This window comes from Xiphophorus couchianus, chromosome 6 (assembly GCF_001444195.1).
Source record: "Xiphophorus couchianus chromosome 6, X_couchianus-1.0, whole genome shotgun sequence".
Classification (NCBI taxonomy): domain Eukaryota; kingdom Metazoa; phylum Chordata; class Actinopteri; order Cyprinodontiformes; family Poeciliidae; genus Xiphophorus; species Xiphophorus couchianus.
Window position 1 is genome coordinate 27,742,345 of NC_040233.1, and position 61,950 is coordinate 27,804,294.

The 61,950-nt window shown below is 41.1% G+C and overlaps 1 protein-coding gene and 1 long non-coding RNA gene across 2 annotated transcripts; one reads left to right on the forward strand and one right to left on the reverse strand.

Moving 5' to 3' along the window:
- The first annotated feature begins 981 nt into the window (after positions 1-981).
- On the forward strand, positions 982-42,909 carry basp1 (brain abundant, membrane attached signal protein 1). The gene is made up of 2 exons (XM_028020301.1): positions 982-1,369; positions 39,845-42,909. The coding sequence occupies exons 1-2, from the start codon at positions 1,191-1,193 to the stop codon at positions 40,464-40,466; spliced, it is 801 nt and encodes a 266-aa protein (XP_027876102.1). The 5' UTR covers positions 982-1,190; the 3' UTR covers positions 40,467-42,909.
- On the reverse strand, positions 9,259-28,480 carry LOC114146360 (uncharacterized). The gene is made up of 3 exons (XR_003595884.1): positions 28,056-28,480; positions 13,672-13,790; positions 9,259-9,834 (listed from the first exon to the last, which is right to left on the reverse strand). It is a non-coding gene; the product is annotated as an uncharacterized LOC114146360 (long non-coding RNA).
- Positions 42,910-61,950: the final 19,041 nt, after the last annotated feature.

Genomic DNA, 61,950 nt, shown 5'->3' on the forward strand with positions numbered 1-61,950 from the left:
TATTTTATATAAACACCGTCCTTATCTTCATGCCACCTTTTTTCCATGTTTCTATTTCACTTGTAATTATTGCATTACTAGAAACAGAATATTAATTGTTTTGATCATATTAAAAAGCTAGAAATAATCTGATGTATTAACGTTTATGAAAACAATCAGAAATTCTTCTTTTTGTTTCAGATTATCAAACAAAAATAATGTAAGTAAAGCAGTTTTCCGACGACAGTTTTGTTTGAAGAATAAAAATCAATCCTAACCAATCAGGCACTTTGTGAAAAACTAATCACACAAATATAAAATCATGAATTAAATATTATGAGCCACTTTTTACAGTTTCAGTTCCCTCACAAAAACTGATAAATGTGAGTTTGTGCATTTGGTTCTCACTAGGTTTAATACTTGTGTTATTTTGGGTTGTTGATTATCGTCACTAATGGCTTCCCATACCAGTTCTTTCCTCAGTTCTCCGGTTGCCTGTGTTTTGGTTTAGATTCTTTTTTACGTCCTTCCGGTCAGTTCGTGTTCATCGGTCACATTCCTTCAGTTTTCCTGCTCAGGTTTTCCTCCAGCTGTTCTGTGTCCTGATTGGTCAGACCTGCTGCTCATGTCATCCACCTCTCAGCTGCTGCAGATTCTTCTCTTCCTGTCTGATGTCCTCCAGCTTCTCCACATGTTTTATTTCTTAAACTCATTCTGATTGAAATCCACATCCATTCTGTCCCAGTTTGATCTGCTGAGGGTGAAATGTTGCATCAACAAGTGCATCCAGCTGACCAACAGGTTCCCAAATCACATCCATGCAGCCAACTGAAGGTGGCGCTCGAGTGCAACAAAACACGCAGCCAAGCAGAGTCTGGACGGAGTTCAGTGGAACTGTTTATTCCCCTCCAGTGAGCTCTTCAGGGTCTGAGTAAATATTTGCACCTGCTAAAAAAAAAAAAAAAATCTCTGCAGCAGAAAAACGCTGAAAAATCTTTTTCTTCTGCTTTCAGACGAACAGATTTGACTCCTTCCCTCTCAACAGGTAGAATATCATTCAGCTGCTGCAGGAGTGAAAATTAATTCACATTCCGGTCAATTTAACTGCTTTCATAGTTTCACTGAAACTGTTGCGAAGTTAAAATGCATGAATCACAAACGAGGAGCGCAGAGACAAACACAGTCCGCTTCCTCAAACGGTGAATTTTTACATGGCGCTTCTGCACATTGTCCGCGCGTGCACGTGCGATCGGGATGCGTGTGCGCGCAGGCGGAGGACCGCCGAGCTGCAGCCGAACGGTGAAGCAGGCACAAGCCGCCGAGCGCGCAGGGAGAGCCGCAAACTGAGACTGAGGAGCGCAGAGGGAGCGTCAGAACTTCAGTCCGCACGGTAAGAGCCCCGCATGCCGCGCCCGGCTCCCGGTTATTTGCCCCTCAGGAAGCTCCCGACGCCTCTGGGGTATTTATTTTTTCTACCTTTTGTCTCTTTTCTTCCCTCCATGTGTCTCCGTGAGGCGGACGCACGGCGCGCTGCTGAACGGAAACAATCAGACAAAAGACGCAAAAGGTTTTATGACATAAAGTCAAAGAAAAGGGTTGGAAATGTTTTGGGAAATTTCAAAATTAAAGTTTAAAATGTCCAAAATGTGCACGCGCTCTGAAAAGGGGTGTGTCGGTCTGGAGTAACGCGCTCGAGCTCCGCCGCTTTTTTTACACTTTTATTGATGAAAATGCGCCTTTACGCGCTGCGTTCAGGCTCCATTTGTAATTTTTATTAATTGAATCAAAGTTGTCTGATGTTTCCATCGATCCCATTTCCTCAGGCTCCTGGGATGAGATCAGGGCGGCGGATGCTGCTTGATTCCCCCAGAATTAAAGCTCTTCCTCGGTGTCTGGATTCATGTTTCTCTCACTCTGCGTCTCTAACCGCGTTATGTCACGATTCCGATGAATTATTGATGCCACATTTCTTTTTTTATTGCTCTAGGAAGAGAGAGGGGGAGGATGGAGGGTGATGGGGGGTGTAGGTGGAGGTGGGGGTTCGGATGGAGGCTGATGGTGCACCTGAATCCCCTCCACCTCTTCACATGCCTCTCATTGTCTCCGTGCGCTGCGGTTGTTGCTGCATCGACGTGCCGCTGATTTCTGCACACAGTCAAACTTTATTAGCCTTCCTCCGTCCGTTAATTGCCTGGTCCTTTGTTTGCCGCGGCGCGCATGCGCAGTGTGTGCAGGGTGTGGATGGGAGAGACGCCACCTTGCCTATAAAGCAGGATGGAGAGGAGGATGTTTTCTGTTTCATGCTCGGTTTGCTGATTTATTCCAGAAATGTTTGGTTGATGTGAGACTCGGAGCCGTTTGAAGGATCCGGTTCTTTAGAAGAATCTGCTGATGTTCAGGGAATCTGCGTGAACGAGGCGTGTTGTGCGTGGATGCAGCGCGTCAGTCCTAAATGTTCATCACCTGCTTCATCCTGCAGCCAAAAGCCCAAATAAACCGGAACCGCAGAATCACAAATGATCTGGTTATTAAAATACCCAAATAATAATAATAATAATAATAATAATAATAATAATAATAAAAGAGCACAGATTGTTTTCTAAATGCTAACTTTCAAATTAGATCTCTGGATTTTGTGAAATGTACATTTACTTTATTTAAATTGTACATTTGATTTTATTTTTTTATTTTTATTTAACAAAAAACATAAAAGTACAATTATTACATTTGTATTTTCTTTATTTAAACATATCAAATGATTTTAAATATATTAAATACATTTATTGATTTTCAGTCATTTTTAATAAACATCTCAAAATAAATATTGAACTTTTTAAAAAATATTTTAAATGTTTCTATTTGATTAATTTCCCTCTGTCTTTCAGCATCATATTATTAATGTTTGACCCTTGACCTTTGTTTGGCTAATTAAATTCCTTTTGTCGTGTCATAAGTCAGGCGTTTTTTCCTTCTGGTCCAGTTTAAACTTTAACAGGAAATCCAATAAACTCAAACATTTCCTGCAGTTTGAACAAAAACTCAACAGAACTAATGAAGAAAAGATGTTTACTTTTTATTATTCATTAAAACTTGATTCAGGGTTTAGTTATGTCTGGAATCCCTGCGTGTTTCTAGATGACTGTTATATGAACGGTGATATCTGATATAGATCAATAAACCGTCGTCAGTCTTCGTCTTTCATATGCGTCTGAACTCGGTGCCGAGGTTTGCACCTGCTGAGCTCAACAATAGATGAAGCTAAAGGTGCAGAAAAACCTCCAGACCCAAAGCAAACACACCGGAGACGATGTTTGCTCTGAAATCAGGTTCCCTGCAGGCGGACAGGAAGTGGCGACGCATCACATCCCCCTGCAGGTGGAAGGGCCTCATGATTGGACCTCATGATCAGAACAGGTTCAGGTGGCCGAACCGTCTCAACCCGATGAGGTAAAACAGAGAAATCTTAGGAATGTTCCACTTCATGTTGAAGCCTCTGGTTCAGGTGGGACATGGAGGTTTGGGACAACCGCCTGCGACCAAGTAAAATCCATAAATACTTGAGAAAAAGTCTAAAAACGCTTATAAATACCTATTTTAAATATCCAAACACCAAATATGCCTTGATGCGCATCCATACGTCCAGAGGAGACTGACTTCTACAGCCTTATGTCACTCTTTGGGGTTCAGCCAATCAGAGCCAAGCTAAATGAATGCTGCTATTTGATTGGCTGCTTTTGAAACGCCAGCCAATAGTGTGAAGTAGCATTCCAAGTTCCCATGATGCATTTCACTTTGAATATTTTAGATGTGCTTTCTGAAAGAATCTGCGGTTTTACAGCTTCGTTGCTCCGCTGTACAACAATAAATCAGACTAAAAAATCCAGTCAGCCAGAAATGGAGGATACATGTTTTTCTTTCTTTAAACTGTGAAATTGACTCACATTGTTTTGACAGAACAGCCTTCAAACATCTTTAACTTCCTGTTTTGAGATGTTGCTCAGTATTTTTTAGTTCTTCCTTCACCGTCCCATTAGTTTTGTACAGTGCACCATTCCCTCCTGCCGTAAAACCTCACCAACAGCATGATGCTGCCACCTCTGTACTTTACTGCAAACTTCCTTCTTTCCCCTTCAAAATAATGGTCACTTGCTTTTGGAGTCATGGCTTCTTCCTCTCCGCGTGGCTTTTCAGTCCATGTTGGAACGAAACGTTTTACTGAAGATGACGCCGGCGCCTCGTTGACTTCCTGATGATGTCACACAGAGGTCGTGTGTCTGTGCTTTAAAGTTCATCCAAGTTTTTACTTTATTTAACTCACAGATGTGAAACTGACCTGGAAATCATCTGGCCTTTCCCAGGGTGGTTACAGAGGTTGTAGTCTAACTCTAAATGCAAATTTAAATGTAAATATTGAGTTTCAGGCAAATGAAAAGCTTTAAAAAGTGAAGTAGCGTTATTGTTTTTATTGGGGAAATATTCATCACTTCCTGGTTCTGGGCAGGTGGCTGGAGCAGATGGAAACTTTATTCACACAAATAAAATCTTCTGAAAATAAAATGTTAGGCACAACATAAATTATTTCAGTTATTATTTTGTGTTGCAGTGACAACACAAAACTGACCAAGTTCAGGTGAGAAAATAACAGAAATGTAATAATCATGTTGGCCAAGTTTTTTAAATTGTTGCAACAAGTCTGGATAAATTTGGAAATCCAAGTTTATCAATAATCAGCATGAATAAGTGCTGAGTGGAGTCAGAAAACTGAAAACCAGCTCTGGTTTCTGCACCTCTGTTCACTTTAGAAGCTTCTGCTTCCTTCCTGTTAGCTCTGAGTTTATATTTTGTCGGGGAAGTGATAAGATCTGAGCTTGACGTCCACTATTCTTGCTTCATCTCCTTCCTTCCTTTGTGAATTTCTTGGAAACTGACCACACTTTATTCTGGGCCGAGCAGCAGCTGCAGCAGCACCAGTGGGCTGCAGCAGTCGGCTGCAGCTCGGCGTTTTAAAGCTGATAAGCCTTCAGGCTGCATGATGGGGCTTCAGTGTCAGCGCTGTATGTCGGCCTGGCAGGAATGAGGAACTCTGAGGTTTCAATTTCCTGTTTGAGGAAGCATGACTGTGTATTAAAAGATTGTAAACTTTTTTTGCCGTTTATTTTGGTGGCGTTTCAGCTGATGTACAGTCAGAGTGCAGAGGAGGTTTAAACATGACTGAGGCTGTGACAATACCAGAAACCTTAAAGTCAGTTTATAATCGTATTCTAATAAGAATCAACAGATTTTTAATGCGAGTTAATTTTGCTGCTTTTCTCCTCCTGGGTTTTTCTTTCCGTTTTTGTTAACTTCCTTCAGAGGATTGTTTTCTAGTTTCCAGAAATGGTTCATGCACCATAAATATCCTCAGACTTGGATTCTCATGCAGGAACAGAAATATTTCAAACGCAGCTCTGACAGTTTTCGCCCTCCTACAGATTGCTTCTGTTCACATATTTTGATAAATGGAGAAAAATGCAAAATGCACATCAGTCCATTTATTACAATAAAAGTTTTCTAAACCAACCAGACGTAAAAGTCCATAAATAATAACCGGTAGAAAACAGAAACCTAGAAGTCTTTCACATAGAGCTGGAAGAATTTTTAACCACTGCCATGTTACAGGGTTTTTAGGCATGAATAACCTGTCCAAACTTTGACTAGACCATTCCAACATCTACACTGTTCTTGATATTTGGAGAGATTCAGAGATGGACTTGCTGGTGAACTTTGAATCATCGTCTTCCTGTAAAACCCAAGTTCTCTTGAGCTTAACGTCACTAACCACCATAATACAGCCGCCATGTTTGACTGTAAATAACGAACATTTGGTTTAATGTGAGTTTTTGTTCAGCTGTGGTTTTGGCTGTAGACCATTTCCCCGGTTCTTCTCAGGCCTTCTGGTTGGCGTGTTGGTGATGTTTTGGCGTAACGTCGGCAGGTTGGCCCCTCCTGCAATCCTCCGAGTCCCAAAACCTCAGAAATGATTTGATCACCTTCACCAGCCTGATGGACGGCAGGAAATTTGTTTCTCGTCTTGAGTTTCTTTAGTTTGAGACATGATGTGTTGCCTTTTTCTGCCTACTTCCTGTTGTCAGTCAGGTTCTATTTAAAGGACTTCTTGATTCTATTCAGGTAAGAATTATGACCTTTGACCTTAGAAACGAATTATTCAGCCACAGTTTCTCTGCTTGTAGGACGTTTGAGACAAACGGCCAGAAAATGACAGAAATGGTCAAAAGTTTGGAAACATTTAAACTTCAAAAATTCATCGTTTATCGCAAAATACGTTTAACGAAATGTGAAAATCATACATATTATAACAGATGTATAAAAAGGTACATTTTGGCTAATGTTACATGTATCAGCTAATCATAGCGGCTAACAGTCATTAGCTAACAGTTTACTGTCAAAAACAACTATTCAGCTTTTACTGCAAGTGTCAAAAATACTAAAAACACAGAAACATTACAGATTGATGAAGAAGCAAAAACTGAAAAACCTGAAAGGATTTCAAATCTACTGCAGCCTGTACACCACGGTGTCCAACTCGAGGCCCTCGGGCCAAAACCAGCCCGCTAAAGCTATTTATGTGGCCATCGATACATCAGAGGGAAACATGAATTAAACTTTGAGATAATTATTGTGTTCTTAATTATTTTATTAGTCAAATCAGTTCAGCTTTCATTTATGTAGAACCAAATTACACCGATGTAAAAAGATGGTGGAATTAATTACGTTTTAAGAATTAAACTAACGTTTTTACAGGAAGTTGTATCGATACGTTCTGCAACAGCAGCTCTCAGTGAATTCATGTTCTAGATTCAGCATTAAATGAAAATGAGTTTGATAAACCTGCTGGACATTAAACTGAATGTTAATTACTGTTTAGAAATAAAGAGCTGGCTTCCATTTTAAGATCCTTAATCTGCCCATCAACCGGCCGATCAGTTCAACACTGATGTGACTTTCCCTGCTCTGATTTCTGAAGCGTTATCTTCGGTAAAAGTGCAGCCGGATGGACCGCGCTGCGAACCCAGCGACACCTCGGCGCCGATGCATCATGTCCTCTCTCACCGTGAGCGCCATCTGTCACATCGCGCCTCGTCTTCCAGGAAATTACAGCTCAGACCCAAAGCGACAACATTATCTGATATGTACCCCGGTGGGGCCGCGATGGATGAGCCGGGCTGAGTCCAGCTCCGCTCTGCTGAATCCCAAATCCACTCAGCCGTCCTGCTGGATGTTTAATCAGCGAAGGGGGCAGATAAAGGCCCGACCCGGCCGCCCGCGCCCCGCTGGAGCGCGCCGACTCCATCCTAAAGGCTGAGCTGACGCTGATAACGCTCACAGCCTTAATAGCCAATCAAATCTCATTTGTCTTCCTGAGGACCCCGGCACCTGTTACTGCCTGATTATGGGGACCTGAAGGAGCGTTTCCAGCATATTAAACTCAGATTAAATGCTTTCTCTTAGAAATATGACCTGTGCCTGAGTTGATGCACTCATTCACCCCTCTGAACGTTGCTCACAAACCAGAAGAGGAGCTCCGGCTTTTCAGATTTATTTCTGTTATGCAGGAGTTACTAGTTAGCAGCAGGATTTTTCTGATTCAGTAAATCAGAGGGAATTATATACATTAATATCCATTTGAACTCTGCAGACATCCACAGTGCAGCAGCCATTTTGTTTCAGGGACTCTGATCCATTTTTATTTGCTAAAGAAAATGTTTGACAAAAGTCATAGGTTAAAAGTTTAGTTGCAATGTTCGGTTTTACGGCGTTACAATCATAATTTCTTTTTCTAAAGCTATAAAATGACTTCTTTCTATAAATTGAGTTATTTTCTTTCTTTGGTGCTGAAATATCCCAGTGAGCCACTACAGATCAGATTCACCACATCTGACAGCAATGTTGCATAAAAAAGAGTTAATCTGCATAAATTAGTTCTAGTTATGATTAATTTACAGGTTTTTCTCCACATGAGGTTCAGACTGTAAAACTAAAGCGGACAGGCTAGCTGCTGCAGCAGTGGAGCTGAATGAGTCTCGTTTCTGTTGTCTAAGACGGTGAACGTTGAAAAGAGACGTTTACCTAAGCAGCGATAGCAGCTTAACTCGGCCTGATGATGAACGGCCGTCTCTTCTTCTTCTTCTCCCTTTTTTCACCGGGAGTCTGGAGGAGCTGCCAGGCCGCTCGCCGCTCTTTGAGCGAATCTCAAACGGCGCAGAAACGGAGTCTGAAAATAATGAGATGGAACAACGGAGTTTAGAGTCGTAGGTGCTGGGCCCGCTCGCCTCGGCGCTGCAGTCCCAGTTCTGTCAGCTCCCATCAGCGGCGCAGAGACGCAGGAAGAAAGAAAAATTACCAGCAGATCTCTGAGCTGGATTCCTTCCCTTCCTGAGTCTGGGCCGGGATCAGGAGGGATCAGGAGGGATCAGTCAGCGGTGGGATGAGCCGGTTCATACGAGCCGCTTCTGGACCGCGGCTGCTGATGAGCATCAGAGGAAACCAAACCAGCCTTAGACCAAGACTGGGCAAAAACTAGAAGATTTTACAAGAACCCACAGCATACCGAGACCAAACATGAATAATAAACTTTAAAGGAAATAAAATAGAAATAAGAGACACAACATGTACATCAGGGGTGTCCAACATGAGGCCCGGGGGCCTTTTGTGGCCCCTGGATGACATAAATTTGTCTCACCATCAGATTAACGTTCTTTCAATTTAGACAAACTGACCCACAATTTAAAATGTTCTCACAAAAATGTTTAGATGCAACACAAAGTATTAATAATTTAATAATCCAGCTCCTTTAGAAACATCATCATCACACTAAAGCAAACTCAGGCTTTAAGGTTTTCATTGTTTATCAGAAACAAACTGAGGGAGGAAACAGTTTCTCATTGTGTCCAGCATGTGTGGGATCTGCAGAGACGTTAGCTGCCCTTTCCTGACCCTTGACCTTCACAAGTCCTGAGGTCATCTTCGATCAATAAGGACTATTTCTATTTTTGTAATGCTTGTTTATTTATTAAGAATTTATTATTCAGTCATTTTCAACATTAATCTTTATGCACAAAATATAAAACCTTTAAGGTCTTAAGGAATATTTTCAGTTTTTAAAACCAACCACAAAAACATTTTAGAAAACTAATTTGTTTTAAGCATTATTAAATATGTAAGTTGTATTTTAAATTAATATTTGCACATTTACAACATAATTTAATAATAATAATTAATAATTAAAAATGCCATTTTAAAAAATCTGCAATCTCCATGGATTAATTAAAGATGGAAATAAATTTTAATACTGAGATGAGGCCAGTCTACAGACCCAGATACATAAACCTGCCTTTAGTAAAGACCTGAAGCAAAACATCTCAGCCGTTAAACTGGCCCAGTGAACCCAGTGATGAACCCAGTGATGAACCCAGTGAATCCAGTCTGACCAGTGATGAACCCAGTGAATCCAGTCTGACCAGTGATGGACCCAGTGAATCCAGTCTGACCAGTGTCCCGTCCAGTCATGCTCTGTGGTGTCGGCTGATGCTGTCTCGGCTCTGACCCTCCGGCGTTTTGGGGTCGTCTGGAGTTCAGACTTGGTCCCGGCTTGCCTTGCGCCTCGCGCTGCTGACTCCTGGTCTGCCGCTTTCTCTCTCTCTGCCTGCGTCTCTGTTGTGGCTGGGGACAGCGGACGCCTGCCACGTCCAATCCGCCAGGCCGACTGTGAGCTGAGGACGCGCCGGTGACGGGACGGTTCAGAGCCGGCGGTCGGTCAGTGCAGACAGAATATCTGAGTCTGCAGTTTGGGTGAATCTGTAAGAAATGGATGAATCTGTGCTGTAAGATGCTGAAGCTTCTTTTTGTTTGTTTTTTTAAATACTTCAGTATTCATGTTGATGCGTTTTAAAGGCCACCGCCATTTTCCTCTCTTCAATCTAAGATGCTAAAGTCACATGACTGAAGAGATGTTCACTCTAACATTACTGGGGTTCTGTGGAGCAGCTGTCATTATCTTACCTGCATTTGGTAGCAGTGGATCTCAGTTTGGTCAAAACTTAACGTAGAGCAGGAACCATCTGAGAGCAAATTTTCATCATCTTAAAGCAGACGAGTTATTCAAAATTCACATTTTTGTTCTTCAATTTGAGTTTCTGCAGCTTCTAATAGCGAACCGAACGTTTCAAACACATCGAGCCGTTTCTGGGAAATAAGTTGTCTTTTTTTGTCTGGAAAATGAAACATTTGAAAAACCTCCCAAATCTAACATCACAAATCAGCAGTTACAGCCTGTTACCTAGCAACCCCAGCAGAGTTCCGCCCGTCACCTAGCAGCCCCAGCAGAGCTCCAGTACGTTAGCCCAGCTACTGTATGTGCTGTACAATGGCTGCTGGAAAAGAAAAGTGTTTTGCTGTTGACTTACCATCCAGAAACCGTTTGCTGCGTTCTTGCTGGTTGTGCAGGAGGTTCCACTTCTGCTTTTCAAAGATGTATGATTGTATAATTGCAGATCAGTTTGCAGCCATTTTCATGTGAAAACGTTGAGGTAGGGGGCGTGGCCAGCAACAGCTTACTTGGATTTAAAGCGACGGAGATTTAAAACGGCTCATTCTGAAAGGAGCTCCAAAGAAGTAGAAGAGAGAACATGTGATGAACATGTTTTGTATGGACCATAAATGTATCCTAACCTGATCAAGGAAGCATAATCATTCACTTTTAACTGATCAGACTTAGGACTTTGCATTAAGGTCAAATCTCACATAAATTTCAATCATAAAATGTTTTCAACTTGTACAGCATTAAAATTAGTCACAATTTTTTTCAGTCTAACATTATCCAGCTAAAAAGTCACACTGTCATTTTCATGGTTTGTAGTTTTTGATCGCCCTGGTGACGGTCGGTCTCAGTTTTCACAATTGGAAGAAAACATCCTCAAAGCTGAGATAAGAATAAAAACCAAAAGAAACTTTTACTTTCAATCCATCAACATGCAAACGACAGTTTGACACGACTGCAGGCGTTCAAGTCCTAAATCGAAATATGATTCAAAATGTTTTGGTCATTTGGTCAATTTTTCTGTGTAGATGAATGGATCCCTGAGCCGAATTGGATTAAAGTATTTAAGCATGAAATCTTTCAAACATGGTGGGAAAGCTTTAACCAGTTCTGAAATATTTGAGCAGAGGTTTTTCTGAGCAGCTCTACTTGTGCATCCTTGCTGCAATTTGCTGCAGAGTGTTACATGTGTGCGGCGCGTGGGCAGCAGCTCTGAGCTGCTGCAGACCGTCAGGGAGTCTGGGTTCTTTAATCTTCATGCGCGATTCTCAGAAGCATTTCAGAGACGATTCCAGGTGCAGGCGGCTCACGATTCGTAAATATGAGAGAAAAATCTCCAGGATGGATTCTTATCTGTGGCTCAGTCAGGAAAAAATTCCTAAAAATCTCTGAAACATGAACTGGAAGTGTTGTTACAGTCAAACACTCTCACATCAAATATTAATACAGACATTTTAGTTTTTAATCTGAGTGGAGTGGATATTAAAGGGACAGTATTATGTAAATTTAACTTTTTTGAGTTTTACATCATGTTATGATATTATTCCCTCATATCTGTTGCTTTGATTCTTCATGTTTCAGAAATACTTAAATCTCCATGGCAACCATTTAGCTGTGTAAAACGCCTGGGTGGACCAAGCCCCGCCTTCGAGGCACAGCTCCTCCTTTGAGCTTCAGCTCCTTCAGACTAGCCAGCAGCAATTAGCAAACCCCTGGTGGAGCTGCTAGTAAAAATATTAAAGAGTTAACAGAGGAGCCATGTTGGGATGACTTCATGGAGGCGGAGCATCAGAAAGGACATCAGCTTCTTAAAGAGACAGAGGCCCAATTTCAAGGCGTTACATTACAAAGTCAAATCTCTCGTCATCACTGAGACGGTTTTAGGTAAGATACTGCAAAATTAATCAAATTTAGAATAAAATATTAAAATTTGCACATAAAGATAGAACCCTTAAATCCTGTTCAGGCAGTTCATTTAGGAGATAATTACATTTAACATTTGGACCACAGTGGTACCATCAGAACCAGCTAAGAGAAAGACAGATGGTTTATTAGTCCAAGTGACTGGAGGACTTCATGTTTCTAAGAACAGATCAGTTTTTTTTCCCCCCACTGATTTCATCAGAAAACAATTCCAGGCTGAGAACAGAGTAAGAACTGATTCTAATCTTCCAAACTGTCTTTAATTTGTAGTTAATGAGCTAAAACATGGAAAACAACCAGCAGTCTATTAAAAACATTTTCCTTCAGAACATTCCAGGAACGTTCTCAGGAAATTAAAGTCCACCGCTCGGCTTGGCCGCGCAGCGCCGCAGAGATATTGATTGATGTTGGACCGTGTCTGGCTCCGGCTCGGGCCCCGGGGCCCTCAGGGACCCGAGCAGACAGATGGAAAGGAGGATGGAGCGAGACACGGAGGGAGAGGAGCAGCTAGCGGTGGGCTTAACACTGCAGAGCTATTGATTGACACCAGAGATAAAATCCTCCTGAAGCCGAGCTGACAGCCAGACAGACGGAACGATCCGGCCAAACGGAGCGCGGTCCCGACCCGACCCGACAGATTACATCCACAGCAACAAGATTCTTCAGTATCAATTACTGATATCTGCTTTTATCCACTTTATCTTGTAATGCCGAGTTTTTCTGCAAGGTTTCTGCTGCTGGATCAGAGCAGTGACCGCGTTCAGCTCCATCTTACTGAAACAATAAAAAGCTTCTCTAACGCTGTTGGAGCACACTGAGGCGAGACAGAAAAAATACTGACAGCAATCAGGGATTCAAAACAGCAGAAACTGAGATTAAAAGTAATTAAAGGAGAGGAAACATCTGAGTGTTGCACTGAGCATTTAATGGGCTCCAGTGTGAGTCTGAGAAGAACCAGCGGCTCAGATTAACGCTGGCGTCAGATAATCTGAGGTTCGTTAATCTAACCTGATCAAACTGAACGTTCTGTCATTCAGCAGGTGTGAAAAATGCAACGTTAAGATAACGCATAGTGATCGATGTGCAGCTCCAACGCAGGTTTTAATGCTTCGACCCTCAAGACTGAAAATCTTTGATTTTGCATCTTTGAATTCTTTATCTGATCAGAACCAAACTGGACTGATTTCCAACCCCAGATCCAACATCCTTCCTCAGCTCACCTGGACAGCTCAATATGAAGCATCCATTTTCAAGATGTACAAAATGCTAAAAAAGAAAAATTGTGGTTTTGTGTGTAAAATTGCAATGTCATTTTGGCACAGCATTCTGGGAGTTGTAGGCAGAGGAAAGGTTCAGCTGCTCAGCCTCTCATGGTGAGCTAAGGAAGCAACTGAATGGAGTTTCTGAAAATTAAATTTGATTATTACGGTCATGTGAAATAGTGGATGCAGAAAAGGTGGAGCTCTGTTACTGTCAGGGAAACATCTGAAATGTAATCTAACAGGCAGAGACTTTAGATCTGTTCAAACATCCATCTCTAAAATAGGAGAAGTTTTGCAGCTAAGGTGGTCAAACCAAATTATTTTATCAGATCGGCATCAGTAGATGTTTTCTCAGTTATCTGCCTGCTTATCCAAATGTTGTTCCTGTAGCTCTAACAATCATTAAAGCACCTTTTTATGGTCTGACGGCTGCGATTACTTCTGTTTCTGCTGATCAGCCAAGCGACGGTTCCTCATGTTCGACACCGGACACTCTAGCAGGTTCAGGTGACTCTGGATTCCTGCGTTTGCTGGAAACAGAACAAAAAAGGGAAGGTATTCAAAAAATGCACAAGGCATCTGGCTCTGCGTAGGATTGATAACATGCAAACACAGCTGGGAACACGAAGCGAGTCCTCCACGAGGAAAACCGACCGTCTGCCTCCAGGTTTCACAAAGATTCAGAGAGAAAACTCTGAATGACACGAAATAATGTGCTATAAGTCGACAGCGCTGATATTTTTAGTGGTTTGTGTGTCATATTGGGTGATCTGGAGCCCAAACTGGAAACCAGCTGCATTTTTATTATGAAAAGGCAAAAAATTGTGTTTTCAATTACAGTGTTTCCTTTAAATAAGAAACGATTAAAACCCCACATAAATGAGCTTTTTAACACGATAAGTCATTAAAAACATGCGGCGGCGCCAACATCCTCCAACCACTTCCTGTCATCTCCTTTGTCTTTTCCGCCAGTAGTAACATCTAGTTTTTGATCACGACTCATGATGCAAAGAGTGTTTTGATCCATCGAGTTACTTTCAAAATCTGACTTCTTCCGTTAAGATAATTTAACGAGTTTGCTGCGTCGACGCAAATGCAGGTAATAACGGCAGATGTCTTTCAGTCGACGTCACAGTCTAAAGATTTGGTGGAAACCATAAAGAAAACTTTACAGTGAAGAATCCTGATCCAGTCCATGTGAAGGAAGACGATGTGTTGGACAGGAAGACGACGTGTTGGACAGGAAGACGACGTGTTGGACAGGAAGACGACGTGTTGGACAGGAAGACGACGTGTTGGACAGGAAGACGACGTGTTGGACAGGAAGACGACGTGTTGGACAGGAAGACGACGTGTTGGACAGGAAGACGACGTGTTGGACAGGAAGACGACGTGTTGGACAGGAAGACGATGTGTTGGACAGGAAGACGATGTGTTGGGCAGGAAGACGATGGTGTTGGACAGGAAGACGACGTGTTGGACAGGAAGACGACGTGTTGGACAGGAAGACGACGTGTTGGACAGGAAGACGACGTGTTGGACAGGAAGACGACGTGTTGGGCAGGAAGACGACGTGTTGGACAGGAAGACGACGTGTTGGGCAGGAAGACGACGTGTTGGACAGGAAGACGACGTGTTGGACAGGAAGACGACGTGTTGGACAGGAAGACGACGTGTTGGACAGGAAGACGACGTGTTGGACAGGAAGACGATGTGTTGGACAGGAAGACGATGTGTTGGGCAGGAAGACGATGGTGTTGGACAGGAAGACGACGTGTTGGACAGGAAGACGACGTGTTGGACAGGAAGACGACGTGTTGGACAGGAAGACGACGTGTTGGACAGGAAGACGACGTGTTGGACAGGAAGACGACGTGTTGGGCAGGAAGACGATGTGTTGGACAGGAAGACGATGTGTTGGGCAGGAAGACGACGTGTTGGACAGGAAGACGACGTGTTGGGACAGGAAGACGACGTGTTGGGCAGGAAGACGACGTGTTGGACAGGAAGACGACGTGTTGGGCAGGAAGACGATGTGTTGGACAGGAAGACGATGTGTTGGACAGGAAGACGCAGCCAGCTGCCGCAACAGTTTGAGTCTTTGAAATGACTAAAATATCCTCAGCAGCTAATGCTCTGCTGGGCTTTCAGGGTTATGATTTCCACTTTATTCATGTTTATATTCCTAAAATATACATGAAATGGCTGCTTCAGGTTCACCAGAGAGGAAAGGAGAATCAAAACAAAAAGAAACGATTATCTGATGATGATGTTTCTCACTGAACCAGGAAACAGAGACAGAAGTGAAAATAAATCCAGGAACAACTGAACATCCTCTGCTGGATCAGTTTATCTGGACAAACAGGAGCAAATGGAGAAATCCACAAAAAAATGTCTAATATAATAATATACATGGCACTGGAGGCTGGGAAATCTTCAGAGGCTCATAAAAAAACTGACATAAATAAGAAATATTTCATTATTTGTAAAAAGGGGAAACAAAATGCAACTTAATAAATAGTTCTAGCCATTTGTTGGTTTATATAGCAACAATTTTCCATGAACGTCTCCAAAGTCTTTAGACAGAAAGGAAATAAAAACAAAACAGTTATTACATAATAGAAGTTAAACAAGACATAGAAGAAAGAGATGAGACAAGAAAACAATCAACAAACAATAAATTTAGTCTTTAACAATCTTTAATCTGAGCAGAAGAATTCAGTCCAGGTTTGACTTTTCTAAATAAAGCAGTTTAAGGAGGTAAAGTGCTTAAAAATGACTTTTTTATTGGAAAAATTGGTTTCTAAATTTGTTTCTGTTCATTGTAGAATAAAACTATGTTTGTCTAACTCTGAGGAGATTTTAATGTCACACTAATAATAAAATGATTATTCTACACATGAAAACATAAAATTAAGATCCATCAGAGTCTCTGAGGATGTCTGCAGGGTTTTTATTTTGAGTTAAAGTTGGTCCAGTTCTCTCCAGACTCCACACAAACAGCAAATTAAAAAAAAAAACTATTTCTGTTTGCTTTAAGAAGACCTGGCACGGATTCCTCCCCCGGTGGCTCGGATCTGTTTGTTTTCCCTTTTGAAACTGAAAGATGTGGCTAATAAAAAAGGAGCTTGAGTCCAGATTAACGCGCTGGGTGTGCTGGCGCCGCTCTGCAGCTCTGCTAATTGAGAGGATTCACATTGAGAGGCTGTGGAGCGCTGCCTGGTTTTTATCGATGCAGGAGGAGCGCTGCCAGACTGGAGAGGCTCTGGGCCGGCGGCTCCTCGCAGGAACGGCCAGGCCGAAGGTTCACTCACGGATCAGTTGTTGAATTATCGCAGTGTGGCCGTGGAACGGCTGGGTCGTGACCTCTGGTGGAGGTCAGGTTGTTTTCAGTTCAGATGCTCGTTAACGTGCTACATGCTACTTTCAATTTGTCCCCATAATCGGCGTTTAAAAAAAAGCTAACAAGCTTCAAATCATTGGAATATTTCCTCTGGTGTGTTTACTATTAGTACCTTTATTATACATAGATTTATATATTTTATATTTCTAGTGGCACAAACTGCAAATTACAGCCAAATCAAAACCCTTTCCAGCTGTGAGTCTATTTCATTCTGTAACAACTTCCACACCAAAGAGTTATTTTGAAACTGTAAAAAACATTTTTTTGCAGTTTTATTATTATGTGAATAAAGACATTATTCTTGTAAATGTAACTAATTTAAGCAGCAGTCATTAGTTATTTATATCAGGAGTAGAGGCAACGTCACACTGGGTGAGAGGCAGCAGTCTCTGTAAAACTAAACGTCCGCCTTCCTGTCATCTTCTAAAAGTCTTCAGCGAGTTTTCTCCTCTCTGTACCAACTTTCACACTGAAGAGTGTTGTTGTTCCCCTGGCATATGGTGTGTTCACTGACCAGAAAAAGATTGGATTTTGAAACGTTTGTGCTGCTGAAGGTGAAAACCATCAGATTCTGATCACCAGCTGCTAACTGGACATTTCCTGTAATAAACCTGAAATCCTCCTGAGGTTTCTCTAATAAAGCTGCAGTAATGTCACCAGGACATTTCCACAGTCAAACTAAAAGTTTTCCTTTTATTCCTAATGATGAATCCAGTAAAGTCAAACTGAGACGCCAGTCTTTTTTCTTTCTTTGTTTAAACTTCCTTCCCGTCTGTTTATCATGTTTAATTCCTCCGTTTGGACGTGGACCTACAGTGTGCAGGATGACGTTATCTGCACAGAGAAACACCTTCTCATGTTCTGAACAGCAGAGAACCGACTCAGACTCTCTCACCGTGACGCCGACCAGAACAAATGTTGTCTCTCTGCAAGGCTGTTTGTGCTCAACCCAACGTGTCACATTTATTTGTCTGCCTGCTCTCCGACTGTGTGTGTGCAGGTGTGTGTGTGTGTGTGTGTGTGTGTGTGGGCCCAATAAGCTCTTTTTAACTTTGACTCCCTGCATTCGGCCCGTTCTGGCCTGATCTCAGCCCCTGGGAGTGAAGGGATCGTGGTCATAACCAACATGGCGGCCTGACTGGCCTCGCCAAAATAAAAGTTATTTTCAAAATCTGATTTATATGTCAGTGTTAGAGCCAAGTTAAGAAAAGAAAAATATGAGAATAAAGTCATAATACTACAACTTTTTCCCACAATATGACTATTGTCATCATTTTGATTTTATTCTAATACTGTGATCTTATTCTCGTAAAACTTTATTTTCATAATATTATGATTTCTCATGATCTGCGATTTTATTCTCATTATTACGACTTTATTCTCATCATACCACATATTATTCATTCTCATTATACTAAAATTTTATACATGTATTATTTTAACTTTACTTTCGTACAACTTTCTCACAATAAGTCTCAATTCTCATCATTTTATGACTTCTTATATTATAATTTTATTGTTGTATGAGTTTATTCTGGTCATAATTTTATGACTTCATTCTTGTAAATTTTTTAAAGTGACATTTCATTTTAGTTTTTAAATTATTTCTAATCTTTAGCAGATATGCACAGACATTTTTCTTGGAGAAATTAATAGAAAAAGTTTTGGTTAAACATTAATTTCCTTCCCTCTTTAAAGACGCGCTGTTCTGTTCTGGATGAAATGACCGACTATCTGCTGCATGGTGAGATAAAGTGTGAACACGCAGCGGAGATAACGCCGGTGTCTTCCTGTTGCATCAGGCTGAAGTTTTCTTATTTAACGACTTCGTTTTGGTCTTTTCCTGTCAGGCCAAACGGATCATGAATAAAGTTTTAGCCTCGAGGTGAATCGCCTCGTCTCCAGTCTTTATGCGTCCAGTAAAATGGTGGAAAGTATTTTACATGATAAACCTGAAAAAGAAAAAGTGGAGGGAAATTTGGAAATTATTATTGGTCATGAAACAGAAACATGGTTAAAGAAACGGAAACACATTAACATGCAATCAGGTCCAAATCTAATCATCTCATCATGTCATAGATATTATCTATATATAGTTAAACTAAATGAAACATGGTTATAGTGGGACACATGCACATATTTCAGATAAAATAACATTGATACAAATAGTTAAAGAACTCATTGTTCTACCGCCCGAATAATTAAAATAAAATGTTTTGGTTCAACATGAAATTTCAGTCGCTGCATGATTTTTGTCTTACTATTGAGATCCGACTCGACCACTCCAAATTTTTAATCTAATCAGACAAAATGGGCGAGATGCACGTCTAATTCAAAGTGAGATCTGTTATAAACTTCACTGTGGCCTAAAATTTTTAAAATAAACTTTTCTTCTAAAATTTCCCACCTGAGGGATAATGCATGTTGTTTCTGTTTTCGTTAAGTGTTTTATCTCTGTGTCATTTCTCAGTTATAAACCTGAGTGAGCGTCGATCACATGTGGCGTTCCTCAAGGCCGTGTTCTCATGCCACTTTTATTCCACATCTGCATCCTCACACAACAGTATTAAAACACATCTGCTGATGATTACACATGAATTTGTACTCCTACTCACTGTACCGTAAATAATAACTGAGTAAGACTGAACTCATTTTAGAGTAATGCAGAAAAAGCAGAAGTATTTTTGGTTTTAAATATTTTTGTGATGTTAGATCAGCAGCCAGCTGGACTCAGCGACCGAGGAAACCAGAAACCCAAACTTCTTACTGCAGATAAAAAAATCTACTGGCTGCCGTCTGATAAAATCCAGGAAATGTGACCAAAATATGCCAAACTCGTGTCTCTGCAGCGGCTCCACATATGCAAAAGGATCGATTTAAAATCATTTTATTGATTTAAGTGACACTAACTGGTCTGGGTCCAACTGAGTTACTCATCAAATATGAACCAATCAAAGCACTAATGCCTGGTTCATATGACACGTTTTTAAAATTAGAGCAACACACACACACACACACACCCACACACACACACGCACATACACATCAATTTCACTCACCAACAAACGGAGGTCAGACCAGAAATCTCACAAAACGTCTCGAGATAAAACGAGAGTTCAGAGTGAACAAACATGGCCGACTGAAGAAGCAGTGGCGATAGTTTCTGGATGATGATCTGGAATCAACTCCATGAAAGCCTGTGATGTTCAGGAACTGTTAAGTCCTTTAAATCAGGACTGAAGGAATTACTGAGTATTTCTAATTTATAGATACTTTCTAAGAAAAGATCATTTCATCCAGCAGCCGACATGCTGAGCCACTTCTCCACCACCCAGCCCATGTTGGTCCATCAGTCTGTTCTGCAGGTTTTTTACGGGTTTCTGAACTCGTTGTTATCATGCTGCTAATTCATTTCCTCCTAAAAACAAGTCTGTGAGGAAACCTGCCATGACGTCAGAGTCCTGCAGCTCCTGGAAAGAATCCGTATCGTTGCTGACTGGTTTGGTCTGCTGCTCTTGGAGATTCTTCATTTGGAATAATTAGATTGTGGTTTTCCAGGAAGAGATGTGCTGATGTGTTTTTGAGCTGTTTTTTGTGCGGACACGCTCCACTTTCTATTCCCAGAGCAGCATGATTTCCCAGAGGACTCCAGTCCTCAGAGGCTTCGGCTGCTATTTATGGACTAACAGCATCTAGACAGGTTGACTCTTCCTAACGAGGACGATAATTACTCTGTGATTTTTTTTTCTGGCCTATGGCTTCATCATGTCAAGAATACAAATTTAAACCGTTCTCATCCAACGTTTTTGCATAAGTCAACCTATTCTTTTCTGTGGCATCCCAGAAAACAATCTGGAATTTTTCCTCATCCCAGATTTGACCGAGTTCAAGCTGAGCCTTCAGGCTCATGTTCAGGATGAACGGTGGAGATCAGTGACCGCAGACTGAAGAGGGAATACGGACCAACGGATTTAACCATTTACCATCCAGATTTATATTCAGAGCAACCAGATTTACTCTGCTTATTATAAAGACTTTTGGCATTAATACAACTTGGTTTCAAAGCCAAAAAAATCCACTTTTCTTGTTTTAACGTTTTCTCAACTCTACTCTTATAAAACCAGCTGAGATAAATGCAGGTCTGAGTTCATACTGATTGGTTTCTTCTAATGTAGTAATTAGTAAATACTTGTTTGCAGCTCATGTTAATCTTTAAACAGACTTAGCAAAGTTCTGGATCCTCTCACAGTTTCTTCTCAGCTCTTCCTTTTCTATGTGACGTTTGTCTGCAGACTGAGATGTTTACTGTAGAAATCATCTCTACAGTCTTATCTAAGGCCAATAACAGAGACTAATGAACCAACAGTTTTGTTTTTGGACGAGTTGAATAGTTCATGGACACAGAGGAAGAGACAGATTTTAAATCCAGGATCTTCTTGGATCTTTAGAGCAGGGGTGTCAAACTCCAGTCCTCAAGGGCCGGTGTCCTCCAACTTTTAGATGTGCCTCTGCTGCACCACACCTGAATAGAATAATTAGGTCATTAGCAAGGCTCTGGAGAACTGATCTACACAAGGAGGAGGTAATTAAGCCATTTCATTCCAGTGTTTTGTACCTGTGGCACATCTAAAAGCTGTAGGACAGCGGCCCTCGAGGACTGGAGTTTGACACCTGTGCTTTAGAGTAACAGATCTGCCAGCTGTAATCTGCATTAGATCCTCAATAAAGTTAAATCTGGAGCTTTTCTCAGCTCAGCTCACAGGTGAATGTTGTAAAGTTGCCAGGAGAGATTTAACCAAATGAAATGTTTAAAGATCCAGAAGCTCTGAAAACCAGCAGGAGAAACTTAAACTGTTTTCCTCGTTCATGGCTGATTGTGCAGCAGCTGGAAGACGAAATGTTTCAACAGGAAAAGCTGCGATTTCAAAAATACTTTCAGCTTTTGCTCTGAGAAAACAATTTTCTTCTCATTTAATCTGCTTTTCCACCCTCAGAGGGTTTATTTTAAATAAAAATGTCCGGTACAGGCTCAGTGTGCTAAACTGGAGACGTGGCGGCAGAAGAATCTGATTTGGGTTTGTTTTAAAAAGCAAAAACTGAGTTTTCTTTCTCCAAGGTCTCTTTTCATTCACGGTCACATTAAGTGTTCAGGAGTGTTTTATTGCTGCAGCAGCAGCTTTGACCTTCGTTCTGCTGCCAGACAAAGCAGTCAGTCCCACTCGTCGCCTAAAAGCTCAAATGGAGAAGGTGGCAGCGACATGGCGAAGTCGGAGCGCGACAGGCTGACAGGCTGAACGTCCTGATGGACGAGGAAATCGGATCTAAAACACGACCAGGTCGATGTAAACACAGAAACTTCGTTCCACTCAGCAGGCCGACAGCAGCGCGGTGTAACGGAGAAGTGTTTAACCCCAGAGCCAAAGTTCACGTCTGTGGGAGGAAGTCCTGCTGAAGAGGAAGAAAAACTTTTATTTCTGTGTTTATCCATCAATAAACGAGATTTATTCAGATAAATAAGTCATGACTAAGCAGTTTTTCCAGTCGATTCTGATCGGAAATAAATCATCAACTCTTCTCTTTTCTTTAAATTAATATTTATTTCTGCTTTCCTACAAGTCCTTATGAAATTCAAGTAGAAAATTTACTGTAAATCAATGAAAGAAAATTTAGAAAGAAATACTGGATCTAAAAATGGATAAAAGTTTAGAGTGAAATGAAAGTAAAAACACAAGAAAAACAGAAAAGCAATTTCTAATTTTAACTAATAACTGTGAAAGTTATGTAAAGATGTCAATACAGTTAAAAGATTTACGTTTGGATGTATTAAATATTAAAGCCAGTTACATATATTCTTTCTATATATCTTTTTTTAAAACCTTGAAAACCTTTTTAAAAATCTTTAAACAGACTTTAAAATAAACTTTGTCACATAAAAGTAACAACAGATACAAAAATAAGTCTCAAATAGGGAACATAATCTGTGTTTAAAGAAGTTTTAACGGGAAAAAGTCAAATAAATCTGTAAATAAATCTGAAAAAAAAAAACTGACCCAGACATTTATATGTAACGTTAGCTGTGCAGAGATGCTGAGCAAGAAATCCTGAGACATAAATTACATTTTTATTTAAATGAGATTACTTTCTTCCAGCTGAGCTGAGGCGTTATAACCACAGGATCTGTGAAGAGGAACAAAAAGTTCTCCATACCTTCAATCTACAATTATAGTCTGTTTTAAGTTTTTATTTTAGTTCTGGGGGATTTTCACAAGATTTATAAAGGTAATTTGTCCATTTTGCATATTATGAGTTATTTTACAACGATTACTGGCTTGTTTGAAACAGTTAGGCATAAAGTTTGAGGCACTCAATCAGCGCTGTAACCAGGCGGAGGACTGAAACTGATGCTTACTGGAGTAATGTTTTGCAGCCACATCGTATTTTATGCTAAAGATGAATCATTTTCCCATTAAACGCTCGTTTCCCGTAAAACGGAGCGGCTGCAGGGCCGTGAGTCAGACTGAAGCTGTTCAGTCAGCAGAGTGCCGGCGAGCCGCCGCGGCTGCCATCATCCGGCTGGATCTCTGCCCAATGCAGGCGCATCATTACGCTCATAATCTGGGAATAATCTGGGATTTGTTGCTTTAGATATTTTGATCCTGACCTGCCATGATCAAATCTGGCCCAGAAGCAGCCAGAGGTGTAAAGTACTCACATTCTCTACCTAAGTAGACGTACAGATACTTGTATGAAAAATACTCTAAAGTAAAAGTAAAAGTTGGATTGTTTTGCTCAAATTTTTAAAAATTACAAGTTTTGAAACGTACTTAAGTAGAAAAAATGAAAAGCGATTTTCACCTTCAAGAATAAAAAATGACTTTCGATAAGCCGACCCGACCCGACCACTATGAGCCTCAGAGGCGTCCAGATGATTTCTGTCATGGAAATGACCAGGGTTCCTTATAAAACAATTCTGCTAACCTGGACATCGTTTCAGGTTGTTCTGTTTTCTATCAGAACCGCTGCAGTTCAGGACGTATCGGACCTGAACTCCCTCCGCTGCGGACAGGAAGTCAGAACCCAGTGATTCAGATCAGGATTTATTTAACTTCTTGTTTTCTGCTGGAGTTTTTACTTCCTTTGCCTTCGGCAGAGCAACCAAATCAAATATTTAAACCTGTTTCAGATCATGCGAGCTCGGATTGGTCGTCCGCGATCTTCTCTAAACTTCCTAAAACAACTGAAATCATCAACTAACAGTAACTTCTACAGGAACTGGTCACTACTGGTGGACAGCTGCACCAAACAGCTGCAACTTTGAGTCTCCAAGTCCACATAAGTGTCGGATCATTGGACCAAAGTGTGGCCCAAGGGCCTTTTGTGGTCCTCTGAATGATTTTGTGCGGCCCCTGAGGGGCGATTCTAGAGCGGAGCGAATCTGCACTGCAAAAGTATTTTAGTCTAGTTTCTAATGCAAATATCTTAGGACACTAGAAATAAAACCAAACTAACTTATAAGTAACTTTTCAGAAGGAAATTGGAGTTTGATTTAAGTAAATTATTTCTTACTATTGATGGAAAATGTACCTGTTCTATTGGAAGATTATTTAACTTACAACAGATATTTTTTCCCATTCAAAGGAAATAATCTGCCAGTGGAACCAGAACTTTTTCATCAATAAATCAAATCAAATCAAATTTTATTTGTATAGCACATTTCAGCAGCAAGACATTTCAAAGTGCTTTACATCATTACAAACACAGAAACACAATGCAATATAGAATCAATAATCAAAACAAAGCATTAAGTCAAGTTCCATCCATAAATTTGTAATTGATTACATTTCAAATACAATTTTGTCACGGAATTTAAGCGCCTGTTCTCGCAGGACTCCGTCGTCCTTTTTTTCAACGGGTATTCGTCGGGCCCCGTCTCCCTGAACAGGAAGGCACCAGGCTCCGTCCACCTAACCACGGAATTTTGTGCGAGGACTCCGCCGTCCTCCACGGATTTCGTGCAATATTTTTACCTGTTAGAGTCTAGAATTGACAGTATTAATATTAAGAAATGATTGACTTTAAACAAGCTTATTTGCTGAAAAGTGACTTGTAAGTTAGTTTTGTCTTATTTGAAGCGAACTGAGATATTTGCACTAAAAACCAAAACCAGAAATACTTGGTAAGATTTTGTATTTTTGTAGTGAATCCTGGAAGCACAGAAAGTTGATGCAGATAAGATGGTTTTCTATTAGGCCAACATTTCTCAATAAAATCTTTCTAAAATAACATGTTAGGTACAACACAACGTATTTATACACGCCAACAATATTACTGAGAGAAAAGATGAATTAACTTCATCAGGGTGCCAGTGACTGTTGGGTCAGAAATCAGACCAAGACCAAAAATCAAAGGTTTGACGAGGAAAAGACTCAAAGGTTTAATCTAACTTCTTCTGCTGGATTTCAGGTTCTGTTTGCTAACTTTGAGTTTGTTAAGGTTTGATAGATTGTGGAGAATGATTTGTGTATTCTACATATAAACTCATTAAAGTTTCCTCCACTTTGAGTCGGTTCTGTTTCTGCCTCCCGTTGGTTTATCTGACCCTGACTGAGGAGAGTCTGAACTTTATCTGGACCGTTTGGTCGGGTTTTCATTCTGCTTTATGACCTTCAGACTGATGGATCACCGCTCTGTGTGTCAGAGAGAGAGGAGCTGTGGGCGGGTCAAAGGTCGCATGTTTCTCAGACACAGTGTCTCTATTGCTCATTAATTAACAGGGTGTGTGTGTGTGTTTGTGTGTGTACAACCTCTATTGACCTTTTGATGAGATGGATTCATGAATATTTTCATTTAACAAACCGTTTTTATTCTATTCTATCATTGGTCACACACTGATGTGAGATGTGCTGGTCATTCTGGCTCGACCAGCTCTCTCTCTCTCGGGGGTCAGAGGTCAACCCTACCAGTGGCGATGACGTAAACATATAATTCACTGCAGTGTAACATATTCAATCCACAACCAGGAACTTGCATTGTTTACAGTTAAAATGTTGTTTTATCTGTCCTTTGAAATTTTTAGTATTATTAAATATAACATCAGTTTGCATTAAATTTTATTAAACCAGGGATCACATATTTAAAACTTTCATTTCCCAATTTCTGCTCAGGCTTATTAAAAGTTATTAAATTACAGCAACTGTTTTCTAATTATTCCATCCATAAAAACATTGGCCACTTTTTTCACTGATTGCAGCAAACTGTTGCTTTAAGACATAACGCCTGATATTTCTGTATATATTAAATTTTTCCTGCGAGGACAGCCAGTGGACGGCTGCCAGACAGCGGCTCGTTAATCCTTCAGATTAAATCAGACTAACAGAGTGGACACCAGAGGATACAGTGGGTGTAAATGAGCTGCTGCTGTGTGAATGCTAATGCTCATCTGGGGAATAATGCAGTCAAATGGATTCATAAAAACACAATATTATAGAATCTAATTCTGATTATTTTTATGCTTTCCACTTCCCTCCATTCATTTATATCAGGACATCTTAATTGTTCTGGTTCATTTATCATGATGAATATTGATTTTTAAAAGTGATTATTAGGATCTGTTGCAGTTTAAGTCCCTGGACTTTCCCTGAATAATAACAACTGTCCTCTGAATCGCAGAGTTAATGTCCAAACTCTCAGATTTCTGTCCCAATATGCCCAGATTTCGCTTCCACTTTGTTTCAGAACGGTTGACTTTCTGTTTCTTTTTAACAATGGAGATTTTTCTGAGCTTCATCTGCTGGAAAATTAGAAATAACACTGCAAAAACACAAACTAATACCAAGTATTTTGGTCTACTTTTAGTGCAAATATCTTAACACGCTGAAATAAATACACTGAAGTAAATAATTCCTTAATATTGATTTAAAAAGTAGTAGTTATATTGGCAGATTATTTCATTTAGACATTTTTCACATCATAAGTAAAACAATCTGCCAGTGGAACTACAAACTTTTCCTCAATATTAAGAAATTATTGACTTAAACAATCACCTATATCTTGATGAACAGTTACTTGTAATTTAAGTTTGTCATAAGATATTTCCACTAAATAGTAGACAAAAAGATAAGACTTTGTGATTTGCAGTGCATGAATTCTGGCTTTTCATTGGATGTTACTAACATCTGCGTCAAGTTGGTTTGGAGCAGAGCTGCACAATATTTCAAATCGTAGTGGTAATATCAATGTGTGCAATATTGCAACTGAAACCAACTGCTTAGACACAATATTTATAAAGTCTGACGTTCAGAGCCATGCATGCACATTCTAGATTTACTGTCTGCACGCGATTTGATGTACAGTCTAACTAAGATGTAAAAACTCCCAAAGAAGTCAGGGAAATGTGGGTTAATCATATTCCACTTATATACTGAGGTTACATGTTTTACTGCATCAGCAGAAACCAAGGGATCAAATTGTTCTCATTTCGTGGGTTTAACAGGTTATTTGTGTTTTTCTATAGAGTCTGTTGTTAACACTGACTCAAAGAAAAATAGTTAGTTTTCACATCTTTATATTTATGTCGTATAAAGCAGAGGCTGTTGAAGTCTGCTGAATTGTTGTTATTTTTGCAGATTAAATTTAGATATCAGGCAAACTGTTGTAATTTATAGGCATAATGAACAAATGATAGAGAAGCTACATTTTGCTTGGCAGAATTATTTAGCAGGTATAAATCGTCTTTTTTAATATTTTTGATTAATCTGTGTCAAGGCGTCTGACATCAACTCAGAGGAAATTCATTGTTTTTGTTGGAATTTCTTTCCAAGTTGGATAAGCTAACGGTAGCTAACTGTAGCTAACGGTAGCTAACTGCTAATATTGACCCTTTGCAACTACGTCACTAAATCATTGAAGGCGCCATGATGGACGTCGGAGTGAGTGATGGGAGTATTGAACAAAGCCACTGAAACTGTTTTCCAGAGTTATTTTTGTCATTTTATTCATGGTTGTTGTTTGTTCCAGTCGAGCTCATCTGTCTGTGAACGTAACTCGCCTGGTTTGGCTCCTATGCGGCGGGATTTACAACAGTTGGAAACAGCTAGCTTAGAAACCGACCCGAACCTCCTCCCTCCGGCCGTGATGATCAAATTACCGACTTTGCCTGAATTTACACCACATGGTTTATATCGCTGCCATAAACTTCCTTTTACACCGGAGCAGGATTAAACACGTACAAAGAGGAGATGCTAACCAGTTCTTTCCGTACATGCTAGGCTACATGACGGTGCGGCTCTGTCTCCATGGTTACTAATTGTTACCATACCTTCTCCATAATGCCATATTTATATTCCCTCCAATCATACATACTTATAAAGTATATGGCCGTTAGACTTCTTACCTTGTAAAAAGGTTTGCTGCAAATCCGTGTTCACACAGAGGGCTGCTGTCCGTCACCGCCGCATCTTTCCTCAATAAAAGTTATAAAATAAAATGACAAGTTTGGTTTGCATCCTTGTCTGTTTGTGCAGCTGACCGCACTGCATACTATGACCATTTCTAAGGTGAAATAAACTAAATAAAAGCTACATTAGGTTATAGACGTCTGTGTTTAGACTAGCTTTAAAGGAGCACATTGGTTGTTTAGCTTCCGCCATGGTGGAGTGGGCGGAGCTCTGGAAAGCGTGACGTCACATGCAAAGGGTCAACACCCTGCCAAGTAACCCAGCTAGTTTATTTATATTCATCATGATTAAATGTAAGTTTATCACCAGCCGGCTGGACGATGTTCGCCTTAGCCATTTGCTAACTTCTGTTGCAAACACATTCGAGTTATTTATTTTAAATTTTCTTTTGTACATTTCTGTCAAAATAAAGATTTTAAAAAGTCTTAAAACTGAGTTGGGGAAACCTGCAGGAGCTCTGATAAAAATATTTCTCTAAACTTAAATCTAAATATGAATAATTTTGGGCTGCTTTGTACATTTTAACCCGGATGGATTCGTAAACCTCCCACCAAAAGGCTAACATTGCTGTAAAAACGGAGCCATGTCTTCAGCTGCGTCCCGCTCTCAGCCTCACTAACAGGTTGTGACAGTCTTGGTTGAACGAGTTCATGCCCCCCCCACGCAGTCCGTCCTCAGTGGGACAGACGCCCGTCCCCGGGAGGACAGATTTGTCCTCCTGGGGACGGATCTGGCTGACACCAGCAAATTAATTCATTTCTTGATAGCGAACTCCAAACAGGAAGTTCCTGGTGTTAATGGAGAAGCCGTGGACGTCCAGATCAGACAGAGATTCTCTGCGGCTTGTTCTCCAGACGTGACTGTCTGCTGCTGGCGGCAGGTTGGAGACCATGGAAATATCAAACAGGCCTTGGGTTTTTGTTTTTTTTTGTCTTCGTCCTCGGTCGCCTCGAGTCTCTTATCTGTCTGAGAAAACAGCGAGCGGGCCGAGGCGGCCAACGCATCTGACAAATCCAATCAGTCACATTAACCGCGGGGCGGACGGGATCGACTGTCTCTGCCTCGGTGGACGCTCTGCTGTGTGTTCATAGCATTCAATACTCTTAGTCTAATTAACACAAGGCTTTATATTTATCACCAGGGTCTGACTTCCCATCTGCTCAGTAAAAAACATAAATCATCTCTGAGCTGCGCTGACTGGCAGAAACCTGAGATCAGGTGAGTTTTGTGGACGTTTCTGCAGAAAAAAAACATCCAGGTGCTGTCGAAGCTGAAGCTTCCCCAAACAGAGCCTGAAAGGTTGACCCGGATGTGTCAAACAAAACCCAAACACGCTCAACGTTTTACAGGAAAAACACGGCCAGAGGCTTGCAGCATTTCACAGGAAATCAGGACGGAATGACAGCAGGAAATGTGAAGGAAGACGTGTCGCATAAAGGCCTCAGATGGAGACAGGAACATTTTCTTCAAATGTGATCACTTTATGCTTCATTCAGATGCAAATTTGTAATCCTAAACCCTAAATTAAGCTGCCATTTTTAGGCTTTGTTTACTTGAGAACTACTGATATTTTGGGGGAAAAGTTCCACCTTTAGACGAGAAACCTTGAATCTGCTGTAATTGTTATGCCAGGCCACTATATGGCGCTGTGGTTTCAGCATGTCATTGTAGTGAGCATGCGTTTTAACCCAATGAACCAAGTAAAACATGATATAACATTTATATTTTCCATATCAGAAGATTTATTAGACTGAAAAGGTTCAGTATCACACACAGAACAATGCTGTCCTCCATTTTTGTTTTTGCTGTTATCTCCCCGTGCCCCCGTGCGTAAAGCTAACCCCACCACCATGCATCCCGCGACTGCATGTTTCCACACCTGCAGACTCCTCCACACCTCCGGCGGTGGTGTTACAGAAAAGTTTCTCTCTGAATCCTGGTTTCAGAAAGCGGCAGTGAGAGACTCCGGTCACTGGCGTCGTGTAAACGAGCAAAAATGTTACGGTTTCTCTGAAAACCAGCTCAGTGTGAACCCGCTCTCTCCTGGGTTTATTTAGCCATTACTCCAACAAATGTCCATTGTCACCCAGTGCTAAAACATAACAGTCTCACTGCAGACATTTCCATGTGCCATGATCACGTTTCATCACAGCTAAACCATCTGTGCTCTTTGCTCTGTGCTCTTTGCCACGACTCTGCAAAGACCGACCACGTTCAGAAAGATTTTATACCATCTCTAAGTGTGACATAAACAGCCAGGATGTATGCGTTAGCCCCAGCAGGTGTAAATACGTTGATTACTGTTGGTACAAGAAACATTGTTTCCAAAAATAATACATAATTTCAGACTAAAATAAATCATTTCTTCTGGTTTTGCAGTCATGGAGGTCGTGTGACTGCCTGAAAGAGACGGGATTCTGCAGAACAAAATGCCAGTGGATCCAGAGAGACGGACATAATCTGTTTCGCCTTCCTGTTTTGTTTTGTCTGCTGTCAGTTTTCTGTGCAGCCAACAAAGCGCTTGGACAGATTTTGTATTCACTGCTAAATGTCTGGGTGGAAAGCGCCTCAAAGCGCCTCGCTGGCTTTCATCTCTGCTGAGTGCGTCCTCTGACTCATAAGCAGCAGCTGAACACACAGCAGCTCTCTGCAGCCGGATAATCAATACCCATTTCCAGCACTGGACTTTTCTCAAGCTCTATCAATTTGAGGATTGATCGTCTAAACGCCCACTAATGTATGTGTGTGTTTATCGCCCATTTAAACACACATGGCTGTGCCTGTGTGGTCAGTGTGTTTTAAGTAAGGCAGTCGGCTCTCCAGGAGCCCCTGGGTAATAGTTATTGACTCATAAGTGATTCCACCAGCTGGCCAAGGTTAAAGGTCATGGCGGACAGTAAGACGACACCAGATTTTTAGAAAACTGCTTCTTGGATTACCAGATCCTGCTTCTGGCTAAAAATAAAGATGCGAAGGTGTCCAGGAGTCACAGGTTTACTCAGCAGACATCCTCCGTTCTCTGGCTCCTTATACTTCCTTTCCCAGACGTTCCTGGTTGAAGGTTTTCCAGGTTTTCAGAAAGTCTGTCTCTGGACTTTGGCAGCTTCGTTTCTGTAAATTGGTTCAGTCGGGTTTGGCGATAGTTTTCAGAGGAATGTGTTGACCTCTTAATCAACCAGGCTTAAAAACGAATCAGAACCCATTCTATCCGTCCATCTGTCCTTCATTGCTTACCCAACATGATGAAAGCTACAGCTCAAGCAAAGATCCCCAGATGTCTCTCTCTCTCTCTGTCTTTCTGTCCAGCTTCATCCTCAGTCCCCTGTAGTCTCCGTCACCAAACAGTTTCTTCATAAACCTGCAGTCGGTTTCTGGAGATGCAGAGGAGACGAGTTCCACAGTTTGACATATTTCAACCCACCAAAAATCTGATTTATCCTACTTCCTCTAGTCGTACTAAATCCGATAGTTTTCGAATCATCTGCAGTCTGAACGGTCATTTCAAATTTTATCCAACATTTTCATCATTGCTGTGAGCCGTGCATCATAACAGAAGAATCCAGACAGTTAAACAATGGCTGAAGATGATAACAATGAAGTGATGAAAGCAGTCAGTGAACGCATCACACCCCGTCTGACTCCACCTCCAAACAGAACCGGGTCAGAAGCTGCGGTTACTGAAGGCAGCTGCTGTTATTTCTGCTTTGATTAGCTGCTTTTGTCGTGTTCTGATCTGCTGACCAACTGCTGACCAACTGCTGACCCCACTGTCGGCTCAGAGAAACTTTAAAATCCATCCAGAGACGACAGCGGCCATCTTTACTGCCGTAAACGGAACGCTGCGGCGACCATCTTTACTGCCGTAAACAGAATGCTGCGGCGGCCATCTTTACTGCCGTAAACGGAACGTTGCGGCGGCCATCTTTACTGCCGTAAACGGAACGCTGCGGCGACCATCTTTACTGCCGTAAACGGAACGCTGCGGCGACCATCTTTACTGCCGTAAACAGAATGCTGCGGCGGCCATCTTTACTGCCGTAAACGGAACGCTGCGGCGGCCATCTTTACTGCCGTAAACGGAACGTTGCGGCGGCCATCTTTACTGCTATAAACGGAACGCTGCGGCGGCCATCTTTACTGCCATACACGGAACGCTGCGGCGGCCATCTTTACTGCCGTAAACAAAATGCTGTGGCAGCCATCTTTACTGCTGTAAACAGAACGCTGCGGCGGCCATCTTTACTGCCATACACGGAACGCTGCGGCGGCCATCTTTACTGCCGTAAACAAAATGCTGCGGCGGCCATCTTTACTGCCGTAAACAGAACGCTGCGGCGGCCATCTTTACTGCCGTTTACTGCCATAAACAACGTCTGGACATCAACACACAGAAAACTGTTGAGAAAAATCAGTTTTGAGATATTTTAAGTTGCCAAGACTTCAGTCTAGTTTAAATTCATTCTCCAGTCCAAACCTTCAACCCTCCACATGTAGTTATAAAAATCTTCTAATTCGTTTGTGTTAAATTTAGAAGTTGCATCTAATTACAGATACAACATGTCTGACTGCAAAAATGAAATATGTAATTTCATCTTTCTTGCCCTCTGAAGGATTTTCTGCCTCGTTGCTGCTGCTGGTTGCTTCACCTGCTTTAAATATCGATTTTTAAAAATAAACCTAACAGAATATAAATCCAGTCGTCAGTGTTTACCTTGTTTTAATCTCTGGCCTGACGGATGATGTCAGCCTCCTGAAGCTTCTCCAGACTGAGAAATGTTTGTTGGACAAAAATAGATGTAGCCACTGGTCCTGCTGCTTCCACACTGGGGACCAGAACCAATTTCCACAGATGGTGCCGTTTATGCTGACTACGCTGTTTTAACTTCCACTTGCAGCTCTGTCAGTTCAGACTGAGAATGTAGAAAGAAAATACTTTCAGTGAATCTTGTTCTGGATGTTCTTGGATAGTCAGATCTCTAAATTTGAGCGTCTCAGGCTTTTCCTTGTTCCCTCAGCTTCCTCTCGTTTCTCCTCCAGTGTTTTTATTTGTGTGTGTTTGTGAGGTTGGGCCAGATTTTCTGCTCCAGTTTTCCTGCCCATCCTGAACTCGCCTGCTGCTGTTCGGTGAAACTAACTCGCCTTAAATCAGCCGGCTGGAGGAAGTTACGGCGCCGCGCGCTGCTTCCATTCAGAAACAGGGAGGGAGCGCACCGTTCTTCATCTGAACTGCTGAACCACAGCGCTGAGCCGTAAAACCAAACTGTTACATGTCCTACAGCTGGGCGTTAGGGCCCCGCTAAAAAATAAAATAAAATAATAAAATCATTTGAGTATATCTTAATATTATGACTGTTAATCACATTTTAAATGGAAACCAGGCAAAATAAGCAACTTTCTCAATTTCAAGTCCTGATCATTCATGCAGCTTCTTTACAAATGTGGATGCTAACATTAGCGTTAGCTGCTACATGTTAGCACTGAGATGCTACTTTAGGTTTCAATAGTTTTAACGTTTAGCACAACTTAAACACAACAGTCTTTCCCAGCGTCCAATCAGGTCGTTCAGAAGCAGAAATGATCCCGGTGCTCAGAGAGAAGCAGCTTTGTCGTCTGTTGTTGTTGTTAGCAGCTGTTAGCTTGTGCATCAGATTTACAGTCGTACCAGAAACTCAATGCAAAGGGTCTGGGTTGAATCTTTGCAGGGGGAAAAAAGTGATTCTGTTTAAAAAAAAAAAAAAAGAACCACTTTAAAATGTATGGAGTTAAATAATCAAAATGATCTCGTTAAAGTTATTCCTGTAGTGACCACTACAACAGAAATCCTTCTTGCTGCCACCAGCTGCTCCACTGTGGAGCCATTTAACAAACAGAAATAAAACAGGAAACTTTAATTTACTGTCAGACAATCTGAAGCAACAGTTCCTGTTTTTACAGTGTACTTCATTTAGTTCAGTTGTATTTCCTGAAACATATGTAAGAAAAAACACAAGTTCCTGCGTTTTAAAGCTGCAGGCCTTTAATCAGAACCAGAGAGCTGATGCAGCAGCAGCAGTGTGTGTCGCAGCTGCTCTCTCGTTGTGTCTGACGAGGCTGAAGCGTTTGAAAATGGAGGTCAGTGTGACACGGAGGGAGAACGTGTGCAGCGTTCCCCCCAGGCTGGATTCACAGAGGGATCCGATCTGTGTCACAGCTCTGAGCAGCATGCTGGCTGGATTAGCCTCCTCTCTCTGTGAGGTCCGCTCTTCCTCTGCGGTTTATCAGCGTTATCCCTTTAAGAAGCTCTTTGAAGATCCAGATAAGCTCATTATAATCCACCAGAGTCACTTCAGCCTTCACACTGCTGGGCGCTGGGTGTTTACTGGTCCAAATGTCAGTTTCCTCACTGCTCCACGGCTCACCTGCATGAGAAACAAGCAGAGAAATTCAGATTCTCTGGAGATGAAAGCAATGAATGCAAAACGCTTCTCTGAAAGAGTTTTCCATTTAATGTACTTCATGTGTAGAAGTACAGCGTCCAGTGAAAGGTGTGTGGACCGTCAGAGGTCCAGCTGCTCTGGTTTCTCCTGCTGTCACGTCCGTTTCCCAGGCAACGCTTCAGAGTGAAAACGCTGCAGCCGCTCGCTGACAGCGCTGACCTTTAAGGTGTCATGTTGGATGGCATCGACGCAGAATCAGCGAACTGAGGTTATCCAGAGCCCAGGACCTGCAGGAGCCTCCATCTGCTGGGGCAGGAGGGCAGGAGGGAACCTGGGGGAGGGGCAGGAGGGCAGGAGGGGGGCAGGAAGGTAGGAGAGGGGCAGGAGGGAAAACCAAGGCCGTTTTTCATCTTTAACTCCTAAAACTGAACTGCTCCACTCTGTAAAATCTAATTAAAGAAATAAATGCTAACTTGTTGCCTAAAAAGTTTTTCTGAAAACTACTAGATTGAAACTTTTCCTGCTTCTGCTTTTTATTTGTTTCTCTGTTCAAACTTTGACAGAAAATGAAAGTTGTGAGTTTTCTCAGTTTTCAGTAAAACAAACATAAACATCCGTAAAGCTACGGACATAATGCCAGTTTCTGTCTCTCCATCATCAGGATGCGACCTTTGACCCACAACAGGAAGCTGATGAGTTCCTCTCTTCATTTCTTAACACTGAGGAATTTTTCTCAGCATAAAGATGAAAATTATAATCTCATGTAATTCCTACAGAACTGCGTTTACAGATTTCCTTCAGATAGTCTTCTGTTCCCATTTCTACTTGAGTTTTTTTTCTTTCTGCTCTGCAGTTCGTCTTTTCATTTCTGTAAAAGTATAAATGTAAACATCATAAAGTCTCTTACCATTGATCTCCATCATCATAATTTACAATACTTGTAATCAAAACTTTCTGCAGTTTACAACAGAACATCAGATTAGTCTGTTGACATGAAGAGTCAATTTGACGTTTATGAAACCAGAACGTCTCATTCTGGAGCACCGACATGTTCGGATGTTTGAGGATTTCCTCGGTGTTTTGCTGTTTGTACGAATTATTTTGAGAAATACATTTACTGTTGATTCAAGAAATGCACCAAAGCGACTGAGAAAAACTGTAACTGTTCATTTTTAAAAGACTTTAAGCCCACAGACCCTCAACTTGTTTAAATCAAGAACCTAGTGTAAGTATGTAAAACAAAAAGTTAAATCCACTTAATTTACTGGATGAAAGTCATCAGTAAACACCCAAAAACTCCCTGGACTTTGAGTGTTGCCCAGTTTTACCCACTCTGATTTTCCAGTTGGCTGCGTTCTGGTTGCCAGTGTTTGGTTGTGGAGCAGGACTGCAGAGTTTCAGCCGAGCCGCTGTGGAGGCGTGACAGATGACTCGCCAGAGACGGTGAGAAGCTGGAGAAGAATCTGAGGAGACGCGGGCCATCTGCTCCTCAGGAAGCCGCCGTGCTGCCTCCCGACTCGCAGGACTCGGCCCTGATTGGAGATTAATAATGTTCCATAAATACTTTTCCAGCGAGGGCCGATGTTGCTGCGATCAATCATGCGCTTTGTGAGCTCAGCAGCCTTAAGAGGCCGGGCCTGCGCGCTAACTGCTGAACACGGCGGAAATAAAGCAGGACAAAGTAGCTCAGCAGGTTTTAATCATGTCAGCGAACATTCCTGCGCGGCGCGAGGAGATGCATCATGTTGGAGTTTAGTAAAGTCTGCAAATTTAAAACAGAGTTCACCTTCTAAAGCTCTGCTGCAAACAAACTCCACTGAAGATCTTAAAACAGAGCAGAGGATAACCGAATGTAGGAGAACTGAGATTCAAATCTGAAAAGTGTGGTGTGCATTTGTATTTCCATTGCTATGAAGCCAGGAATGAAATTCCAGTGCAACCAGTTCTGTTGATGTTTGTTGGAGAACAAAAAGCTAAAACATGAATTATGGTCTCAGGTTTTCTCCATATTATATTATATGTTTTATATTTATAGAATAAAAACAAAACAGATTTTATTTTCACGCCAAGAGGAAATTCAGGCATAACAGCAGCGTCACGTATGAAGGTCCACACTAAAAAGTTCTTAAAGTTTTAACAATATATAAAAAAACAAGATTAACAATAATATTAATAATATGCTGCAGAAATCTGCAACGGAAAACACGTTTGTCTTCAGCCTACTTCATGTCGTCAGACTGAAGCAAAAACATGATTAAATTCAACAAGAGAGGAATTAATAGTTCAAAATACCCGACTTTAATAAATTATTTGAAAACTGCTTTTTGTATTTATTGAGGTAAAGCAGAACAGTCAAATATGATTATAAACATAGAAACGGCGCTGTGGCGGTGTAGGGGATAGAGCGACCCACGTTTGGAGGCCTTGAGTCCTCGCCGCGGGTTCGATTCCCGGACCCGGCGACATTTGCCGCATGTCTTCCCCCCTTTTCCTGTCAGCCTACTTTCATATAAGGGACACAAAAAACCCTCTTGCTTTTCTTCTTTGCTGATGTTTAAAATGACGTCACAGGATCATATTTACTGTCCTGCAGGTTTCAGTTGGTCTTTTGTTGGACTTGCTGTATTTTCTCCAGGTTGTCTCCGCGCCGCCGGAGCCCGTTACACACTGCAGGGCAGTAAAACCACACGGCCAGCAGAGAGACGGCGGGCCGCCGGCTGAGCCGCCATTGTCTCCCGGCTGATTGGGACTCATTGTCCAGCGGCGTCAAACGAGGTGAAGCGCTCCATTGTGGGCCGGAGAAAGCCGAGGCAGGAGCGGCGTTCCTGGCAGACACCAGCCGCTGGACTGTCACAGGAGTTTAGCGTGAATGGTGGACTGATCCAGTCTGCGGCCATTAGCATTTTGAGCGGATTCACCGCTGGCGCCGGTCCATTCAGGGAGTCAGAGACCAGCAGCAGCAGGCGACATTTCACAGCCTGGGAAGACGATTCATTTTACACACAACATCTGTACGGAAGAGGATCAGGGCCACTAAAGAGCAGTAAAACAGTTATAATAGGAAGAAGAAAAAAAAATCAGTTTTTCTCTCTGAATTTTGAGGAAAAAAGTTAACATTTTGAGGCGAAAGTCAGAAATTCAGAGATTAATGTCATAATTTTGAGAAAAAAGTCAGAATTCTTTATTTTTTTCAGAGGCATAATTTCTCTCATGTACATCTGGAATACCAAACGGGTCACTTTTAGTTTTCACCATTTAATGAGTTTAAAATAAACTGTAAAACTACCGTTGAAGTTCGAACTCCAGTTTTAGCTTCTCGGTTTCTGTTTTCTGCTCTGAATGCAGGAGTTAAACATCCAGATGTGAACCTGAAGGAGATTCAGAGGCTTTACTTCCAGATTTCCCTCCATCGGTTCAAACCGACACACATTGAGCCGTTTGCTCTGGTTCTGCCTGATTTGCTGCATGTTGAAGTTTCCTCCCCTGTGAAGCAGGCAGATGGTGAAACCTACCTTCAGCTGATTGAGGAGCCAGAAACGTGTGTGTGAGATCTAATCATGAGGTGTGTGTGTGTGTGTGTGTGAGAGATCTAATCATCATGGAAAAACATAACAGAGTGAGAATCCTGTTGGTTGTTCTTTTGTCATTTGGTTTGCACAGGAAATTGTAGATTTCTGTGATGTTTCCCAACTGCATATTTTTCTGTTGATTTGATTTGAATGTGTGTGTGATGGTGTGTGTGTGGTTTTCGTCTTGGTATGCTTGGAATGCATTGTTGCACTAAAGGATCTGTATGAGGTTCATTGAGTTCATGGTGCTGCTCTGTGTTTAACGGAGGATAAGCAGACCTGGTTCCTGGTGACCAGAGATGAAACGGATCCGCGCCTCTCCGCTGATCTGAGGTCAGGCTTTCTGTCCTCATGTGACGTCGTTTTACTCCTCATGTTTCCAGGAGCTGATGGAAAACAGACACACTTACATGAAGGATCGGTCCGAGACGAGTTTAATTAGAGCAGAGCAGTGAGTGAAACAAGCAACATGTTGCCTGTTGACGCGTTGCTCTCACATATCCGATGTTTCCAGTGTTTGTAAGAATATTTGCAGCTTTGTTTTATCTTCTGCTCAAGTAAAACTGGGTTGTAAAAGAACCAAGTGGTGAAACGTTTCCACCAGACGCAGCTTGAAGTCCAGAACTTCCTCCAGCAGGTTTCGGTTTTCCCGCTCGGCTTCCATCCAAATGTCATCAGAATTATGAGCCGACTTTAAAACGCCACAAAGAAAAAGTTTCCATCTAATGGAGCGAATCAACCAGGCAACGCAAACCTGATTTATCAGATGTTGACGCTTCGCATTGCTGTGATAAACAGGAAGTAGAGGTAAATAAAACCAGCATGGAGAAAAACGGAGGGTTCTCCCAACCGAGCTGGAGGCTTCGTGCCTCTGGTACGGCACAGAGTTCGTTACGTCAGAGCTCATTCAGTGAAAGTGTTTCCATCTCCGCATCAACTCTTTCAGAAAAACCAAAAACTGACGAGAACAAGCGAAAAACGTTTTTGAAAAAACGGAGGGAGTCATTTTAAATGTTACTGTTTCCATCGACCTTTTCTAATGCAAACCTTCAAAATGTGCATAAAAACGTTGATGGATGCTCGTTTATTGTTGAACGTTTATGCTGTTAGCTTGTAGCACTGGCGCTACTGAGGCTACTAGCTTTGTAGCACAGACCAAAAACTTAAAGCAGCACAAAATATCTGTTACAAAAAACCAAAAGTAGTGACAAATATTATACATTCATACAATGAACAAACAGTAGTTTGTCAGTGAACATGCAAACAGAATAATGTTATTTATGAGTGTGATTTGTTTAATACATAAATGTGTGTGTATGCTTTAAGCATTTATGTAAAACTGCAGTGTGTAAAATGTTTGACTTTTAGAGATTTGACTGAATGCAGGGAAGCAAAACTTTTGAGATTTTAGGTTGTTGTGGTTCCAGGGGCTCTGCAGTATTTTGGTTTTATATTTTACAGCATATTCTAGATTCTATTTACACAAATCAAATTACATCTTGTTCTCATCTTGAGTTAAACGATATGCTTATTGCATTGCATTGCTTGAGATATTTAGCAAACAAGAATGAACGTTCAATCTGCAGATGCAGAAAACTGGTGGACAAAAAAGAGCTGCAGAAAAAATCACCAGTTTCTTTCCACTAAAAAGATAAATGGTTGTAAATATTTAGTAAAGGCCTGGATAACAACCATTTACATTAGAATACTAAGCTTACTTTTTTTCTCCTTCTGTTTTAGAGGCCAGAGAGTTAAAATGGGAGGCAAGCTCAGCAAAAAGAAGAAGGGATACAATGTAAACGACGACAAGTCCAAAGACAAAGACGCCCAGGCGGAGGGCGCCTCGGCCGAGGAGAGCGAAGCGCCGAAGGACAAGAAGGACGAGGCCCCTGCGGCCGGCGATGCTAAGGAGGTAGCGAACGACACGGCGGCCAAGGAGACGCCGGCGGCGGACGCCGCAGCGCCGAGGGACGAGGAGAAGAACGCCGCTCCCGCCGCCAAGGAGTCGGAAAAACCTGCCGCCAACGCCGAGCCCAAAGCAGAGGCACCGAAAAGCGCCGACGCTGCCAAGGCTGACGACAAACCGGCCGCGGCCAAAGAGGAGCCGGAGGCGAAGGCCGCGGCGCCCGGAGCTGCAGCCGAGAGCAAAGGGGAGGCCGACGCCAAAAAGACTGAGGCCCCCGCTGCGCCGGCGGCCAAAGCCGAGGCGGCCCCGGCGACCTCGCCTGACCCTAAGCCCACAGAGGCAGCGGCTCCCGCGGCGACCAAAGATGGCGCCGCTGCACCTAGTTCAACACCAGCCGCCGACGCTGCGGCCAAGGAGGCGCCGAGCAAGGATCAAACCGTAGCAGTTCAAGATTAATGGACAGCTTCTGACCTAACAACGATGACAAAGATTTAAAAATGAAATTACTAGCCCGCCCATATTATTATGATAACAATAATAATAATAATTGTAATGATGATAATGATGATTTGTTGAATAAGGAGGACTGGAGACGTTTCCCACCAATGCGTATGATTATTGCTATTATTATTGTTATGTTTTAATCTATTTTTTCTGCTGTAGTATTTGAACTTTGATACGAGTCTGTCGGCCGTGAGCCTTTGCAACGTCACCTTCATCCTTCATCCACTCATAACCTCCAGACTCCCGTTCAGAAGGCCTGCATTCATGCTCTCACCTGCAGCCTCCGCTGCAAAGGAGTGAGAGGTCAAAAGTCATTTCACCAGCTGGATCTGCGTTACATCTGTCCAGTCTTTTGACCCAGAACGCCCCGTTGTCCCGGCGGTGGAGCTGTAACTGTTTTGACTGAGGATGCTGAAGCTTTCTGGGGAATTTGAAAGGTTGAAACTCGCTGGCTTTGCAAATAATTGTAGGATTTTTTCACATAAACTTCTACATTTTGTACTGAAACCCTTAGCTATATTGTAAGAAAACTAAGTGGTTTTTTAGCATTTGTAATACTTTAAAAATTTGCAAAGCCGTGCCAAGAATACCTTTAAAATGTTCCTACGAAGCTTAAAGCAATTCTCTGGTCTTTTAATCCAATAGAAAGTGACATATCCAGCAAACAGGCGAAACAATCTGTGAGATTGTCTGAACGTCCTTATAAGGCTAAAACGGTGATGTTTACTGAGCCAGGATGACGCTCTGGAAAGGACATGTTGAGTTGTGTCTTTCTAAAGACGGCAGACTAAACTGGCACTCAAACATCCTGCGAAGCTTTTCCTCCCCGATCTAAGAGAGGAAACGAAATCCTCTCCTGTAAAACTGTGAGTTCTTCACCGTTAGGTTTTACATTAAATACTGCAGTATTTAGGTTAACCTCTTTAAATATTCCTCAACAGAAAATGAAACCATTTTATCAGGCCACAAAACGTACGTCTGAGCGTTGATGCAGTTTTCTTCACCTCAACATTCTGGTATTTAGAAAAGAAACATAAAATTATAGAAAGCTCCAGGTTAACTTCGCTTTGGCTTAATATCCTGATATGTTTGTCAAATTTGACACCCAAGATATCCTGCCTCTGAGACTTGATTGTTACCAATTAGTCTTTACAATTAAATCAAGTCAAATATTTCACTCTTCAAGAAACATTTTCTGTTTTCAACAGAAGTTCTGACTTTTCAATCCATCCTGTAACAAACTCCAAACACAGAAACATCTGTGTTGGATTTATGCAGCTGTATATAAAGCAGCAACACCAGCAGACATCTGGAAATCAGCAAACATGAAAAATCATTCATATTTAAATTAAACGTCAGGGGGCCAAGAACTCAGCCTTGAGGTTCACACATGCTAGTTCTTGGAAATGATTTCATGTCATTTATAGTAACACACTGCTCACAATTTACAAAATATAAGTAAGACTAATTTAAACTTAGATTTGAAGACATCGTTATTTCTGAATGAGTGTCATGAATTAAAGTGCCAAATACGTGTTAAAATCTGAAATTGTTGCTACTCCGACGTCACCAGACCTAAAAATGGATAAAACCCGGAGCTGTTTCCACCAGAGGTACTTTGTTTGGGAAAAGAAACTGATTTGATTAATCCTTTTTGTTAGCATGTTTGTTAGCATCCCATCTGTGTAGCTCTAGAGGACACTGGAAACTAGTGGCAAGCAGGAATCCATGTTGTAACTTTGATTAATGTTGAATTAAAAAACAAAAAAGTAAAATAGTTTATGAAGTAGTTATTCTCCCATCTTTGCGACGTAATGGGTTCAGATTCTGCTTGTGACCCGCTTGTCCACCAGTTCCCCCCAGGCTCTAGTAAAACTGATGTCTTTGCATTGTTGGAGAGTAAAATACCGAGAATACCAGCAACTTAAACTCCGACCGCCAGGCCTTCCTGTTCCCTCCTGTGCATAAATGCAGGTTTAAGTGTCGTCACCTCACCGTCCGTCTCCATCCACCGACACACGGCGTCTTCCTTCCAGCACTCGTTGAACCGTAGCAGAAACAAACATCCGAGGACGGTTGTGTGTCACTTGATTATGTTTCTTTTCTTCCTCTCTTGACTCGGTAAATTGCATGTCTGTGGTTGGGTGAACCTGTAGTCCTGTCTTTTTGGTCAAGTGGAAAAACAAAAAATAAAAAATAAAAAGTATTGATAATTTCTCAGTCTGCATCCATGCCAACTGCGATCGATATTTTCATTCCATGTCTCACCGCAGCTATTTCTACATGTTCATTCAAGCAAACAGACAAAAAAAATGATATGGAAATTGATGCGTTAAAATTATATGTACTTGTATAAATGGTGCAACAGTAATAAAATGTCAGAAATTGACTTAAAGATCTTGTGCAAGTGATTTTTTTTCTATAGGGAACCAGAAGAAGAACTACCTGGGAATTTGCTGTGATGACTAATAATATACAATTAATTAATTCTACATGTGAAGACAATGTCTGCTAATAAAGCACCGAGGTCTTTTACAGAAAACAAGAAAAGCCGAACAAAGAACGTTTAAATGTTACATAAAGTTTCACCCAGTGCAGTTTCTGTATTTGTTTGGTGGCACAGAAATAAAAGATGCATGACATCAGCAAAGGTGCAGCAACAGATGCTTTACAGTCTGAAGTAGGAACAACATGTAGATGCCAAGTAAAAGTGACCCGAGGGCAGAACCCTGAGGAATCCCACATGTGACATAAAGCAGTCCCAGCCTGCAAAATAACATTTGCTTTGGACATAAAGGTGAATTACTTTCTGTTCTTTGGAAAATAAACACAAAATTCCAGGGTTGAGTCGTTAATGTGTTTGGTCTTCAAGCCAATGAGCAGAAGCCTGAAAGTTTAAAACACGCTCACTGCAGCAACGACGCAACTGCCAGCGCAAAAAAGTTGATGGATATTAACTGAATTTTCCAAACGGTTAAAGAGTTGAACTGGAAACCAGTAGAGAGTTTCTGGGCTGGATCAAATCCTGCTCACACCAAGCTGCTCCCTCTCCGTGTCAGTCAGTCAGTCGGATCTTTCTTTACGTTCATTTTCTGCCGAACAACATCTTAACTGTCTGGATGCTCACAAACCACTGAAGCTTTATAAACACAGGGGAAACACTGGGCTTTAAAGACTCAGAGAATAAATCCTAAACTTTCTGTGGCATAAATTAAAACTCAGCAAAAGTTTGATGAGACCACTGAGATTTTGCTAACGTTGAAAAAACACAAATTCATAATTGCCATGTTTCCATTAAGTAAGAAAAATAATTAAAATCCCACACGTATAAGTTTGCTCACACAGGAAGTAATAAAAACCTGCAGCGCCGTCGTCATCCTACCACTTCCTGTCGTCTTCTTCGTCGTTTCCGCCAGTAGTAACGTTCGGCTGTAGATCATGTGATTCAAAGTGTTTCCATTTTGATGCAGCCAAAAATCCTAACACAAAAACATTTAATCTGAAAACATTAGTATTAAATGAATTTATGCTTGTAATTTCAGTTTGTGTAACTTTATGATCCATGGAAACCAGCCGGTGTGGGTTTCCTGTTCTGATGCACAAACTGACATGAACCAGAACACAGGCGGCTTGGAGAAATGCCAGAGGAACGGATCAAAGATGGCCGACATGACGGGTCCCAAACTTCATGAATTTATATTCTGGTTTTTCTTCAGTCTGCTTGATTTTACTCAACAATGTAACAACTTTAAGGTTCCTGGTGATTCATTGAGTCACCAATAAATCGGCTGCCTGCTGTTGGTTCACCCTCATCATGGAGGAGGGATTGCTGCAAAGCCACGTTCCTTAGAGAAAAAAAGAAAATGTTTTATGATTGGAACTGATTACATGATGGATGGATCTGGAATATTTTCAGTCTGACTGAAGTTACTGGAGGGAATATTTTTCTTCTCTTTTTGAAAGATGATGGAAAAAAGCAGAACCATTAGAAACGTGAAAGGGAGTAAATACTTTTTTACAGCACCGTATGTTTCTAATCATAATTTATGACAGAACTCACTTCCTTTTTATTGTTAATTATAATGAGATGAAATTACAATCAGGTGGAGACGATTCTGTTTATGTGACTTCTGAAACCAACTGAATGCACTTAAATAGGCAATAAATAGAAAAGCAAACCACACTTTTCAGATTTTGATATTTTTAAAATTTGTAATTTTTTCACCTCACAGTTATGCACCAGGTTTGTGTTGGTTTGTGGATATAACAAGTCAAAATATGCATGAAAAATCAGTGAATTATTAACATTCGATAATGTTTTGCTTCTTTTAAGAGAAACAAAACCAGTTTTTCCTTCCTGATGGTATCGGCTCTGTGCGCTCTGACTCGTTTTGTTCAGTTGACTCGGATCATTCAGATAAAATATTATTAGATTGTCTCTGAATGTTCCCGCCGCCTCGGCCGGGTTCTAATTTTACCGGCTATGAAAGAAAGAAAAATATTGAGGAATGAGGAAAAGTCTGAAGCTTCGCCAAACATCGATGACTGATGGCTTTATCTGCTCAGCCTCCCTGCTGCTGTTAATCATGAACCTCATCTCACACGTCTGATTTATTTCAGCCCAAACGCCGTTTATCAATCATTAAACCGATCCCACATTTTGAACCCGAGGCAGAACACGGTCAGATAAGAGAGGAAGCAAACAGAAACCGACCGAGTAAAAACAGAGCAGAACTTTAGATACTTACAAAAAATGTTTTCTTCCTGATTTCCTGATTAAGTTTTAAAAAAGGAAATCAGAAAAGGGCAAACATATGGAAGCTCATTTCCACCATCAAGGCAAAACAAAATCTCAACAGGAATTCATAATTCTGAGCTTTACAGTCATAATGAAGATTTTTGATGTCATAATTACGACTCTAAGATAGGAAGTCATGCTGTATGAAGGCTTCCTCCATTATCTCAAAATCATGACCAGATCTCATAATTCAACTTTTTCTCATAAATGTGACTTTGAAAGTTGAAATTGTGATTTTGTATCTCATAACTATGATTAATAAAGTTGACATTCTAACTATTTTATCATTTGAATTTGTATATTATAATTGACTTTCAATCTGGTAATTATGACTTTGAATCTCATATTTGCTACTTTTAAACTCAAAATTATGACTTCTGGTTTCAGCTTTTATTTTTCCCTTCCTGGCAGTAATGGGCTTCCATACAACTCTTTTTCACACGTGTTTATGTTTCCATGTCTCAACATGTGGAGCTTTTAGAGATCCGTTAGTTCAGCTGGTAGAACTAAGAACTGGATGATGAAGTTTGGTTCCAGTTTTATTAATTAAAACCAGACGCAGAAAAAGATCTTCTACTGAGCGATTCTGGACGGGTTCTGGTTGCAGCCGGCAGTGAAACACGTCTTCACACACACACGCCCACACACACACATACACACACACACACCCACACGTCTGCCTGATCACTGTCAGAATAAAGCTGGCTTACAGTGGAGCACAATGGAGAAAAGGAAGCTTTTGTCTCTGCTGAGTGTTGTTACAAATTTCACTCCGTCGATCGACGCGAATGAACGTTTCAGATAAAAGAGGCAGACAAGCTGCAATTACACAGGACTCATTTCTGTCACATCCACTGGAAAGAGACACAGAATGCCAAAGTGATTATCTGAATTTAGCTTTCTGCAGCGATTAAAAACCCCGATCACACACCAGGATGTGCTTCTGATACGATTTGAAGCATGAAAGCAGAGAAACGCGGCCGCTTATCAGCAGCATGCAGGCCGGGCGGCGGGTCAGGAGCGGAGTCAAGCATCTCTCATTTCTGGATCTTTGTCTGCCTTTCGTCTCCAGACCCTGAGCGCCATCAGGGGATGGAGCATCACACCTCAGAAACCAGAAGATACTTTCTACCAACGATGCTCTCCCACTTCCTGTCTTATTCTGGTGCTGAACTAATTTTTAACAGTTTTAGATTCATACAGTTGCAACCAGATGTTTACACACACTGAATAAAAAGACACAAAAGATTTTTTTCTCACCATTTGAAGTTAAATCTGACTAAAAATTTCCTGTTTTAGTTTATTTTGAATTTGTTTGTAATTTGAACAGTAACTTTGAAACGGCTCAAAGTTTTTGGTTTTCCTTCCTTAAACTTCGGACACATCCGAGTTTATTTTCAGTCATTTTCAGATGAAATATTTCAGCAGATGAAACTCCAGATGAACAAACATTTGGTTTCCTTTAAAGTTTCCGGTAATTGAATCAATAAATTATACATAAACTCTTGATCTAAGATAAACAGGATCAGGTTCACCTTCAGAAAGTTTAAATGAAAAATAAAACAAAAAAAATCCCTTCATGTCGTCATAATTTAAAATTTCTTGCAGGCAGAAAGACGTGAATCATAAAGTGGCTTAACTGAATAATAATAAATGAACAGAACAGATATAATTTAGAAAGAGCAGAAATTATGAGTAAAAATTAAACATGTAAATATGTTTAATATGGGAAATATGTGGATGAGACAAGATTCATTTTCCTTCTCGAGTTGGATATGAAATTATTATTTTTGTTTATTTCTTAATTATTTTATTTTTTCTCTCCGACATTTTATTGTTTGAAACGAGATTTGTTTTCATGTTGGATCATCGCCATGTTACACCGAACGATCGCCTGAAGGCAGTCGCCATGGAAACGAACAGATTCATTCCGAAGAACATAAAGAGATCCAAGATGGCCGACCATCAGTTCCTCACAGCCGCACTTAAAAACCAGCAATAAAACAGGATTTATTTAGACGAGTTACATGAAATAATTTAGTGCAAAGACATGAACAAATGTTTATAAGCAACAAATTAATATCTGGTGCATCGTAAAGGAAAAAAGTAGGAAAAATAAATCAAATGTACTTATAAACTGATAAAAACTGAGTTTTATGTGTCAAATTAAAACAGTGGAGCTGAATAAGGTCGTCTGTTTACGACGTTTCCTCTCATTATCTTTCACTGCGAAGCGTCTTTCTCTCCAGAAAATGATCCGAATCTCGTCTTCGTCCCACTGATTTTATGAGCCAGACTTTAGCATCATGCATTATTTTATGACAGTGTGAAAAATGATTTTTACAGTGAACTTCCTGCAGCTCAGCGTTCGTCGCAGTCCGCTGGGAAAGCAGAAAACAAACCGCGCTACAGAAATGAGAATTCACAGGGTTTTTATCTCCAGCCTCTTCATGGAGCCGGTGAAGCGAAATATTCTCCACTTCCCATGATCCTCCTCGCTCCCTCTGTTCCTGCGTAATCTTACATAATGTTGTGAATATTTAAAGCAGGTTCAGCTGAAGAACGAGGACAATAGTTGGAAACACTCATGCGGAAAAAAACAGACAGAGGGAGAAACGTGAGAGATATTAGGAATATCGGAAATATTAGAAATATTAAAAGACCAGAAATATCAAAACATCTGAATATTAAACACAAACCTGATGTTTAAACCTGCAGAAATCTGCAAACATGATGATGGAAGCGGATGTTAAAGTTTGACATTTAAAATGGTTGAAGGAAGCGGCTGAGGTTTTATTAACACCAAATGATTTCAATAAATCACATTAAATTCAAAATGATTTAATAAGGAAATATAATTCGTCACAACTCAGTTTGAATTTCAGCTCCAGTTGCAACATTTAGATTTTTTTTTTTTAGGTTTTTAGTTTCTGTGATTGTTGGAGGAGTTTGAAACGTTTCTGGTTGTAAAATCATTTTCCAGAAAACTGAAGGAATTAAAAGTTTTACTAGTAAAATTCAAAATTAGAATTATGAACGCGTTTAAAACCCAATAAACTATAACTAACTGAAGAGAGATGTTTTCAGAATGAGACCCTGGGGTGTAATTAGTTTCACTGACTTTTAAAATATTTACATTAATGTCAGTTTTGACCTCCGACTGTTTAATGTTGACAATGTTCAGTGATTTTCCTTTATGTTATTATTAATAATGACAATAGTAATAGCAAGTAATTTAATATTAATTGAATCTAATTATAGCAAACAAACTGACTCGTTTTGGTGCAGTAAGATCCTCCTGCGTTTTTAAATGAATCCCTGATTTCATTCATAAATAGAGCGATAATTACTGCCATCAAGTAAAAACTGATTTCATACGTTCACACACAATAAAACCAGATTTAATGAAAATATTTTTATCTTTTAACTCTTTCAGAAACATTTAGAGATGAGCCGAAAAGCGACAAAATAGAAGGAAGAAAGAAAAGATGAGAAATACAGAATTAAAGATCATTTCAGCCAACAACGGCCCAGTCAAAGGAGCGCGAGGGTGTGTGTGTGTGTGTGGATGAAAATAACTGCAGATACCTGCTTTGATGTCCGGCTCTTCAGCACCCCATAGAGAAATCAGCTGGACCCCGAACCTCAGCGCAGCGCCTGATTGGTCAGGAGTTCTGCTCCTCCAACGCCATTGGCTGCTGAGGCCACTCTGATGCCGAGGTTCGCCTAGCAACAGGCGCCAAAGCATCTACTGCAGAGCGCCCATTTCACACACACACACACGCTGAGGTGGGTTTATGTGGGTGAGCAGCTGATGTGAAGACAGTAACCACACACACACACACACACACCCACCCACACACACACACACACACGCAGTGATTACAGCTCGCTGCGGCTCGTTTAATTCGTCCATAATGAGCAGCTTCAGCCGGCAGGAGCAGCTGGACGGTTTAAAGCTCTTCACTGATCACTGCGCTCGGCTCTGAAACTCTAAATCAGCGTTTAAAAGCAAACATATGCCGACTTTACGGCTTCCACAAACACAGAGAAACATCCGGATAATCTCTTTTTCTGCTTTATTGTTTCCCATTTCTCTTCAAATGCCGTTAAAAATGGTTCCAGCAAACGATGCGACTCAACGCCGAGAAAAACAGACAGGTCAGTTTTTACAGTACAACAGTGAAAGGTTGATCAAAGAGTTAAAAATTAAACCAAATTACACACCAAAATTCAGAATGAAAACTAAACTGTTCGATATGAAACGTTAAAATTCAGAAACATTTCGGTTGTTTTTCTGGGAATTTGACATTTTCATAAACATCAGCGTATTAATGGACTTTATCTGGCAAAACAAAACAAATAATGTTTTATATTCAACAACAATTTTCCTTTTTATCCTCGTTATTTACGGTTTTCAGCAGCAACAATCTGAAAAGTGTGGTGTGTATTTGTATTCAGCCCTCGATTCTAACCTCACCTACTGAGCAGGAAGATGTTTGGATCTGAATGACTCCATCACGCCGTCATCATCCTGACCTTTCACCCCTCTGCAGCTTGTCCCTCCTCGGGGCGCCATGTCTGCCGTGTCAATCCACATCTGGACACTCACTGCATCGCTTTCTCAGGTACTTGGACTACACCGCTCTCTATCTCGGCTCATTTCTGTTCTTTTATTGCAAACTGGACGAATCAAACAGGAGATTTGACTTTAAAGAGGTAAAATTCCCCGTCAGTCGTGGATAAAACTGCTTTTATATCTGATGCAGAACCTCAGAGTCGCCTTACATCACCTGCAATCTGTTCCTGGAATGATCTGAGTTCTTCCTCCTACCTAACTTTCTCACCTGTGTTTGAAACATTCACAGTGAAACTTCAGTGTGTTCTGTTGGGCTTTCATGTGACAGACCCACAGGAAGTAATGCCCTGTTGGGAAATAAAGAAAAGTACAAATTATTTCTAAAAAGGTTTTAGAAATAATCTATTTTTGAAACAACATTTCTGTCATTTCCAGATGAAAGTTTTTTGGGGGACTTGATCATTTTTTCTATTGTAAAAACTGAAATTTTTACTCATTTTCTTCGCAAATTAGCTCAAGTTAATTCAGATTGGATACATTTAAGTGTGACTTTGACTAGGCCACTCAGCAACTCAAAAAGCGAGGTGAACCTGAGCTTCAGTCTAAACTGGTTTTCTGTCCGTTTCTTTCAGATTTTCTCTCCAGTTGATCGTTTTTCCATTTGATCGGCTTCCCCGCAGCATCATGCTGCCACCAGCTTCACACTCAGATAGTTTTTTATTAATCTAGAAAAAAAGAGGAAAATTTCTGAGTTTGGAAAGTTAAAAATTCAAAATATTGAGATTAATCTCTGAAAATGTCTAGGAAAAAAAACTGGAAATTTCTGATTTTCCAAAGTTGAACATTTTTGATTTTTGAAACTCAAACTCAAAAGTTTTTCCTAGAAAATTTCTAAGATTTATCTAAAACTGTGCAGCTCTTTCTTCCTACAAAGCCCCTGATTCACAGCTGTATTTCTAAGACTGTTTCTCTTCGTTCGGGTGAAAACTGGGCGCAGCTCTTGCTGGTTTTTTCTTCATTATGTCGTGTTTTTAACTGGTTTCAGGCTCGGCGCTGTTTGCTCCACTTCCCAGTATTTTTAGCTACTTTTGTCTCTTAAAACAGAGACTTCTGGGAAATCTGGACTTAATAAGTCCAGTAATTTCTCCGATGCTCTTCTTTGCTCTCATTGTGCTAAAATTAGTCAGAAGCAACTTCAGGCCGTCAGTTCCAGTCGTCTGATCGCGGCCAGAGCGCCGGACGCTCGCCGGACGCTGTGGGAACGTCTGAGGCTCGACCTCTGACCCCTCAGAGTCCAATAAATCAGGGTTATTTTCAGCGAGTCTCGCCGCAGGAAGCACACAGATTACAGCACCTTCTCACTCTGCTTCATTATTTTTTCATGAGTGTAGCGGTTGCTAAGAAACTACAGCGGCGTTTCTGAGTCTGACGGGAACGATGGCGGAGGAGGAGGAAGAGAAAACGGGTTTGATGTTTTTTTTGCTCAGCTGGTCAGGAGCTGAAAACTCGAAGCATGAAGGTGAAGAATGTTTTATTAGTGAACAAAGCTGGATCAAAGTTAAGCTAATAATAGCAGCTGCTTGTGTCGTCATGGAGCTGACAGCTGAGCGCGCACACACACACACACACACGCACACACACACACACACACAGACTTATTATCAGTTTATCCTGCAAAATCAACTAAAATCTTTTGTATCTGTGAAGAATAAAATAAGTGAAAAACCACCGGGCCTGAAGGTAAATGTGATTCTTATTAATTATTTGATTTGCTGTTTGTTGACACAAAATACAGAAAATGAAAATACTGTTAAAGCATCGAATGTTGATTATTTCTACATTGAAGGTGAGTTCAGGTTCTCGTCTGAGAAGTCAGGAAACCTTCACAGCTTCGCTCACACAGCAGAAATAATCACATTTCTGCTGAAATCTGATTATGTTACGTTGATTATTCTACTAACTAAATGCAACTGTAATCAGATTTCAGTGTGAACGGTTTCTGACTCCGGAGCGACCTGCATACGCAGAAGAAGAACGTAAACGTCACCCAGCAGCACGTTAAGATGGCCGCCGCCGCCGTCTGGGGATGGATTCATGTTTCTCAGACATCGTTTACGTCCAGATTTATCGTCTGGATTCTTTATGACGCACGTCTCACATCGGTGACATAAAAGTCGGATAAAATGCAACATGATCGTTTGGACACTTTAAAAACTATCAGATATGATTTAGTTCCACGTTTTGGAGGTAAAACGATCAGGATCAGTTCAGACTGCAGTTACAAATTCACAGGATCAGCAGTATGAACGTAACGCTGCATCAGCAGAAATCCATCAACAGACTCTGGAGATCATTTCACTGCATTTACACCTGATGCAGGATTTGTAACTTTCAGAAATCTGTCAGGTTCGACTCTTTATTCATCTTTTGTTTAAATCGGTTCCACAGACTTTCAATAATCAATTCATTTGTATATTTTCTACAGCCAATCAGGCAGATCCATTAAACACCTTCATCAGAGCAGCTTCACATGTACAGTTAGTTATTTAAAGGGACCAGTGATCAACAACATGGAACAAAATGGTTCCAACTAGTCAACTAGTTCCAGGCCTGTTGACTTGTGCAATAATAAAACTAGTCAATAAGTAAATATTTTGAGCTCTAATGAGAGTCTAGATCACTATGAGGCTCAAATGGCTTTAATTAATTAACAAGAGTTCATTTTACTCTTTGCATTAACTAATAAGAAACATTATAAATCCACTAGTGGGACTCAATCGTGATTTTTTGTTACTTTATTCATTTTTTAAATCCTTTTTTTACTCACCAGCTCTCCTTGTTCTAACTGCGATGGTGAAGCCCAGTGATTGCTGCAGGTTGCTGCAGATTGCTGCAGATTGCTGCAGATTGCCGTCGTCAGTCAACCAGAACGCCATCGACTGTCCCAGATTCGCCGAGTCTCCCTCGACTTCGTCTCCTGGGACGGACAGACAGCGCTCGTCCCCCTGCGTCTGCTGAAGAGGTTTAAGACTCAGGTGACACGAAAAACAGCAAAACTATTTTCAGCTTTTCAGCTCGACCTCCGGGACGCGAGGCTGCTGTCAGAAAATCTTAAGAGGAATTTATTTTTAGTGTAAAATTAGCGAGGATGCTGCTCTGTTTTTGTCTCCCTGCAAGTTGGAGGAGAAAAACTTCCGATCCAAAGAAACGACGGAACAAAGAATGTAAAAATAGTCAAATGAGTGAAAAATCTGCTGCCAGACGCTTGCAGAGGTAATATTCTGATCGCAGCGCAAACTGATTAAAATAAAGCACAGCCTCCATCTTGTTTCTGGAACAAACCTCGGCCTTAAAGTCCAAAAACATCCAGAGGACCAGCAGCCTGGAGCAAAACTGATCATCTTAATTCATTCATAAAACCCTTTATTAATCTGAAACAGCTCATCTTAAACTTGGCCAAAGCCTGGACCGTCCGTCCACAACGTCCAGATTTCTGAGTCTCTTTCTGTTAGAAGGAGTTTTGCTATAAAACATATAAATTTATCTCAAACAAGTATAAACTTTTAACTTGTCACTTTCAGCAAATTTCAACCAACAGAAACAAAAAACAAACTTTACTTCCAATTTGTGATACATTTCAAGTGACAGACAACAAATCAATTAAGCTTATTTCTAAAATGTAACGTTACTTTTCAGAACATATAATGAAGTAAATATGTAATAAAACAAGTCAATATCGTTATCAATAAGCTGTTATTTATAGCAACAAGTTATAATCAACAACAACTGAAACCGTTTCAAGTAACAAATAAATCATTTGTTGCCGTAACCAGTTACAGTTTTGAGTGCAACCAGTTGCTGCTTTTATCAACCAGTCAGACGTTGTTGCAACCAGAGAAAAACAGTTTAGAATAAGAAATGAATCAAACTGAAATGTTTCGGGGCTTTCTGAAGACATTTCATGTTTCTGGGAAGAACACGCTAACATGCTAACACGCTAACATGCTAACATTCTTCAGTGTTGATGTTCTGATCAGGTTTTGGTTTCATTATTGCTACTTCTGTCTTGCCCTATTCAGCTGCTCACTATTTTATTTATGTCTTGCCATATCTAGTTGATATCTAACATTCATACAGGATTACATCCTGCCTCAGTCATGTTGCTATTTATCTCACTGCTTTTGTGAAATGTCATATAATGGGAACAGATTATATTAATCAAACTTTGACTTTAAAAGTTTTCAGCTCCTATTTGTCTCATCATGTTCACTCGTGTGATTGTGATGAACCAGAACAGGAAGATGAAACCTGATCTCACTGATGGACTTCCTGTTGAGTCTCATAACCAGAATAATTAGTTTTGGCCTCTAATGCTAAATATTGATGTGAACTCAGAGACTCTGCACTTGTTATCTGGACTTCATCATTTTTCTCATTTTGTCAGCAAAACATGAAGTCATTTAATTCAGAACTTTGTGCAAAATTCAATTAAATCATGAATGAGTCGGTTCTGTTCAGAACCTGCACACTCAGCCTTTAAACATTTTTCTTTTAACAGAAAATGTTTGTTCATGTGGCAGTAAATCTTTCTGCAGTCTCAACTGTTGGATTTTAAACTGAAAGCTTTCTGAATCAGAAGCTCATCATTCAGTTTGTGCATCTCGTTTTGCTGCAGTGATGCTGCACTTGAATGTTCTGAGTCTCCTTTAATAGCCCGGCTCTGCCTGGTTCTGTTGCCGCCGCCGTTCGGACCGCCGGCGCTGAGCTCTGACCGGCTCCGGAGACTCTTCGCTCCGGGTTTCTTTTTCTTCTTCCTCTGCCGTTTGTCTCGTTTCTTTTGTCCTCGCTGACCCATTTGAAGTCTTTCAGGTACCGCCGCGGCCCAGCGAGACTCCATGATGGGGCTCCGGGGCTTGTTGCCTAGCAACAGCGTGTGTGGCAGCGCCGGCTTTATGTAACAGAGAGTTGATGGCTGAATGTAGGGCGCTCAGCCTTCAGGGGCGGAGAGACGGGATGCTACTGTCTGTGTCCGCGACACACACACACACACACACACACAGAACCAACACACACACACACACACACACAGAACCAACACACACACACACAGAACCAACACACACACACTGAACCAACACACACACACAGAACCAACACACACACACACACACACACACACAGAACCAACACACACACACTGAACCAACACACACACACAGAACCAACACACACACACACACACACACACACAGAACCAACACACACACACACACACAGAACCAACACACACACACTGAACCAACACACACACACACTGAACCAACACACACACACACTGAACCAACACACACACACACTGAAACAACACACACACACACTGAAACAACACACACACACACACACACACAGAACCAACACACACACACACACACACACACAGAACCAACACACACACACTGAACCAACACACACACACTGAACCAACACACACACACACTGAACCAACACACACACACACTGAACCAACACACACACACACTGAAACAACACACACACACTGAACCAACACACACACACACTGAACCAACACACACACACACTGAAACAACACACACACACTGAACCAACACACACACACACAGAACCAACACACACACACACACACACACAGAACCAACACACACACACACTGAACCAACACACACACACACTGAAACAACACACACACACTGAACCAACACACACACACACAGAACCAACACACACACACACACACACACACACACACTGAACCAACACACACACACAGAACCAACACACACACACACACACACACAGAACCAACACACACACACACACACACACACACAGAACCAACACACACACACTGAACCAACACACACACACACTGAACCAACACACACACACACAGAACCAACACACACACACACTGAACCAACACACACACACACTGAACCAACACACACACACACTGAACCAACACACACACACACTGAACCAACACACACACACACTGAACCAACACACACACACACTGAACCAACACACACACAGCTGAAAACCAACACACACACAAACTGAACCAACACACCACACACATGAACCAACACACACAGCAGCACAGGGGGACACCAACACACACCACACTGAACCAACACACACCCACACACTGAAACAACACACACACAACACTGAACCAACAACACACACAAGCCAAGAAACCACACACACACACACTTGAAAACCAACCACACACACACACCTGAAACCAACACACACACACACTGAACCAACACACCACAACACTGAACCAACACACACACACCTGAACCAACACACAACACACACACCTGAACCAACACACCACACACCAGCACGGAACCAACACACACCCACACAGCTGAACCAACCACAACACCCACACGTGACAACACACACAACACATTCACTGAACCAAACAAACACAACACACACACTGAACCAACACCACACTACAACACACACACTGAACCAACACCACACAACACTGAACCAACACACACACACACTGAACCAACACACACACACACACACTGAACCAACACACACACACAACCACACACTGAACAACACACACACACTGAACCAACACACACACACTGAACCAACACACACACACTGAACCAACACACACACACACACACTGAACCAACACACACACACACACACTGAACCAACACACACACACACACACTGAACCAACACACACACACACTGAACCAACACACACACACACACACACTGAACCAACACACACACACACTGAACCAACACACACACACACACACACTGAACCAACACACACACCACCTTCTGTGTCCCTGAACAACTAGAAACAAAACTCAACACAAAATATATAAAAATACCAAAATGTGTAAAATTGTCATTAAAGAGTTAAATTCAAACAACCATTGAATTTAATTCTGATAAGAAAAACAAAAAGAAAACCGTTTTAGTATTCATGTCCCGGAGTCACTGCAGCCTGAGTCAGAACCAGAACCAGAACCAGAACCAGAAGGCTAATGATGCTACACAGATAAGGACGGACAGTGAAGCTTTCAGATTTAACTTTTATAATCCTTCGTTTCTTCAAGTCATCAGGCTCTAAAACGACGTGATCTTAATCTGACGGCTTCAACAGCTAACATGCTAATAGCTGAGCTTTAGCGCTTTAGCTAGCTTTGGAAACATTTAGCAAACTTATGAATTAATTTTTATTTAAAATCTGGACTAAAGTTTGACGTCTGTTGGAGTTTTTGTTATTGACTGTTGTGGATCTTAAAGTAGTTATACATTTATATTCATGCTCTTATTTTGAAAACTGAAACTGAGCGAAGGTTTTGTCCAGAGAATCAATCCTGAAGGGAGACCGTACCTGCTGGGTGTGCAGTAACAACACTGGTCCTGGTGATGGCGCTATGCTCTAACAAATGTTCTGTTATTGATATATGGTGGGAATAAAATGGCTGAATTTACCACGTTAGCATTAGCTTTTGCTAAACACCATGCTGGTGCAGAACTAATGTTTATGATTAGCGCTGCTAGCTTTTTAGCTAGCCGCCACTGTGAACAGCCATTGGTTAATTAAAATAAATAACTAGACGCCCGAATTCAACATTGTAATTAATGGACATTCAATCAGAACCAATTACCACAGAGTTTATGATGCACAGATTATTACACAGGAGATTTCTTCACATGATTACTTGATATGTCACAACAGCTAACGGTTAATTATTTCAACAGTAACATAAATAAAACACTTTAAGGACCAATTTAGACAATTTATCTGTAAAACAAACCTGAGGCTTAGTTTCTCTATAAACATTATAACAGCTGTAATCTGAGTAAATTGATTACATCACAGCTGTTCTGCAACAGGAGCTGCAGGAATAAAACCAGAATGTTTCTATGTGATCTGATGTGATTTCTGAAGTGAGCATCAGCGTGAGCATCAGGATGTCACAACAAGCTCTGCTCCGAAATGAAAGGTTTGACCCCAAAGGTCAAGAGGAGGACGGAGGGAGGAAGCCGTGTTTGCAAACAGTAACAGAACGAGTTCAGCCCGGCGTCACTTCAGTTTCATTCTGGATCCAATCAGCTGAACAGGTTTTTAACAGCGGGGGCTTAAAAAATAAGACAGGAGGACATTTCTGCCAAAAACTCTGAAAGTTTCTACAAAAAAACTAGGAAATTTCTGAAACAGACAAAAATTTGTGAAAAAAAACATCTGAAATTTTTAAATTAATCTCAGAAACATTTCTAAGCTCCAAAAATCAAAAATTAGTGAGAAAGAAACTCAGAACTTTGGAGGTAAATCAGAAATTTTCTAAAAAAAAAAACTTGGAAGGTTCTGAGTGTAAAAAGAAAAAAAATGCAATAAAAAGTTTTTTATTGCATTTGCAGTTTTTTATAACTATTAATTTTTTGGGCTTGAAAAGTCAAAAATTTGCAAGAAAAACTCAGAAATTTGGAAAAATCTTGGAAATGTTCTGGTTCCTAAAAAAATTCAATAATTCAAAATACTCATAATATTTGGTGGAAATATTCTACAGTTTCTCTCTGCAATGTCTGATTTTATGCTGTTTCTCTCAGTGTACAGGTGTGTGTTTCTCTGTGTGTGTTTTTAGGTGTGTGTGTTTCTCTGTGTGTGTTTGTAGGTGTGTGTGTTTCTCTGTGTGTGTTTGTAGGTGTGTGTGTTTCTCTGTGTGTGTTTTTAGGTGTGTGTGTTTCTCTGTGTGTGTTTGTAGGTGTGTGTGTTTCTCTGTGTGTGTTTGTAGGTGTGTGTGTTTCTCTGTGTGTGTTTTTAGGTGTGTGTGTTTCTCTGTGTGTGTTTGTGCAGCGCTGTGTGTGTGTGTGTGTGTGTGTCCTCGCCCTGCCGGCCCAGATGGCGGTCGACCCGTTGTGGTCGACTCAGCGGCATCACCGGCGGGAAGGAGACGGTTGCCATGGTGAATGTGACGTCTACTTCATGTTTGGTTGGTTTGACCCTCTGAGTCTGACCAGCTGATGCAGAGGAGCAGCTCTGATCTGACGGTTTTGAGTTTCTCCGATCATTTCCCAGCATGCCCGGCTCTGGATGGGACCGGTTGGTAACCATGACAGCGGGACGCGGCCCGGAGAGCGGCTGCTGCTGTAGCAGTGACTCGGTTTCTCCTTGGCTGTGATCCGGACAGCAGAAGACAACATGAGCTCAGCTGTGGCGCCGCCGGCGGCCGGAGGTTTGTGCGTTTCGGAGCCGGCCCGCAGCATCAGAAACAAACAGCAGCAGCTGGCGGCGGCGGCGGCCGACAGACGTGACAAGAGGAGCTGAATTAACAACGTGAAGTTCATTTAAAAGCATCTCTGACCTTTTCCTGGAACGAGGCGGCAGCGGGAACGGCAGCAGCTCAGCGGGCGGAGGGACGTCCTGCAGCAGAGGACAGAGACGGCGCGTCCTCCGGCCAACAATAAACACCGCAGGACCTTCATGCCACGTGTGTTTAAATACGGCTGGAACCAGACAGATACAGACACTCAATTAAAAAATAAAAATGTTTCTACTTGTTAAATGTCAGAATAACGGGAGACATTTTAAGATTATTCATTGAAACTTCAAAGTTTACAAGTTTCCTTGAAATTTGGTCAAATTACGTTTTAAGTTTTAGGACTTCTGTCAAATATCTTCAGTTTTCTTCCATAAGAGTCTCACAGTAATCTGATTAAATGTTCCTGGCAGAACCGGGTCAGGTTCAGAAACCATCTTGTTCGTACGTCGTTTCTGATTTCTGCTCTCAAACACTGACTTTACTGTTCGCATGTTTACGTCCATTCAGAAATTAATTTCTGTCTTCCTCTTATTTCCTCCAGATGTAACGTTTGGCCGTCATCAGACCCGGCCTCGCCGTGGCGTCCACCAGGGCTCCGTACTGGGCTGGTTTGTTTCTGCTCTACATTTACCCAGCAGTTCATCATGTCGTCTCTTTCTGCCTGTTTTTTATTTTATTGCTCCTTTAAAATGTCTCAGGTCCACATTCAGCTCTTTGACTCTCTGTCTCTCACACATAAACTGATGGCTTACATTGCATAATAATATTCCTAACAGTAAGGAAAACTATTGCCTGGTGGTATTCCTCAGGTTTTAGACATAAAAACATAACATAAAAAATCTGGCAGTTATTTTTGATGAAGTTTTCAGAAAAACAAACCAAACAGCTTCTTAAGATCTTCTTGTTGTTCATGTCTAAACAAAACGACCTTCAGATGAAACATAACTGCAGCCAAACTGAACCTCGTCTTCAAATCTCTTCACTCTCTGTAGAAAATCGCTTTAACTTTTATATCTCAGTTTGACATTCAGAGACAAATCCTGCCAAGAAAATCCAATCTACTGTTGATCGTTGGATTCTACTGATTTTAAGAAGCCATTTAATTTAAACAAACACTTTGGCCTCAGTAGCTGCGTTTCCATTGGTCATAGAAATGCACAAACTGGAATTATACAAATAAAGTCACTTAATGGAAACACAGCAACTAAACTAAAAATGTTTTTTGACTAAATGTTTTGGAGATAGGATGAGCTGTTTTCTGGCAGCATTGAAATTGGTGTGTTTAGCAAAACAGGATTGGAAATTTCATGATCAGCAACCGAATGTTTCTACAGGTGGAAACGACAAAGAAGATGACAGGAAGTGGTAGAGGATGATGTTTAATGACTTATCATGTGAACAAACGGTATTCACATGTGATCTTAACTTATCTAATGGAAACATTACAAATGTTAAACTGTTTTTGACATTAGCAGAATATCTGTCATTAGTCATAGAAACAGCTACTTCTACCTGGGCTGCTGTGAACATTATTATATTAAATGTTTTTCCTATGAAGCTCTTTGCAGTCTGAGAGAGGAGCTAAATAAATCAAAGTTGCTCGTTTGCTCACCTCCAGGCATGTGGATGCTGATCCAGGTAAAATCCGTCCTGTGGAGGGAAATAATGCAGCATAAAAACATGCAGACCGAGTTCAGGAAGCGGATAATCTTTGTGCTTCATCTCATAAATGCCAACGATAACTGAAGATAAAATGAGATTTGCTGCTAACTTTGAAGAAAAGCAGAAATGGCATTGATCTCTGGGAAAACCCACAGCGATGCAAAGCGTACAGCTGGAGTCAAAATGCAGCTTCAAAGTAAACAAATCATTTTTTTCCGTCTTAGAAAACGATCTGCGTAACGAATGAGCGCCAGAGGTGAAGATTTGGCCCCCTGCTGCTGATAATTAACTTCCTGTCATGATGGCGGTCCTGAACCAACTTCCACTGTTTTCCCTCTTCTGGGTTTCAACCCGTCAGTCTGAATTATTTCCGCTCTGTTGCCTCAGTTTCAACATGGGAGGAAAATTTCAGATTCACTGGAATTAAAAACTCATAATTTATTAACATTTTTAAAGGCGATACGGAGATTTGTGACTTAATTCTCAACCCAAAACCTTGAAGAATTAATCAATAAATATATTTGTGGTTACTTATAAATTCTGTTTTTCCTTTCAAAGTCAAATTTGTGGTGATTTTTTGTTTAGCGATATGTAAGTTTAAAAATTAATTTGTCTTGGTTTTACGAGGTTTATTTACTCCAGAAATGTTTCTGTTTTAACCCTGAAGCATCAAAAGGCGGTTTAGTTTCTAGAAACTTATGATTCGTGACGGGAAAGTAAATGTTTGTCTTTATTTAAACTTTGGTGTAATTTGTCAAACAGAAAAATATTTCCTAGCTTGTTGCATTTTTAGTCTCATTTTGTAATTTAATCTGTAGTCCATAACTTAAACTATGTTGGATGATTTATAGAAAAGCTAAAGTCACGTTGTTAATGTTTTACCTGCACAGGTAATGGAGGGAAAATGTTCAGCGTCTCCAACCGACCAGAGATGAACAAAAACCCAAAACAAACAGATTAACGGACAAACCAGAGATTCAATCTTTGGATGTTTTGGCCAAATTTCATTAAAGTCCATCTTTGATAAAC

Excerpts from the sequence above, each read along its gene's own strand:
- basp1 (XM_028020301.1), top strand. The coding sequence starts at position 1,191 with ATGGCGCTTCTGCACATTGTCCGCGCGTGCACGTGCGATCGGGATGCG. Across the intron at positions 1,370-39,844 it reads TCAGAACTTCAGTCCGCACG|AGGCCAGAGAGTTAAAATGG; the intron begins GTAAGAGCCCCG and ends CTTCTGTTTTAG.